The sequence below is a fragment of the Sciurus vulgaris genome (genome assembly GCF_902686455.1).
Source record: "Sciurus vulgaris genome assembly, chromosome: 13".
Lineage (NCBI taxonomy): Eukaryota > Metazoa > Chordata > Mammalia > Rodentia > Sciuridae > Sciurus > Sciurus vulgaris.
The window spans coordinates 12,333,766-12,403,615 of record NC_136474.1 but is presented as its reverse complement, the minus strand read 5'-3'; the positions used below and the strand labels follow the sequence as shown (position 1 = coordinate 12,403,615).

Below are 69,850 nucleotides of genomic sequence, written 5' to 3'. Positions count from 1 at the left end.
AGCTTGCTCAGCAGCAGCTAAACCCCTCTCCCGAGCAGGCAGTTACATTCCTGGGAAGCTCGAGCTGCTCAATCATAGAATATCCTCAATATAATACTTGTTGAAAATACATCATGTCCTTCAATAAACACCACCTCTTCCCAACAGAAGAAGGATGCTGCGGAAATCTTCCCCACATTCTTGGGCTTAGACAGAGCCAGGCAGAACAGGAGAGTCAGTGACAGGAGGCGGAGACCAAGGCCTGTGCGCAGAAACACAGCCATGAGCTGCGGTGCCCACTTGTCAGGCGCAGGAGCAGATCTGGCAAGCCCTCCCAATGGGCTTTCCCCAAAAGTGTGACAGCAGGTCCCTCTGTGTACATAACGTAACTGGAACGTGTTTGAAGGGAAGCTGTTCATCCTGCCAGTTGTGGAATCCCGAGATACACCCACCGGCTGGCGAAGAACACCAACACATCTTCCTACAATGCATGTCAGAAATGGTTGTGTAGAATTAAAGTGGAGGCGGGGGCCACGCTACAAAACAGAAGCACAACTGAGCATGTACAGCAACACAGATTGGGATGTGAAATCGAAATGTTGAGAATTGCTTAAGATTCAAGATTTATCAGAGTGTGTGTGTGTGTGTGTGTGTGAGTCTGTGTGTGTGTGAGCGGGGAACTGAAGTCAAGGGTGCTCTTCCACAGCTCTTTTTCATTTTGAGACAGGGTCTCACTAAGTTGCTGAGGCTGGCCTTGAACTTGTCATCCTCCTGCCTCAGCCTCCAAGTCGCTGGGATGACAGGTGTGCGTCACCATGCCCAACTTATTAGGTTCCTCTTATCTTCATTGTTGCCCAAATGCCTATTTAAAAATGTTTGTACGTACCTTAAAATAAACCATTCACTTGAAAACTTCTGAGTCAGGAGTCGTACATTTTGGTCCTGAATCTGCCATAGCCCACTGTATGGCTTAACTGCAAGTGTCCAGCCACGCGACCTGCTGCCCCTCATGGTGAAGCGGAGCTGACACTGATCTCCATCTCACAGGACTGTGCTCTAACAGGCCAGGCCACTTCCAAAGAAGCTTCAGCAACTGTAAAATGAGAGTATTCATCTACTGGGTGTTGGTAGTTCTGAACTCAGAAGTGGTATTTACTAAATGTTCTTGGAAGTCAGTGTCCAGTAACAACTACTGAGGTCCAGGCATAAAGTGGCACACTTGTTACCCCAGCTACTGGAAAGGCCGAGGCAGGAAGACCCCCAGTTCCAGTCCAGTCTCAGCAACTTAGCGAAGTCCTACCTCAAAATAAAATAGTTAAATGAAGGACTGGCCATGTAGCTCAGTGGTGACACCCTGAGTTAATCCTCAGTAACCAAAAAATGAACAGGTAAATCGTGAGGTGGGAGAGCTGCACCCCAATAGCAGTCTTGCTGAGCTAGGCGCAACCCCTGGGTTCCAGCAACACTAGGGAGAGATACCGTAATGATGCCCTGGGGCTCAGACCCCTGGCCACAGGAGCAGAGCGGTGACGAGGGGTGGGTGACATTCCAGGAGTGCTTAGTCTGTGTCAGGTACCGCATGGCTGCTCTAGGGAAGGGCTCATTAATCATCACAGCTGCCCAGCTACCCATGCCGTTCCCGTTTCACAGAGGACTGAAGTAAGCAAGGTCAAGGCTGGTCAAGGCTTCCGCAGGGAAATGGGACTGGAACCCAGGCGGGGCCCCTCCGGCCAGCCCCGTTCACTCACCCAGTACGCCCGCCGACCACCCAGTACGCCCACCATCAGCTGCTTCTGGTGGCTGGTGGCTGCCATATCATGAGGCATACGTTTTGGTTCTTACTAGTTCTTGGCTTGCAACTCTGGTCTTGACTCAGTGGATGGTACACGTCTGTAATCCCAGCAGGAGGACTGCAAGTTCAAGGTCAGCGTCAACAACTTAGTGAAACCCTGTCCCAAAATAAAAAATACAAAGGGCTGGGATGTAGCCCGTGTTAAAGCACCCCTGGGTTCGAATCCTAGTACCAAAAAGAAAAAAGAAAGAAACTATTCTTCCCCTGCCTTAATCTGGCCATACAGAAACTCCCTGACCGACCCTGTTGACAGTAGGCCATAAAAGCCCCCCAGTGCAGAAGGGTCCTGCCCTCTGCCGAGGAGCAGGCAGGCCTCGCAGGCCTCCCCACCACACAATTGCAACCTTGCCCACGAGACAGGGTTCGGAGCCCTTCCAGACGACTGAACCAGTGGTGGTGAGTCACTGGGGGAGGTTCACCTAGACCTGCCTCTGCGTGTCCTCATCTGTACTCTTTCTAACATCTCCCTGTCTCTGCCACCCCCGATACTGGGGATGTTTTCCAGAGCCTCAGGCCTGCCGGGCCAGCACTGCAGCATCCTTTATCATCAGATTTCCCTGAGTTCTGAAACCCACTCAACAAATTAATGGACCCCCCCCCCAGTAGGAGGGAACCCCAAGTTAGAGCTGGGCCAGGAGGCACAGTGTGCGTGGACCAAGTCTTGGGCCCGAGCCCGCAACCTGTGGGACCCAAAGCTGCGTGCAGTCGTGCCACAACTGATGCAGGAGAGGACACCTACCAGTGGGGTCACAAAAGCCTTCCCTGCTGACCTTGACCACACAGGAAGTTGGTTTCTGCAACACACATTGACAAAATGAAGAGTCACTGAAAGTGTGACTCCAGGCACCCTTCACGGTGGCCTTCAGAACCTTTCCTGTTCTCATCCCACTTGATCATCTCATCAGGCTTGCGGTCCTCGGTCACCTCCCTTGTCCCTGTTCAGAAACTTTGGGGGACCGCGACTCCAGAGAGTGTGCAACTTTTCATTGCAGCCCTGTGTTGGCACCTGGGTCGTATCTGGAGGTCCCTGATTGGTGGGTATTTCTATTGTCATTTTTGTGCGGTGAGAGAAAGATCTCGTGCGACCAGACTGCAGTGCTCCAGAGCAGCGGCCGACTCCAGCTGCAGAGCCTCAGGCCTGGCTCACGTGAGCTCTGTTTTCTCATTTGCAAACAGAGGCAACCCTGGTCTCTGCCTCCCTGATGCACTGTTGCTTCCTTATTAATGACACTGACCCTAGCAGGTTTCAGAAGGATCTCATGAGAAAGTTGCAGAACGAAGTGACCACTGCCAACGACCGTGGGCTTGGCACAGAGGGTGGGCATGTTCTGGGCCACTCTGGGGTCACCAAGTAGAGGGAGGTGACCAAGGCATGATACACTGTGCCACCGGCCCAGAGCTGAGGCAAGCACCCAACGTCTCCCCAGGGGGACCCAGCATCTGACACCTGCTCCCCCGTAACACCTGCTCCCCTGCATGCCACAGGGAGCTTCTCCTAGGGACAGAAGAGCGTGTTCACCCTGCTCCCCCACCACCCACTTGATGCACTCAATTACAATTGTAGTACTTATCTTCATTGTCCCGACTCTGCGCTCCTCGAGCATCTTTTTCCCCATAGGAGCCTAATGCTGGAGCTCGTGGAAGGCACTCAATAAACACACTTCTGAATGAGAGTATGCTTTATGTCATGAGCCTGGTTCCTTGGCCTCCATGGAAGGCCAGGACTTCCTGAGAATAAACCAAGACGAAGGTGAAGGTTTATTTGTAGCCTTCAGAGTGTCCAGTGAGCACTGGTACTCCTTACCAAGAGTGACGACGCTAAACCCTCCTCAAGGGGACAAGTAGGGCCTGGCCTGATGGAGCAAGTGTAGACTTCCGGGGCCTGGGTCGGGAGGCCTGCATAGACGGGAGCCACAGCATCCTTGGGAGCTGACTGTCTTCCACCCTGAGCTGAGTAAGAGAGGAAGACTCCAGGGGAGGAAGAGAAGGGCCAGGCAGAGGGTGGGCGATGGCCTGGAGGAACTCACGAATCTTAAAGGGCTGCTGCTTTGCTCTCGTGTTGTGGGATCCCTAAGAGACTCAGCCCAGCTCTGCTCCCTACAGACACTGATGCGCCTGTCAGTCATGTTAGGCGCTCGGCATGCTCTCCTGGTCAGAAAGAGTGAGCAGCTGCATTCATCCCTGGACCGACCAGACCTGAACCCAGGACCACGGTTATAAGCAGAAGTCTTTCAGATACACTGACTGTGAGTCTTGATGAGCCCCAGGCATGCTGACCATGGTCCTCAATGAGCCCCCAGACGTGCTGACCATGGTTCATGGTGAGTCCCCAGACGGGCTGACCAGGCTCCATGGTGAGTCTCCAGGCATGTTGACCATGGTCCTTGGTGAGACCCAGACGTGCTGACCATGGTCCTTGGTGAGACCCAGACGTGCTGACCATGGTCCTTGGTGAGACCCAGACGTGCTGACCATGGTCCTTGGTGAGACCCAGACGTGCTGACCATGGTCCTTGGTGAGACCCAGACGTGCTGACCATGTGCCTTGGTGAGACCCCTTTCCTCACACACTCCATCTCCTTTCCAAGAAGGACCTCAGTACCTTCCGTGTTCCCAGGACTGTGGAAAAGTCACACGGTAAGCACCTCGTGGGCCTAACCCCCAGTGTGGGAAGGTTGCTGCATTTTCAATCTTCCGTTTTCCAGTCAGTGTCTGGTTTAGCCTCTCCTCCTTGATGGCTGAGACTCTTGGGTCAAACGCATGTGGCCCAGCTGTCAGGTGGAAGTCTCTGGCGTGCATGCACCCTCCACTTCCCCCAGACTGTCCAGGCCAGGCAGCAGCAGCTTGTTCTGGCCCATCCTGGGCCCTGTCACTGGCCAGAGCTGGGCCACTGCAGGTGTTGCAGGTCCCAGGAGGCCCTATCCGCTGTCTCCTGTGACGTCCGACCCCACTATGTTCTTTTTCCCTTTTATATCTGCTGTCTGCATCACATAAACATATTTCCTACATACGAATTTTTAAAATACAAAAGTTCTCCATGGTGGTAAATATATAGAGCTAGCACAACAGTGACCATTTTAGAAGTTCATAGGTGTACAGCTCAGGGCATAAAACACACTCACATGGCTGAGTGACCACCACCAGCCACCAGGACGTCTTCATCCTCCCTACTGAAACTGTGCCTGCGTAGCAACCCCAATTCCACCTCTGTGAATCCGACTACCCCCGCGCCTCTTGGCAGCAGAGTCATTAAATAGTTGTGTTTTTTCTTTTTCATTGCTGGGGATCAGACCCAGGGCCTCACACCTGCTAAGCACAGACTCTACTGCTGAGATAGGTCCCCAGCCCAGGGTTTGTCCTTTGGCATCACCCACATGGCGGTGTGCATCAGCCCTCCCTGGCACGCTGGCACACTCCCGTGTGCATGTCTGACGTGTTTGCTTTCCAGTGGTCATGGTGGACCCTGGGCTGCATCTGCCTTTGGACCATCGTGACTGATGCTGCGGTGACCTCGGGTGCTGGCTCAGTCCCCGCGGGTGCATACCCAGAGCGCAGGCTCCTGTGCAGATTCTTGCTGGGGTGCTTGAGGAACCACTGACCGCCCCCTTCACATTCCCAAGAGTGCACTAGACTTTCAATTTTTTTCACATCCTCCCAACCACTCGTTATTTTCCTTTGTATGTTTGTTTCAAAAATAGCTGTCCTGATGGATATGTGGCAGCTCATTGTGGCTTTGATTTGCATCCCTTAATAATGGATGGCATTGAGCCTTTTGACCATATGTATGTGTTCTTTGGAGAAATGTCTATTCAAGTCCTTGGTTCCTTAAAAGTGAGAAGAAATTTTTACTGTCATTAAAGGGAACTCACTTCTTATAGTGCTGAACATGTGTGTGCGTGTGTGTGTGTGTTCATCTCACCACGGCCTAGTGTCCTTTATCAACCCAGATTCATTTGGGAGTTATTTAGGAGAAATATAAAGGAGCTATAGGTAAATAATGTTATACGTATGTAAATGAGCACATAAGTACTATGTTTATTCAATCTATAAGTTGAACATATCTAGTTCTTACATGTCCACTTGTGATCTGAGCAGTGTGGGGAATATGTATCAGAGCCAGACCATTGATGGATTGATTGATTGATTGGTTTTGGATATGGAACCCTGGGCCTCGCATGGTAGGGAAGTGCTCTACCACCAGCTACATCTCTTGTCCCCAAATGACGACATCTTAAAAATAACCACTCTAAGAAAGATCCAAACTCAGCCGAAGTGGAAGTCGAATGTCACCATCCCGAAGCCAAAGCCATCGCATTCCTCACATGAGCACCATTTTATTCTAAAACAGCAGAAAAACGAGAACGAGAGGTTTGCAAGCTGGCAAATGCCCATCCATCCCTGTCCGTCCTGAGCACTATTAAATCCGGGGTGTCGCTGCCATTACGCAGGAGAGTGACAGCTCACGCCAGAAGGCACGGCGACTGCGTTACCTGGAGCCTGCTGGGCCTCCTCGTGTGGCTCCTCCCACTGGTGACTCTGGACGCTGGGAGACACCTGGTGACCTGGACTGAGCTCACCTGCTGAGTCCCTCCAGGGCCAGCGGCAGGCTCAGCACCACACAGGTTCTACCTCCTTGCAACCTCCTGATGCGAAAGGCCCTTCGGTTTCATCACCTCCACTGCATGAACGGGGAAGCCGATCTGAAGGGTGGGGCGATGGCACAGCATCCCCAGGGCTGAGGGGCAAGTCTGGGTGGTCGCAGTGCTGGCTGCGCAGGGCAGGCCCCTGTCAGCACACCACACCACCTGAGCGCCAGAGCCAGTCACTGGAGGTGGCCGAGACGGACAAGGGTCTCAATGGGCAGGAAGGACTTCCCACTTCTCAAGTGTCAGGTTTGGGGACTAAGCCATCCTACCTCACCAGGGCATTCTGCCCAAGGGGCTGGAGGCTCAGGAGAGACTGAATCATCAACTCGCCCAGAGGGAAGGCAGGAAGAGGGAATGGAAGGAAGGAAGGGTAGGAGAGAATCCACGGGGAGGAATAAAGGATGAGACGGGCATGGTGACACCACCTGTCATCCCAGACTTGAGAGGCTGAGGCACGAGGACTGGGAGTTCAAAGCCAGCCTCAGCAACTTCAAATTCTTTCCTATTTCAAAGGATCATGTACACTATACACAATTTTTATCAATTGAAATTTTTTGGCCAGGTGTGGTAATCCCAGAGGATTACCACATGCCTGTAATCCCAGAGGCTTGGGAGGCTGAGGCAGGAGGATCACGAGTTCAAAGCCAGCCTCAGCAACTTAGTGAGGTGCTAAGTAACTCAGTGAGACCCTGTTTCTGAATGAAATACGAAATAGGGCCGGGGTGTGGCTCAGTGGGCGAGTGCCCCTGAGTTCAATCCCTGGTACAAAATAGAAAAAGAAAACAATACAAAGCGCACAAGCTTTCCCTAATTTGCCTCAGGAAAAGCAAAGTTTACCTCGCTTAGAGACCAAGTACAGTAATTATTAAATAAACATATAATTCAGGTAAACATATTTTTCTTCTTTTTCCCCTTCTTCTTTTCCCTCCTCTTCCTCTTGTTCATTTTTTCCCCTAAAGATGTTAAAGAAAGGGGCTGGGGAGATAGCTCAGTCAGTGCTTGCAAGCACAAGGCCCTGGGTTCGATCCCCAGCACCAAAAAAAAAAAAAAAAAAAATGTTAAAGAAAAAACTCAGAATATCTGAAATTCTTAGGCATTGGTGCTGGGTTATATAGTTCGGTAAGTTTTCTGTAAAAGGAAAAGTCTATTTATTTATTCGCAGTACCAGGGGCTGAACCTAGGGCTGCTCCACCACTGAGCCACATCCCTGTCCTTTTCACTTGATTCTGAGACGGGGGTCTTGCTAAGTTGCCCAGGCTGTCCTTCAACTTGTGATCCTCCTGCCTCAGCCTCCCAGGCGGCTGGGATGAGGGGCGTGTGCCACCAGGCCTGGCCAGAGTGTGCTCATTTGGAGCTCTATTTTTCTGCTTGAAATACGGAAACAACTCCTAAAACTCCTAGGTGGCGCACAGCTGTTCTGATGACTGTGACCGTGGGGACTGTCAGCCTCAGGTGGTGACGTCCCTTTCCCCGGTTAGGCTTACGGACTTCAGGTTCCTGGTCTGGGTCCTACCCGGGCGCACCACAGGCAGGACCACCCTCGTCCCTTTAAGGCCGGCTCACCTCTGGGATGTGCGTGGATGCTCAGCAGCGGCCGCTCCTGGGCTGGGCTGTGCCGTGGGGTCCTTCCGACTACGTTGATGGACTTGTTGACATGGTCAGATATCAGGACTCGGTTCTGTCCAGAAGGCAGCCCTCCCCTGCACGGTCACTGGGACCCTGGTGGGATGCTTCCCTCAGTGGGGCAGCACGTCTGCCAGGCTTTGCTGGAAGCTGTGCAGTGCTTGAGGTCTTCTCTGGCCACGTGGTCCTGGAGGTCCTGGGAGCAGCGGATCCAACTCTGGCCTTGGCAACTTACCACGTGACTTCCATTACCAACACTCGGGGGCTCTTCCCGGGTCCCTTCTGACCACTACCCCTCCCCAAGGTAATGTCTAAGCTATCAGCATTAAGGATTCATTCTGCCTATTTTTAAGTTTTGAGCAGATGGAATCATACAGAAGTCATTTCCAGGGTCTGGCTTCAGTTAGCATTTTCTGTAAGACTGGTTTTAGAGCATGTGGCAGTAGTCTGTTCCTTTTCATTGCTATGCAGTATTCCACAATATGAGTATTGCACAATTTTATTTATCCATTCTACATGTTGATGGACACTTGGATGTTTTTCTAGTCTGGGGTCTTTTACAAATAATGATGATATATATGTACATATTTTTGAAGTGGAAGCACTGGATCATAGGTTCTGCTATGACCAATGCTGTGGTCGTTAATTCAGAACCCTGCAAGGGGACATGGGGGATTGAGAAAGACAAACAAACATAAATAGAGAGAGAGCTGGGACGAGGTGGGACCCCGTCCTCTGATGGAACAACACTGACCCAGAGCCAGCTCGGCACATTTATTATGTCGGTTTTATCATCGAAAGGTTTCTGCAAAGCAGACAGCCTTGAAGTTTGTGGTCACTGGGAGACACTGCAGTTATCTTATTATGCCCTGCATTCTCTATTCCAGGCAGCTGGTGCTGGAACTCAAGGTCCAGACTGATGTAGCTCCGTGCCCTGGCACAGAACCTCCTCAGGCCGGGTATCACTACAGCAGCTGGGCAATCTTGACCAGCACCTTTGCACAGGAAGTTCCCAGTGCAAACACAGCCACCAGGCAGTCAGAGACCATGATCCAAGTCACTGCTCTCCACCAGGTTCTGCAGTCTTTGGCCTTAGGAGGTATTGTCGAATGTTTTCTACATAGATGGCACCAATTTACACTCCCAGGAGCATCGCCTGAAGGTCGTGTTGCTCTATGAGGCAGGCAGAATAACAACCCTCAAAGATGTCCCAATTCCCAGAGCCTGTGAATGTATTGCCTTATGTGCCAAAAGGGACTCTGCACCATGACTGATGATCTGGCGATGGGGAAAGTATCCTGGTCTGTATGGGTGGGCTGATGTGATCATGAGCGTCCTGGAAAGTGGCGGAGAGAGAGGAAGAAGAGAGGTAGACAGGTGCTGTGGAGGAGCCGTCAGAAATGCAAGGTGGCTGGCCGTGAAGGCAAAGGCAGGAGCTGTGAGCCAAGGAGGCAGCTGTTCCTAGAAGCTGGAAAAGGATGCAGGGACCCTTTCCCAGGCTCCAGAAAGGAGCCCAGGCCTCCACCATCAGCCCAGGGGGACCTGCCCCTGACTCCGACCCACAGGACTGGAAAATAAGAGACCCACTGTAAGCTTTAAGTCTGCGTTCATTTTTTACAAAAACAAGAGAAAACCGACAGATCCCACATCCTCACAATACTTTGTATGATTTGCCTTTTCGAAATTTTGCTATTTGGGTGTGTATGGCATCTCATCACAGTTTTAACACACGTCTCTGATGGAAGTGTGCTAAGCATCCTTTCATGCTCCCGTTAGCCACGCGGACACTCCTTCATGAGGTGCCTGTTCACACACAGTGCCCACAGTGCCCACTGGCCTGTTGGATTGTCCTGTTCTCATTCATTTGCAGTATTTTTTATATTCTGAATATAAATCTTTTTCCTTTATATGCTTTGCAGGTCTCTCCAACTTCAGAGTTTGTTTTCACTCTCTAAAATAGTGTGTCTGGATATCTTTTTTTTTTTTTTTTTTTTTTTTTTTTTTTTTTTTTTTGCGGTACTGGGGATCGAACTCAGGGCCTTGTGCTTGCCAGGCAAGCACTCTACCAGCTGAGCTACATCCCCAGCCTGAATTCTTCATTTTAATTTCATTCAATGCATCTTTTTCCCTTGTGGGCTGTCATATGCCTGTTTAAAAAATCGTTCTCACTGGGTACAGTGGCATAGGCTTATAATCCCAGAAGCTCAGGAGGCTGAGGCAGGAGGATCGCAAGTTCAAAGCCAGCCTCAGCAACTTAGGAAGACCCTGAGCAACTTCATGAGACCCTGCCTCATAATAAAAAGTAAAAAGCAAAAAGAGAACTGGGGATGTGGATCAGCAGTCAAGCACTCCAGCGTTCAATCCCTGGTACCAAAAAAAGGAAAAAGACAATAATAGAAATCTTCTGTACCTCCGAGGCCAGGACGCCCTCTTCTTACGTTAACTTCTGAAGTCCACTGCCTGAACATTCATACCTGCATCTCTATTCACCTGGAGTTGGGCTTCGTGTGGGGAGTAAGGTAGGCACCAGGCTTCCCTTTCCTTTTTCTCATACGGTGCTCCAATGGGCCACCCTGTTTTCTTGGGGCTCCACAGGGCTGCTTCTGTCCTCCTCTTGCTATTCTACACTCCTCTGCTGTTGTAAATCAAGTATCTGTCTACGTGTGGGCCTGCTTGTGGAGTCTTCCTTTTGTCTTAGTGGTCTGGTGGTTCATGTTCCCTCAGACACCACGCTCAACCTAGGGATGGACTGAATCTACAGATTAATTTGGAAGACAATTAACATCTTTAAAAACGTTGAAATTTCTGATCCAGAGTTTTTGAGCAGACCTACATTTTATTTAAGAACTTAATTTCTCTCGCTAATATTTTGTGGGATTTTATGCAAGGTCCTGCATATCTTTCATTAAGTTCATTCCAGAGAATTGATTTTTTGCATGCTATTGCAAATGGAATTACAATTTAAAATTCTCTTTATATTTATTGGGTGTTTACATCATGGACATAGAGTAGACCTTATGTCCGGCAACTTTGCTAAATTTGCCTCTGAATTTTAACAGTCTGCTGTGTGCTACTGTTTTCTGCATCCACAGTCATGTCCTTTGTGATGTGACATGTTTCTCAATGACAGCGTAGCTATGGAAGAGGCACATTTTATGCAGGAAGACATGAACAAATCAAACCCTCATACATTACTGATGGGAACGTAAAATGGTGTACAGCTTTGGACAACAGCTGGCATTTGCTCCATTAAAGACAGAGTTACCAAAAAATCAGCAATCCACTCCTAGGCATACGCCCAAGAGAACTGAAAGATAATGTCCACAAAAAATCCTTGTAGATAAGTGTTTACTACTCATAATAGCTAAAATGTGTGGGCGGTCCAAACTCCCATCAACTGACAGAAGGATGAATACCATGTGAGGTGGCCGTACCACAGAACGCTATTCCCCAGTAAGAAGGAGAGAGGGCTGACTCCTGCCACCGCCTTGAACATGTGGCCCTGTGATAAGCCACCACACACCGCATGAGCGTTTCATGGAGCACTCAGGACAGACGAACCAGTGGTGGCAGGGCCATTGTCCCTGCCTCGGCTGTGGAGTGGCGGGGGCAGAACTGACCATCATACATGTTCCTTTAAAGGTCGATTCTTTGCCTATGTGTAAAACACCTGAGGGTAAATAGAGTTTCAAAATATATTAGGATGATGAAAATGTTCTTGTCTGTGATGGTCGTTCAACTCTGAATATTCTAAAAGCTCTTGGATTGTGTACTTTAAGTGGGTAAATTTTATGGTGATTTATATCTCAAAGCTGGTAAACTATAAATATATATATACGACAGATATAAATCTGTGAAACTTTAAAAAGGAGATAAATGTACACCAATATTTTTGAGTATAATCTTTGAATTTGGAGGTTACGGTGAATAATTTTTTTCTGGATTTTCTTAGCACATGTATTTTTACAAGAGAAACCAGAAAAGATAAGTTACAAAGATGTAGCATCCCCCGCCCCTGCCATCCCCCCAAACAGTCACACCAACACATCTTCCTACAATCCAGAGCCATGGCCTGAGGAAGGCGAGGTCCAGGCAGGGAAAAGCAAGGTGGCCAAGGTGGTCAAACAAGCTGGGGCACCTGGCGGGAGGCCGGCGAAGACTTGTGCCCGGATGCACCTGTGCTGCCCAGCAGTCACCACCCTCGCCGGAATAAACAGGAAAGGACTCCACAGAAAGGTGCTAGTGGTGCAGAAACTGCTGGCCGCGTTTGGTGAGAAAGAAGGAAAGGGCGGCTGGCCAATGCTTCCCTGACGAACCAGCAGGGAACAGTGGCAGCCTCCTGGCATCCGGTGACACCGGGCCCTCCTGCGGGAGGACGGGCGCTGGACACCAGGGAGGCCGATCGGACGATTCGATGGGGCAGTCCCCAACAAGAGCACGTGCAAGTTCCACCACCAGCCAGAGTCAGGACTGCAGGCCTGGGGTCTCCCTGCTCTGCCCCCTGACCCTTGCCAAAATGCTTTTTCTGAGCTTTGGCTTCCTCTATGTAAAAAATGTCAACATCAAGGGCTACTTCTCAGAAGCCATTAGTTAGGCCAGAGAGTAAGCAAAAGCACTTAGTGGAATACCTCGAACGCTCCTCTCTAAAGGTCCTGACTGTGCCAGGTTTCGAGTGGGGGAACTGGGCAGAGGGACACAGGACATCCGGGTACATGTTTCTGCAACTTCCTGTAAATCTGTGATCATTTCAAAACAAGAAGTTAAGAAAAGTTCTCGCCCTCTCGGGTCCCAACTGTGTCGGGTCATTGTGTTAGGACTTTCCTAGCGAAGCAAGGAACCAAGGACCAGGCGCGCTGAAGTGAAAGGGGAATAGAAGCAACGCCCCTGATCACAAGCGCGGGCACGTGAGCATGAAGGACCTGGGCGACGCCAGGCAAAGCAGGCGTGGAGTCTGCTGTTTCTTTTCCTGGCTCCACCTAACTCATCCACCTCATCCACTGGGATTCAGAGTAACAAGCACTTCCTGGGCACATCCTCCAGCAGGCCCTTCCGCCACCCAGCTGATGGTTTCAGAGTCCTGAGAAATGCACAGAGGACCAGCAGAGCCCTGTTAGTTCATGTGAGCTCCGTTCACATGCCCTGGTCTTTCTGATGGAATTGAAGGTGTGGGACAGACCTGCAGGATGCAGCACCTAGGCGGGAGCGACTACGGATTTCCTCAGGAGAATCCCTTCGGCTCCACTGGCCTGCAGCGCTGTGGAAAGCACCCGAGTACTCCCCAGGGTGGATAGCGCTGCTTCCCCACACCCATCTCACAGCCCCGGCTGTGTGCTCAGAACAAGCCTATGTAAGGAACTGGACAGGGCTGCCTGCCACGGGCAGGCTGCACTCTGTGGATACTGCAGGCAGCCTCTGGGGCCTGCAAGCAGAGAAGGAGCAGGTCCAACAGGGAACCGCCCCCTCCTTTCCCTTCCCTTCCTTTTTTCCTTCCTTCCTCTCTTTCTTCTTCTCTCCACCTCCCTGCCCCACCTTCCTTCCCTGTCTCCATAGTGTGAGCGCATGTATCTTTGCTGATGTGAATATAAAAAGATCAAATGTCTTTGAAAAACAAAACCAACCCTGAAAGCTCGGGGAAAGACTAATTTCATTCTGGAACATAATCTTGACATGGGTTTTTGTGACAGGGCTGGAAGAAGCAGAGAGCAGGACCAGAAAACTTCATGTAAATATCTTCCTTTATGCAATTTATGAAAACGTAGAGGTGGCGTCAGGTAAGAGATGGGCGACTGGTTTTTTGAGAAGTGCTCTTTTTCACGTGGCAATGGCAGCCTGTAGGGCCACCACAGCAACCTGGCTCCAAAAGCACAGAAGTGAAGAAAACACACATTTTAAGAATTGCTCAAAAACCATTTTTATCCATTTCTCCATCTTCAGATTAATTTTCTTACCATTTAAAACACTAACAGCTCTGCCTTTTATATGCTTTCAGCCTCAGGGATGACTACTCTGAAGAGAAAAATAAATGCTCCATCACGGATATTAAAGCACTGTGGGGGTGGTGTCGTGCTGCTCAGGTGGGGTCTCACTGTTGTCGATGGACAAGGTCTCCCACAGGGTGCTCCTGGCGAGTCACCAAGCTCCTGCTTGAGGCTTGGTCTACAGCCGAGGTCCTAGCAGCATGTCCTGCTTTCTGTGCTATGTTGAAGAGCTAACACATTCATTTTTAAGCCTCCTGGGCAGCTAATGAGAGTTTTCAGTGCCATTTGGGAGAGCATTTATTCTTAAAAATCCAGGCCTTACTGGCCACAGAGTTAGGACTTCCAACAACTTTTCCCACTTTGCAGATCCAGTGGCAGAGTGGGGTCAGAACGCCTGTGAACTAGGGGCATGGGAGGCTGAGGCAGGAGGATCTCAAGTTCAAGGCCAGCCTGGGCAACGTAGCAAGACCCTGTCAAAATAAAAAACAGAAAGGGCTGAGAGTGTATCTCAGTGATAGAGCACTCTTGAATTCAATCTCAGTACTGCCAAAAAAAAAAAAATCAACCTCATCTTGTGTTCTGACTAAACAAAACAGGGCATAACACTGCAGGCTACACTGTAAGTAAGTGAAACTAGGTAAAGGTACATGGAATAATGATTGCTATTCTGTTTAAATATGTGTGTGTATGTGTATTTTTTGTACCTGGGATTGAACCCCGGGGCACTTAACCCCTGAGCCACATCCACAGCCCCTTCTAGTATTTTATTTAGAAACAGGATCTTACTAAATTGCTTAGGACCTCACTAAGTTGCTAAGGCTGGCTTTGAACCTGAGATCCTTCTGCCTAGACATCCAGAGCCCCTGGGATTACAGGGGTGCACCACTGTACCCAGATTAAATATAATTTTTATAAGCAAGGAATAGAGCACCTTTTATAGAAATAAAACTATCTTTGAGAAAGCAGTAAACAGTGAGAGGGCATGTGCTGAACCCACTGATGTGACTAACCAGGCTGGGTCAGCGGACCTCAGGCACTGCGTAACTCAGCTAGGACGACAACCACATGCAGAGCTCTCAAATGACAGGGAAGTTACCCTGATCCTTGCCTTTGCTGCCCCCTTACTGGAGGACACCCAGACTTGCTGAGGCCTAGCTCCCACAGACAGAGCCAGGCACCCGGCCTGGGCTAGCACTTGGCACAGAGTTTCTATTTCTCTTGATCACTGAGAATTCTAAGTCTGGCTTAGCTGGGGAGGAGAGCAAGACCATACGGTTGGTGATCTCTGTCCACCTGATGGCTGAAGCAGAGTAGGTTGTTACTGCAAGATCGCCAGGTAGTGTAAAGAGCCCGCTGGCTTCTCCTCCTGTTCAGGAATACTGAACGGGCAAGCAGGGAACTTTCAGGGACTGAGTCCACCTCTGCTGCTTTCTGTGGACAGTTTGTGAATTTCCAAGTCCTTGCCATTTTGAGAGTTTGCATCAGCTGAATTCAATAAGGGCATTCTGCAAGGTAGGAGAGAAATATGGAAGTTTGCTTTAGTTTTAATCATTCTATACTTGTAAATTTGGAGTTGAGTCTATTTTCAATTTTATCACTCTCCAAACTTTTATACTGTACAATCTGTGTTCTATCTTGTGACAACTGAGAGGAAATCTTTTGATTACCTGTGCAGAATCCCTTTTGTTAGACAGATTTTTATGCATTTCAGAGGATCTGGTTCCTCAGTATCTGATACCTCAGTGTCACTAAGTGCCAACACACGTCCTTAGTTAAGGCTACAGGGCAGAAAGGAGCACCTGATGATTTAGAATTCCCTCTGGAGAGATCAGGCCCCTGAGAGCAAGGCAGGGGTTGTTCTCCACCTGTGGGGGCAGCATTTGGACTAAGTCAAAGACAGGGCGCTGAGAACAGTCAGAAAACCTGGCTTCGGCCACTTTGTGCTCCGAAGTTTAAACTAATCACTTAGTTTAGCTCGTGTAAAACAACAGGAATAATAAAATGAACGATACAGATTTCAGTAGACAACGTGCTGCCAAAATCACTTAAAAACAAACAAACGAAAAAAAAAAAAAAAAGGGAATTACAGGCCGCCACGTGCAGCATCTCCCGGGCAGAGGGGAACCGAGTCGCGGAGCCCACCGGCCACCGGGCAGCACCGGGCAGCACCCTTCCCTCTCCCTCTCCAAGTGGGCTGCAAACGGCAGTGGCGGGTAGGGAGGGGGCTGGACGGGGCGGGGTCTCCGTGGGGAGGAGAACGACGCAGCTGGGATCTGTAAGGAAGGGCCGGGAAGGGGGCTCGGCGGGGGGAGGGGGCTCGGAGGGGAGGGGGGCCCGGTGGGGGGGCCGGTGGGGAGGGGGCTCGGTGGGGGCGGCCGGTGGGGGGGCTCGGTGGGGAGGGGAGGGGACTCGGTGGGGGCGGCCGGTGGGGAGGGGGGGCTCGGTGGGGAGGGCGGGCCCGGTGGGGAGGGGGCTCGGTGGGGTGGGGAGGGAGCTCGGTGGGGGAGCTCGGTGGGGAGGGGGCTCGGTGGGGAGGGGAGGGGAGGGGGCCCGGCGCCCGGGAGCTGCCGCGGGGCGGGCGGCGCGGCGCGGCCGTGACCCAACAAAGCCCGCACGGCGGGCGGCGGGTGGCGGCGAAGGGGCGCGCAGGCCGGGCGGCAGCTCGCGCGCTCGCAGCTCTGCGCGCGCCGCCAGCCGGGGGTGCGCGTCGCCGCCGGCGGGAGCGAGCGAGCGGGAGCGCGCACGAGCGCGAGCGGGCGGGAGGCGGCGGCGCGGCGTCCCGAGCCCGAGCCCGCGCCCGCCCCGGCCCGCCCCGCGCGCCGTCCCCGCCGCCGCCTCGCAGCCCGCGCTCACCGGCTCCGGCTCGCGCCGCCGCGTCGCGCGGGCCCCGGGCGGCCGCGGAGCGAGCAAGATGGCGGGTACGTGCGGGCGGGCGGGCGAGCCCCGGGGCCGCGGCCGGGGGCGGGCGGCGGGCGGCGCTGACCCGCTTCTCTCTCCTCGCAGACCTCTCGCTGCTCCAGGAGGACCTGCCGGAGGACGCGGACGCGTGTGAGTGGCGCGGCCGGGCGGGGCGGCGGCGGCCCGGGGGGCCGGGACGGGCGGCGGGCCGCGGGGCCGCGGGGGGCGCCGTGCTCGCTTCCGCCGCCGGGCCGGCGCGGCCTCGCGGGCGCGGGGTCCAGCCGGGCGGGAGGCGGCAGGCGGGAGGCCGGGCCTCCACCGCCTCGCCCGCCGTGCGCGGCGCGGCTCGGGCCGGGCGGGCGGCGCGGGCCCCGGGCTGCGGGTGCGGCCTGTGCCGACCCGCCGCGGCCGGGGCTGCGGGGTCGGCGGGCGCCGAGGCGGGACCGCGGCTCTGCCTGGCGACGCGTGACGGCGGACGTGCTGGGCCGAGCGGAACTCGGCGGGCGGCGGCGGACAAAGGGCCGGCGGCCGCCCGGACGCGCGGCGCCGGTGGGTGCGTCTGCGCCCTCGCCGCGCCCGGCGCTGCAGGCTGCGGAGCCGGGGCGGGGGTCGGCCGCGCCGCGGACCGCGCGCTCTCCGCGGGCGTCGCGCTGGTCGTGGCCCGGCGTCCTCCGTGGCCCCCTCGCCCCAGGGCGCCGGGTGCGGTGCCTGGGCGTGGGGCGAACCAGGGAGAGGCCCACGGCCGAGCGGCGTCCTCTACTCACGAGAGGCCTCTGCAGCCGCGGCTCCGGCTAGCCCGCGCGGCTGCTCACTGAGCGGCGGCCTGGACGCGGGCAGGAAGTCCCCCCGGGCGGCGAGGCAAGCAGACGCCGCCGTCCCGGTCCGGCGCAGCTGGGATCGCAGAGGTGCCTCTCATCTCGGGGCAGGGCTTTCTGTCCTGGGTTTCTGTTGAGACCTCACTCCGCAGGCGTTCTTGACTGACAGTCGCAAGAACCTGCCAGTGTTCACTTGACCTCAGGGGTCGTGGTCCTGCACCCTTCAAAGGATGAGGTGCCCGAGGAGCACTGCCTGGCGGGGAGGTGGGACTTGGGCCTGAGCAGGAGGGCCGCAGCCTAGCAGACCTCTGCCGGAGGCTGCGCGTGGCCGCGGTGACAGCACAGGCTGAGCTCCTGGACAGACCTGCCAGCTCATGCGGCCTCTTCATACTTAGATGTGCCGTTTGTAAGTAGGCATAGTAAATCTCGCCTACGATGTGGAGTCGTCAGGACTTGACTTGGGTTAATGCATTTGGCACTTAGAACTACCTGGTAAACAGCGATTATTGTGTTTGCTCTTCTGAGTAAAGAGCGAGGTTAGCCCAGAGAAAAGCAGAGGAGGAGATACTGGTGTCAGACGTTACAGAATTGATATAAGTGCTGCACTTTTAATTCAGAATAAAACCTTAGGTATTTGTTTGAAGGCAGCAACCGTTTGCATATTTACAATTTTTTTGAAAATTGTTTTAGAGAAATTGCTCATTTTTCTCAGTTCTTACAGGTGATTCTTTTACCCAGAATATTCAGGAACAGAGGATCTTTGAGCATGTGGCAACTTACAGGATCCCTTGCCCCCTGTTGTGAAGGGATAGAGACAGAACAAGGAAGAAATCTGGCTGTGGTGTCTGTGTAGAGGTTGGTAAGGGGATAAAAACGCTTGTGAATCCTGAGAAGCCGTTAAAAGCAGAGGCAGAGAGTGTGCACAGACAGAGCTGGCTGCGAGCCCAAGGGTGTGAGTTTCTCTGCCAGTGCCAGGGGTGGAGGCCAGCCTCCAGGGTAGTGTGTGCTGCGCCCCTCCACCCACCGAGGCCCCGTCTAAGTTGGCCCTGGGATTGGAAAGAACTGATTGTCTGATCCAGCTCTAGAAGCTGGTCGCCTGCCTTAAATGCAGAAGGAAGAGAATACTTCTGTTGTACAGGTACCTGCAGCTGTGGATGCCAGGAGGCCATGGGGGGGTCCAGATCTTGAGGGGACCTTGCTGGGCCTGAGTCAGTCTCAAATCCCAAGTCTCTAGAGTCTAGAGTAGGCGAATGGGTTGATTCATGACTGACTTGACTGATAGCTGTGGAGAAAAAAATCCCCCAATTCAAAGAAGCAAAAAATGGGTGCATTGTATTATATAGCAAAAAGCCGTAAAGTTTTGTTTTTGTTTTTTGTTTTGGTGGTACTGGAGCCTCAGGGCAAGTGCTGTACCACTGAGCTACATCCCCAGCCTTCAGAAGGCTGTAAAGGTTAAGTAAAATTATCATTGTGCATATTAAAATTAAGTTTAGAAGAATAATATAGTACCCCCCCTTTTTAAGTCCCTAGCAACAAAATGAAAAAAGCCCCCAAACCCTAAAGTGAGTATTTTCAGTACTGTATCATGAAATGTATTTTGAATTTCAAAGTGAAAGCTGACCAGTGATTCCATTTAAGTAGAGATCTTGGCAGATTTCAGAGTTGGATAAAAACTTTTCATTTTTATGATTCTATTCCTTGAAGAATGGGAAGCAATACAAATTTGTAGATAGACTTTTAGAAAAAGGTACTCAAATATCTGTTGTCAGTTTTCCAAAATTCAATTTCAGTAAACATTGAAGTTGTAAGATTTCTAAAGTGATTGATGTAGGACTTAAGATACAGTAAGATTTGATAAGCTAATGTTTATAAAATAATTTCATTGAAGGAGTTTGATTAAAATTTAGACTTTCGTCAGTAGTATTGAAGAGTGCCACTTTAGAAGAATGGTCGTGTAACACTTAGTGGTTTACGGAGGCTTTCTTGTATAGATTATTTTTTCCCGCCATCCTGTGATGTGTACCCTGTGATATTGTAATATTGATAGGTATGTCACTTATTAATACCTAAAGGGACTACATTATTTTCTCAAGGAATAAAACTCCTAAATTCGGACAACTTTAATCTAGGCCTTCTGATTTAAATATTGTATCTAAAATATCGTTTTAAATTGCCCATTTTACAACATTGAGAAGCCCAAAGCTGTCACATAGGCAGTTTGCTTGAAGCTCTTATGAAGTAATCCAGGACACTTAACCTAGAGAGAGACAGGGTGGAGCTTGGCAATAATAGAGCTTCTTTCCTCTTTCTTAACTTTTATGTTAGAAGTAGTTAAGCATGAAGTTGACGAGCTTTTGAAACCGTGTTGTGGAATATGCCACCCCGCAGATGTTTTATTGTTGAAGTTCTGAAATGGTTTCACATTACTCTGATTTTCTTGTTTGAGGGCAGCGTTGGAGGACGGAAGTGATGGATTTGAGCTTCTGAGGGTCACTGCCCTGATGACCCTCCTGGTCTTTCTGCCTCTGGCTACTTTTAGAACCCAGCTCCAGTGAACTTCATACAGTCCTTGCCACTGGGGGAGCTGAGGAGTAGAAAAATGGGACTGTGTCCAGTAGTGGCCAGAGGTGGTTAAGACTTGCAGAGGTGCTCTGGAGCATAATGATGTCCAGGTGTTCTTAAACACGAATCTGAGAGAGGGAGCCATGAGACATGGTGACGTGTTTTGATTGCTGCTAGAAGACAGGACAGGAGACATCTTCACTTAGAGATGGTATGATTGATGTCCTAGGAAAGAGTGCTTTAAAAATGGTTTAGTGGTGTCCACCTGTGTATAGAATCATTAATGATGCTTTGACTTATAATTCCTGACATAAAATTTTTAAAAAAGAAAAAGGGGGAAAACTTTTGTAACTACACAGGGGTTTGTAGCTACATGACCAAAAACAACAAACAAAACACCGAAACTAATTCACAGTCTTTATTCTTGTGTGTGAATGATAAATAGACCCAACAGGTGAAGTTCAGAGGTCACCACGTTTGTTTGGTTGCTGGTTTACTCTTTCTGGTTCTTTCATCAAAACAGAGGATTTGTATTGTTCTTTATTAAACTGTTATTACCTTATATCTACATTTACATTACCCCCCCCCCCCTTTTCTAATATTGGAGTAAAAGGATTTTTTTCTCTTGATGGTGAAGAATTTTTGCCATCCGCTGTGCCTGGTAGGGTTAGAAGTCCCTAAGCTTGAGCTAGGGTCTCACTTTGCTTTTACCTTGTATCTGAAAATAACCCAGTGCGATGTCTGATGCGCCAAGGCGGTTGACACTCACAGGCTTCTGGCCTTGCACACTGCAAGACCAGTGTTCCCTACCACTTCTTAGGAAGGCCTGTAACCCGCCTGCTCTCAGCAGAGGTCTTTGAGTGGACCAGTCACCTCTGGTCCCTCATCCCACAGTCCTTTTCCTGACTCTGCTGACTTGGTCATTGTGGCTCCTTAGCTCTCTGGACTTTTTTGCTGGCCTAATTGAGGTCAGTTGGATTGGCATTTGAGCATTATTCATGCAGGAGTTCTGGGAGCTGTCCCAAAGGGCACTGGGCTTTTCAGACCTTTAGACCTGGGTGTGACATTCTGGCTGTGCCATGTAATCTCTTGATAATCCTGAGCAAGTTGCTTAGCATTCTCCAGCTGTTTTCTGTCATGAGATGTTGATGGGTTTTGAATTGTCTCTGTTTTTAACTCTTAACGGATTAAGCTGCTGTACACATTTCATGTATGATTTTTTGCATAGTTGTGTGTGTTCCTTCTCTTGGGTCTGCAAGCAGGAGTGTCTTAGGAAACTGTCCAGCTGTTTTCCGTGGTGGTAGTACCAGATTTCACCCCCAGGGCAGCGAGTCAGGTCCTCCCACCCTGGCGGCTCTCCCCAGGGCAGCCTTAATTTCAGCCCTTCTGCTAAGTGTACGGGGTGGTTCTTTGCGGTTTGAACTTTCTTCTCGTTAATGGCTAATGGTGTCCATCTTCTCGTGCTCATTGGCTGTCCATGGGCTTTGGTGAAGTGTCTTTTCACAGCTTTTGCTCATGGTTTTGTTGGAATATCTTCTTCCCAAGTTGTTAGAGTTCTTCATATTACCCAGATGCAAGCCTTTTCTCAGATATCCAACAAATCCAGAATCTGTGGCTTGTCTTCTCATTGTCTTAATGGTGCAGTTAGAAGCACAGAAGTTTTGAGTTTTCTTTTTTAATTTATCATTTTATCACCCTTGATCAGGCTGAAAGGTTCCCTGACTTTGTTGAAAGCTTTTTGGAAAATAGGAATGGGTGTTGGATTTTGTTGAATACTTTTTATCTGTGTTTATTGAGAGGATTATGTTTTTTCTCTTTTAGTTTTTCAGTTTGATGAGTTACAATGACTTTTTGAGTATTGTTAATAATTAATTATTAACCTGCCACAAAAACAGATGTACCATCACGTACCCACCATGCAAAGCTGCAGCTTTCATTCAGCCCTCGTACACGAACTTTTGGGAGAGAGAAAAGGCAGGTAGGATACTTTAAGTGATCATGCCAAAATGTTACTGTTGGGATCTGAATTTTAATTTAAAGTCAGATTCATTATCATCTTTACATTTAAAGATACTAAATTTGTTTTGGTAGAAATAATTCATTATTTTCAAGACTTTATTTATTGGGGATTGATGGTAATTTGGACCTAAATAGTTCAAATTTTATATTTGAACTACTAAAGAAAAAAGAATTTATGTGGTGGTACACACCTGTAATCCCCAGCAACCTGGGAGGTTGAGGCAGGAGGTTTGCAAGTTTGAGGCCAACCTGGCAACTTAGCAAGACCCTATCTCAAAATAAAAAATAAAAAGGATTGGGGGTATAACCCATGGTAAAGTGCCCTGGGTTCAATCCCCAGTCCAAAAAAAAAAAAAAAAAGAAAGAAAGAACAAACGAAAGACTTTGTAACCAAAGCAATTGGGTTAGTAAGACTATAAGGAAACCGTTCTCTCTGGGGAACCAACTGCATACCTCTGGTGTGTGGGAAATCCCCCACATGTCCCTGATAGGCTGCATACTTGTCTGTCGTAGGTCGGAAGTCATGGCGTTGGTAACCACTTGGAAAGTAAACATACCACTGCCCCTTGTGTTTACTGTTGTGTTTGTCCCTCAGTGTCTCCGGGGATTGAGTCCAGGACCCCCTTGGGTACCAGATCTGTGAATGCCTAGGTCCCTTTTATCAAATGCCAAATTGCTCATCATCTATGTGAATACTCCTGGATACCTTCAATCATCTCTAGATGACTTAAGATACCTAGTACAATGTAAGTGCTTCGTAAATAATGGGTTAGCTTGTAACATCTGGGAAATAAGGAAATCTGTATGGTTTAGTACAGAGGCCAGTTTTTTTTTTTTAAGTACCTTGGATCTGAGGTTGGTTGAGTCATGCTTGCAGAACCTCTGGACATGGAAGTCAGCAGTACTGTAGAAAATTATTTCAGGAGGCTGAGGCAGGAGGATCTTAGCAAGGCCCTGTCTCAAAAAAATAAATAAATAAAAAGGACTGGGGTGTGGCTCAAAGGTTAAGTGTCCCTGAGTTTACTCTCTACTACCAAAAAAATCATTGTTGCTATAAAATTCACATGTGAGATAGAATATATTATAGAACAGTTTTATACTTGCTCACAAAGATCATTTCTAAGGATTTAATAACTTTTAGCATTTACATTTGAAGGAAGGAAATCCAGTAAACATTTGTTGCAAAGTGCAAGTTAAATTTGACATGCCTGTTGATTAAGGCTGTATTTGATGAGGACTGATCTGGTCTTCACATTTTTGTCTTTTCTATTAATTTTCTTCCCTCAGGAAATACTTGATGAGTTTCTGCTATATCACTAGACCAGAGGTTGGAAAGCTCTGTAAAGGGACAGATAATAAATTGGTCAGACCACGTGTGTCTGTTTTTACTCCTCAGATCTGCTGCTGTATAGCCAGAGCAGCTCTAGGAATATGTAAATGAACAGCCTGGGTGTCTTCCAGTAAAACTTCATTGACAAAAACTGGAGGGCCGGTTTGCCCTGCTGACCATGGTTTACCGACTCTTACTGTGCAGAGAATCCAAGCTCACCACATTTTATTCTACCCATAGCATAGTGCCCAGCACACAGTAGAATTTCAATACATATTTGCTTCAATGAATCTTGTTTTTCTGGCCACACTAGGTAAGCCATACACCTAATTTCAAATAATGAAATTTTAATTTTTAAAAACTTTATTCATTTATTTTGGCAGTACCAGGGGTTGGAACCAGGACCTCACATGCCAGGCGAGCATGCTTCCACTGAACTGCATCCCTGGTCTTCTTTTATTTTGACGTAGGTCCTCCCTGAGTTGTCCTGGCTGGCCTTGAACTTAAGATCCTCCTGCCTCAGCCTCCTGAGGAACCTGGTGACAGGCCTGCGCCCCACGCCCAGCTTATACCGATGTTGTTGAGTCCGTGGGTCAATGTGTTTCCTCCTGACTTGATTCATGCTGTGCCTACTCTCTTCTTTCACTTTTGGCAGGACATCTGTGTGAGTGTTGGGGGTTTTTCTCAGTGGACCATGTCAGAGGCCCCAGTGGCAGCCTCTCCGTTACTGGCGATGTTGAGGTGCCACCCTTCTCCCCTGTGAAGGTTCCAGCACCGGGGACTCCCTTGTTCCTGCAGGTGAATCTCACCCCGTCCTTCTGCTTTGCCGGAGAGCTTGTCCTTCTTCCCTGTTTGTTTGTTGGTGTGTTTATTTGTAAAGACTTCAGAAATAGAAAATTTGACGGATTGTTTGTGGCCTGATCAGTATCAAGACAAAAAAATGGAAGCGGAGGGCAGAGCCTCAACCTTTTTCAGTTTGATGGGATATTGTCAGCTGTCAGCTGAGGTATCAGAGAACGTTCTGAGGAAGCGAGGTGTGTTCTCTGGTGGAGTGCCTGTCACGGGCGTGGATGTGCGACGCGCCAGGAGTAACAGGCGAAAGCATGCTGGAGACCTGTGGACGTCCTCCCTACCCTAATAAAGATGAAGCGAAGCTGCTGCCTTTGTAAGAAGCATCACATCTGGGTTTCAGGGAATCCGTTTGTGCTGGAGAGTGGGATGGGTGGCAGAAGAAAGGGAAAAGGGAAGAGAGGCTGCACAGCGCTGCTGCCGGCAGGGCTCTCGAGGCTGCGGGATTGTGGGGAAAACTCCTGGTTAGAAAGAGTGGGAATGTCCGGGTGGTACTTGTAACAGGTGCATTTAGACAGAAGAGGCCTCTTAGAGAGGACAGAACTGGACGGAGGACCCCCCCCCCCCGAGCTGGACAGGAGTGAGTGCACTGCAGGAAGTCGACACCCGGGGGAGGAACTGGGCCTGGGTGCACCAAGGCCTGGGATCCAGCCTGAGGTCTTGCCCTGGCCCAGGACAGCCTGGGCGGCCGGGTGGAGGCTGCAGTGTGCCAGGAGGAAGGCGGGAGGTGAGCGGGTCAGGATGAGGAGCGGGGCGGCTGCCGTCCTAGGACAGGGGCCTTCAAGCTCCCCTGCGTGTCTTCTAAATTATCTGAAAACTCATGGCACTCCTACATTTTGAAGTTGATGCCCAGAATTTTCTAAGATTATATTCACAAAGGATATAATTCGAATATCGATATTGCGTCCCTTTGAAATGTGAACAGGAGAGGGGGTAGATGTGCGGTTCTGCCAGTCATGTCCAGCATTCACGAACAGACGCCCTGCCTTGCTACCTCTGCATAGTCTTTCTCGACCCCTTCACACCCCCCTCCGTCTTACCCCAGTCTGGGTGTGTGCCGAGACTTGCTGTTGTCCTGCCACATTTCTTTGCACCAAAAATATGGTACCGAGGGAAATATAACATTTGAATTTCCCTGTAGCCATTGAACTTAAAATTTCTTTTTATTAAGTTTCCATTAATAGTTGATCATCCAGAATATATTACACATTACACATAATCTTGTTAAAAAGTCATTTAGTGGGTGGGATTTCTAAAAAATAATTATGTGTTGACAGAAGAATAGGATTTACTAGTTAGAATGAGACAATGTTTAGCATCAGTTTTAACTTTACATTTTAAGGACTATAATCCCTGAGAAATTGTATTGACATAAAATAGCTAATGGGAATGGAAAGGGCTATTGAACTTCTTCCTACCCAACTGCTAAAATGTTAAAAAAAAAAAAAAAAAAGTTACTAGTAATGAGCATTTTAAAAAATTTATTTTTTTAAATAAATATATTTTTTTTTTTTTTAAAGCGAAGGGTTAGAAACCACCTAACTTGTAAATGTATTTATTGCAGTCTTTAGAGAGCTGATCTGTTAGCATTTCCATCAGTACGTCAAAGGGCCCCTTTATGTGGCCTGGAGGATTTTTCTGCCTTGGGACAGTATGTCCTCTTAGCTTTAGAGAGTTTAGAGGTGGGTCCTGCTTTGTTCAGTGAAGGCAGAAGCTTGTTGAAGGGAAAAGCCTTACATTTTCAAGGTGGAGAAGTGAGGTCTGGAAAATACCTCAGAGTTTTTCAGTCTGATGTATCCCCAGGAAAACCTTGTATGCCACAGGGTTCCAGACCCCAGTTTGCTCTAGGCAAGGGTATCAGTCTCTCCATTAGGGTGCTAGGAACTGAAAGGAGGGAAGAGATACAGAATAGTTTATCAGCAGATGGTTAGATTTGGGGACAAGAGACAAGGTTACAAAATAGAACTGAAAACCTCATGTTTGGTACCCAGAAGCCAATGGGGAGAACGGTGGCGATTGAAGGGTCACAGGAAGAGCTGATCTTGTAAGATCAGTGCAGACAGGTCAGTTTCCAGAACAGGATGATGCTGAGGTGGCTCTGCCATGAGGAGCACCTGGTCATCTGGGTGTTGGGGGAGAGCTGTGCTCACCCAGATAAGAAACGTGTGTATTGGCTCAAGGTCCATGTGCTTGGGGGTCCAGGATGAAGAGACCTGACAGGGGCCTTCTTACCACATCATCCCATAGCAGAAGAGCAGGGGCTGAGGGGCTGTGACTGAGCTTGGACTTCCACAGGAGCCACTCCCACGGCACTGCTGGAGTGGCATGACGCATTCATGAGGGTGGGTCTCCATGACCCTAACACCCCCCCAGACCTTCCTCCTGACACCTCCTGGGATCAGTCTTCCAGCACATGAACCTGGGGGACACATTCAAACCACAGCCACACACAAGGTCACAGTGCAGGGAGGCTGCCATGTAAAAGGGTCAGAAGGAAGTGAGTTAGAATAGCCCTTAAAGGTGGAGAAGGACTCGGGAGTGGGCACTTCCGGAAAACCAGATGGTGAAGGACTTTAAGGAGAGTCAGCACTGTCAAGTCTGTAGAGAAGCAGAGCCTCCTAACTTGGGCCAATTATTGCTAACTTTTGAGAAGAAACAGTAAGAATCCCAGCAGCTTGGGAGGCCAAGATGGGGATCGCAAGTTCAAAACCAGCCTGAGCAACTTCACAAGACCCTGTCTCAAAGAATTTTTAAAAAGGCTGGGCGCAGTGGCGCACACCTGTAATCCCAGCAGTTTGGGAGGCTGAAGCAGGAGGATCCAGAATTCAAAGTCAGCCCCAGCAACTTAGCAAGGCCCTATGCAACTCAAGTGAGATCCTGTCTCTAAAGAAAATATAAAAAAGGGTTCAGCAGTTAAGCACCCCTGGGCTTAATCCTTGGTACAAAAAAAAAAAAAAACCTGGAATGCAGCTCAGAGATAGGGCACCCTGGGTTCACCCCCAACACCCACACCCACAGGAACGAGGGAGAAGGGGGTAGGCCGAAGCTGTCTTGGCACCTTTTTGAGGAGTCTCTTCAAGGATCAACAGCTTGGACTGTAGGTTCCGTGTGACAGGAAAAAGCCCACATGCTCTCTTGCTCCCAGGTGCAGTGTGTGGGGCAGTACTCACAGGTCCTGTGCCCGATGTTCTCGTCTCCAGTGTAGCACTGTTGCTGTAGTTGAGTCCTGGATAAGGTAGGTGGTCTGTCAGGGCCATGGTGTTGGGAAAACACGGCATTCCAGGTGAGGAGGCTGTGGGTCTGCAGCTGGGAGGGCAGAGCCCTTGGCATCGTGCCCCTTCTGCTCCCAGGCACATGCTCCCCCAGTGCCAGGGGCCGGGGTTCTGTTTCCCTTCCATTCTCACGGTTGCTGTCAGGTTGTTGTCGCCCCCTGACAAATTGTAGAGTATACCAAGTGTGTGTGTCAGGAAGGGAAGTGGATTGGTTGGGGCAGCTCTGGGCACTTTGAACAGAATGGATTGGAACCATCTTCCGAGAGAACCCTAAGACTTAAGAATGGTCGACGGAAAAGTACCATCTGTCTGGGCATGTTGGGCAAGGGGTGGAGGAGGGGCTGCCTCACTGCTGGAGCCATCTCTGTTCGGAGCGGGTTAAGCCTTCTGCCTCGCTCCCTCTGCTCCTTGGCAGGGCCATCGGAAAGGAGGGAAATGAGGCCCGGAGTGCTTTTGGAATGCTGTGAAAAGACTGTCATCTGGCTTGGAAAAGACATGATCTTTGTTTAATTTTAAAAAAATAAGTGATGAGAGGAATGAAGGGAAGGGAGGGGGGGTTAGGAATAGGAAGAACAGTGGGATCAATCTGAAAACTTCCTTGCATACACATGAGTATGAATCTCACCATTGTGCACATCTGCAAGACTGGGGTCCTACTTAGAATAAGATATGCTCCGTATATCCCTGCTAGTATAAATATATCAAAATAGGTCTACTGTTGTGTATAACCAAAAAGAAAAAATAATGATACAACTGAAAAAAGTGATGATTTTAGTGAAATTTTATTATTGTTGAGTATATCTGTATCCAGAATTGTCTACTGCTCAAAAAAAGTTAACTGTTGAAATTAGTTAAGTTGTTGCTTAGAAAAAAATCTTTACCAAATTCCTTGTAATTTTCAAAACATGAAATGGTTTTCCTCCACTCTCTGTCTTGGAATTTCTCTGCTTAGAATGTCCCTTTGCCCTCTGTCCTGCTTGGCAAGCTCTGGTGTACCTTCCAAGAATCGTCTTGACTTGGAAGCCTCCTCTAGCTCATAGGCGGGCCAGAGCAGAGTAGCTCACCTGTAACGGAGAGTTTCCGGCCTTCCATTTTGCTTCCTCCCTTGGCTTTCTGGTTGTGCCTTCTGGCGGGTTTCAGAGATCAGCCCCAGGCTTGCCGTCTGCCTCTCTCATCCACTGCCGTCTGGTTAAAGCCAGCAGTACTTGAAAGAGCTGCAGGAACCTGTTGCAGACTGCGTGTCCTCTGTGCTGCAGGCTGTCCTAGGATGGCTCTGACTGCCTCCCTAGGGGCATGTCTGCTACAGAGCTTCCAGTGTTAGTGACTGTTTTTTATTGATTGTTTCTCAATTTCTCTTTGTAACTTGGGGCAGATGTTTGCAGTGAGGATGGGTAAGACTTACGTGTGCATTGTGTAGCAATGGTGACCAAAGCCTGTGGACTCCCTGGGAAGAGATCCTTCGTCTTAGTTCAGTCGAGAATCGGAGAAGCCTTCCTAGCAACTGGATCTGGGACAGGATGTCAGGCCAGGGTGATTCTGTGGATGTTGGAGGGGCAACACATTGTGAGGTAGAAGTGGACCTTTGCCACCAGGTCTGTGCTGGAGTGGAATGCTGCCTGTACAGACGAGTGGTCAGTCGTGATTGATGGAATGATGGCAAGATGGTTGGTTTGTTACACTTGAGTGTAACAAATGTGGTTGAGCTGTTCACATTTGAATTGGTGGGGCATTTATTAAAAATGCTCGGGGGTCCCAGAGCCTGCATCTTAGGTACATGCTCCACACTTGTCTTGGACACGGTGACGTTTGGTGGTCAGTGGTTGTTGGCAGGAGGCTGCCCCACTGCTGCCCCTTGGACCAGAATCAGCGTTATTAATGTCTGTCTTGAACACATGTGGGACTCTGATGAAACAGTGTGGTCATAGTCATAGAATTCTAGAGCGCGCATAAAGGTGCCTTTGAAGTCATGCTGGCTCGACACTCTTAGGTACAGAGGAGGAGACTGACCCTGAATGTGTGTCCGAGCAGCTTTTACAACTCGGATTCATAATGGAGGCGCTTTGCTGTGAGTTGCAGATCAGAAGCCAGGTGAAACTCACTGTAAGTGGCTGATCCTCTGGCCTCCTCAGTGGGTGTTAGACCACTTGCACTTGCTGCACGTACTATTAAGGCTGCCTTTGACCTCTCACCTTGCTCATGTGTTTGGCCCTTTTTTGCTCGTTTCTTTCGTCCTCTTTTTCTTTGGGATTGAGTATTTATAGTCTTTACTGACCTGTTAGCTGTGGTCTTTGGTGGTTTATAAAGAATGGTTGTTGTGGAGTTGGTAACTGGCATGGGTCTTCAACTTGCCCACTCACCCTCAGGAAGCACGTCTCTTCCCAAGAACCAGGCAGCACCTGGCGTCACCCTCTGCTGCCCTTTGCCTGCAGTTGGCTTTAGCTGTGCTGGTCTTGAGCTCCACACTGCATTTTTATGTATTTGACAATGCATGCTTTTGCTTTAAACAATGGTCTTTAAAGAGATTTCAAAAATAAGAAAGCCTTTTATTTACCCACGTATTAACCATTTCTGTTACTCTGTTCCTTTAAGTAGATCCAGATTTTCTTCTGGTATAATTTTCCTTTTGCTTGTCCGAAAAGTTTTGTATTTTGAAAGATTTGTTTGTTAGGTATAGTATTGTCTAGTACTTTTTTTTTTTTTTTTTTTTTTGGTACCAGCGATTGAACCCAGGGATGCCTAACCACTGAGCCACGTTCCCAACCTTTTTTTTATATTTTATTTAGAGACAGGTTCTCACTCATTTGCTCAGGGTCTTGCTAAATTGCTGAGGCTGACTTTGAACTCATGATCCTCCTGCCTTAGCCTCACCAGCCGCTGGGATTACAGGTGTGCACTACTGCACCCAGCTTATCTAGTACTTTTAAGCTGCTCTGCTATCTGACTTATCAATAAGAAATCTGCTGTCATTCTTTGTTCTATAAACAGAGTTTTTCTCTGATTGATTAAAAAGTGTCAAAAACTAATTTCTTAGAGCTAGTCTTTTTAAAAAAATTTTTTAACCGTTTAAAGTGTGAGGGTAAATTGGGTTCTAGATGATCCATCTTTATCAGAAGTAGAAAAGCACATTTAGGAGTTTCTTTAAATACAAACATTATCTTTATTTTAGCAAACTGAAATAGTTTAAAGTAGCTGTGCTGCCTTTTGTAGTGCTTTCTGATGCTGTGCTATTGGGGGTGAAATCGTTCTTGGTGTGCCTGTTCAGACCAGTCAGTTCTGCAAGGTGGGCTCACTCACTTTTAAAAGAGCCTCCCCCCCCACCCCACCCCCCCGCCCACTGGGGATTGAACCCACAGGCACTCTGTGAGCGACATGCCCACTCAGAACAATAACAGTGGGGGTCTGGTTGGGGATATAGCAAGTTGTTTCTGCCCCTCATGTGGGAGCTCTTCGGCGGCGTTTCTCGTGTGGCGGTGTTTTTGCTTTCCTAAGCAAAGAACTGGAGCAAAGAAAAAATCTGGTTGTGAGCAATGAACAGATTTGTTGCAGAAAAGCCTAAGTGCTTGCTTTGTGCCAGGAAATACTCTTGAAGATAAAGCAGTGAACAAGGTGAGAATTCCTGTCCTCCCCGAGCCCGTGTCTGACTGGAGAGACAGACAGTAAGTAAAGGCAAGCTCACACAGGAGGTGCTGACAGGCAGGCGTGGAGAAGAGGCAATTATTGTGGAGGGTGATCGGGTCAGCAGCATCAGGAAATAAGAGCAGGAGAAAATGTTTAGAAAGCCCTTGGTGTTTTAGGAAAGGCTCTGAGCTCCTGACTGCGTAAACGCAGGTCCTGAGCTCTGGCCTCCATCTCCTCCAACCTCAGAAATTTCCCATCAGTTATAGTCCCTCTTTCCTAGAACTTGAATTTATATTTATTTGTTGACTGTTTACTCTCATCATATAAGCATGTTTCAAATCTTTCTCTTTTTAAAATATTAGGAACAAAATAAAAAGAGGCCTTCCTTTGCCTTACGTGCCCTGGTTAATCGTTCCCTGGTGACTGTGCTTCCACAGGGCATGTTTTGCACTGGTTGTCTTGGTCTGCGTATTCTTTTTTTCTCTTCTCTGCTACCACTGGAGTCTGGCTCCTCCACTTTGATAGCGTGAGAATCACACCCATTAGGTGACAGCACCACCTTCAATGGGCAGCTTCCAGTTACTCCTCGCCGCCTCTGGCAGCAGGTGCCAGTTAGTTGTGCCTTCAAATTCTCTTTGCCTGGTACCTTTGAGAGCCTTACCTTCCAGTTAGTTTCAGCCATCGTGTCCGGCTTGCCTTCCTCTGCTGGCCTTGAGTTTGCACCTGCCTTCCTCGTGGTGCTTGTTAGAGTAGAGTGTCTTCTCGGTGGATGTCAGTGCAGAAGATGTGGTGTTTCCATGGGCATTTCCTTCACATGAGCCTGGTACTGGACACACCTGTTCAGTGAGTGCTTATTTAATGACTAAGTACACGAATGGTTTCACCCAACCTCGAGCTAGCCAAGTCCTTAGCTTTATCTTGTGTGTTGCGGAATCGACCGCGCGCTGGACCAGGTGTGTACTGATTCCTGGTACGCATGCTCCCATCAATCATGCAAGCTCTTACGCCTGTGGTCCCTGTCCCCTCCTTGTGTTCCCTGTGGCTGCGGCAGTTAGATGGCATCTGGAGAAAGGAGGGGTGTCCCTCAGCGCCGGTGCTTCTGGCTTGATGCCGAGGCCTCCTGGGCCCCTTCGCACCGCTCAGACGTCTCCGCGTGCAAGGCGTCTTTCCGATGTCTCTGCTAGTTGGCATGGATGGCTGCAGCTCAGAGTCTGATGTGATTATTATGCCTTCAGCCCTGGACTTCGTCTCACAAGATGAGATGTTGACGCCCCTGGGGAGACTGGACAAGTATGCTGCGAGTGAGAACGTGTTCAACAGGTACGTGCATCCTTCCACTCATCTGGAGCGGGTGCCCTTGGCCGGCGTCAGTAGGGTAGCAGCGTGTCCAGCCACCAGCGTGCAGTGACCACACACTGTGGCCTGTGCAGTAGGTGTTACTCTTGCTCCTGGGAAGCCAGGACCAAGCCACTGCCACTGGCAGGCCCTTGGAATTCATGCAGCTTGCTTACTGGGAGAAAGCGTCCCCGGAGGCTGTTGCCTGCCCTGCGCCAGTGGCACTCAGGGCACAGGCCGGGCCCCACTGTGAGGAGCACCCTTCTTACGCCTCTTTCTTCACCTGTGTGCTCCAGACCCCTTCGTCATGCTTTTCTGGGAAGTTAAGAAGCCCTTGTCCAGACTTTTTGAACACAAATGTATAAAATCCATGCTAGTATAAGGATGTTATTTTAGGTAATGAAGAGTGAATATATTTTCTTATTGTTTTGATAATCGAAGGATAACTGAAGTGACCTTAGAAATTTGCCAGTCTGTTAAAGATGAAAAATACTGGGTAGTATTCAGTCTCATCTATGAGATAAATGCTGGCATTTGCCATTTAGGAAATTGCAGGTTTCGTATATTTTAAAATGTAGTAAGAAAAATTGCTCATTAAAACCATTGGATTCTTTTAAAATTCTAAATAATAACTGTTGATGCGTGAACACTGTATACATTTCTTTTTCTGTGCAGACAAATGGTGGCCCGGAGCCTGCTGGACACATTGAGGGAAGTGTGTGATGATGAAAGAGATTGTGTTGCTGTTTTGGAAAGAATTAGCAGATTAGCTGATGACTCAGGTATGTTTGTGTATGCAAAGGAAGCAAACTTAGGGTTTCTGTGAAGGTGTCTTTTACCAAATTTGTGTTTCTAAAACTAAAGGAAAAGTTAATGTGAGATGAGATTTGTTTAAAAGATTTCCTAAGTAAATTGTCAAACTCACCAGTCAGAAGAAGAAAAAAAATCTGTTGTTAAGACCCAGACAGTTCATACTGGGCCCATTTAGTTTAACTTTGGAAATTCCTTATTAAAATAAAATATTATTTTGCATCATGTTTGTTAATATTTTAAGATCGATAAAAATTTTAAAAATAGAATAAATTAAAAATGATGGAAGGTGGGTTGACGTTGTAGCTCAGTGGTAGAATGTTTACCTACCATGTGTGAGGCTCTGGGTCCAATCCTCAGCACCACAAAAAAATAAATAAATAAAATAAAGGTATTGTGTCTATTGACAGCTAAGAAAGTTATTAAAGAGAGAGAGAGAGAGAGAGAGAGAGAGAGAGATGGAAGGTGCTGTAAAATTTTTAGGCAAATGTTAAATACCCATTTGTAAAACTAAGGCTGTTATATCTGAAGGTAAAGATAAGAGTTTGCTTAAGAAAGAGGGGAACTTGATTTGAGCCTTAGAAAATAGTGATATTAAAGTTTTTCAAAATGTATGGTAAGATATATACATAACATAAAGCTTACCATTTTAAGTAAATACTAAGTTTTAACTATTTTTTTATATTTGATTTTATAAACAAATAAATTTTAAAACTTTTTAAAAAATATCTATGCTATCAAAGTATGTCTTCGATCTCTGACAAAGTTTTTGGTGTCTTAAAAGTCTCATCTTTTAATTCTTAGATGAACTGTATTTTGGTAAGCAGTTCATTTAATGAGAATATGTTAACTGTTCACATAAACCTGAAATCTAAAGGTTTTCTCACAGGATGGAAAGGACGTTTTCCAGCTTCCTGAGAATCTGCGTATATGATTGCTGTTATGCGTGCTTGCTTAGGGTGGTTTTAGAAGGCCCTCATCAAGGGGTCTTAGCTGTGCCTCTGGTTGGAGTCCAACAGTTCTGTGACAGTTGGCGTTGGCTTTGGTACTGCTGAGATGCAGAAGGGGAAGGCCAAGTGCAGGGGAGGGAAGGACGGGTGCCCGTCTTGAGGGGCTGAGCGGGCCTTGGCCCCTGGGAGGAGCCTCCTCGTCTCCAGTGAGCGGCAGAGGCTGTTGGAACTGTGGAGGTGTGGGGTGCTCCTTGCTGGAGCAGGAAGACACAGCAGGAGCTGAGCTGGTGGAAGGGGGGACCCCAAGTACGGGTTGGTGGTGCTACCAGTCGTTCTAAGGATGCGCTGGTAGAAAAGGGCTTGGGAGCGTCTCCTGAGCCACCTCCTGTAGTTTTGTGTGTGTGATTTTTTTTGTTGTTGTTGTTGTTTGTTTTTGGGTATTTCACCCATGGTTGAGAATATAGCACTCTCCTTAGCTCCGTGCATGACTTTCCGTGGGTGTGGCCGTATTTCCTTTCAGTCCTCGGTCTCCGCCTGCGGTCTCGCTGCCTTTCTGTTTGAGTGTTGCGTTGCCCTTTGTGCCTTTTCTTCTTTGTCGGGAGACCCAGGCCTTCTCCTCAGACCTGCTGTCCTCGCCCTTAGGTCCCCTTTTCAGGCACACCTCCCCGCGTCGTGTCCTTAGCAGTGTGTGACGTGGGGAAGGCCTCTGCAGAGTGCTTGTGGAGCTGCGGCGCTCGGTGCCAGATCCTTCTGTGGTGTCTTGGTCGCTCTGCCACCAAAGGAGCCTGTCCTTTTATAGTCTGAGATGGTGAGTTTGTCGCTGGCGGGTCTTTGTAGGAATCTGGTGGTCAGGTTTGACTTCACTGTGGCCGTGTCACTGGTGGTTCTGCGCCGTTCTGCCAAGCCCGGGCCCTTGCGGCTCAGAGTCATCCTGGGCTGACTCTGATTGTGCCTGCGTGGTGAGTGTGTGTGTGTTCTGTGTGGGGAGCGGGCTTCTCACGCCTGTGAACCTGGAACCCAGACCAGCCCTCAGCACATGCCCAGGGTTTCAGAAGTAACACGGTCGAAGCAGGTTTTTGTTGTTGTTTTTTTTCAGTATTGAGAATAACATGTACATGAACTCTTGGGTTCAGCCTCACGAGGTTTACAAGGTGAAGATTCATATAATCAGGGCTCAGGTCAAACAAAAGACTGCTAGTACCCCAGACACCACCTCGGTGTGCCCCCTGATACCTGTATTCCTGTGTTGCCCCTTCCCCTGACCGCTGGGGGCATGGAGTGGTGTGCCTGTCTGCGTGGTGTGAAGTTACGTGCACGTGTCTTTGCTATCTGGCCTCTTTTCTCTGAAGCTCCTCCAAGCTGTTGCGCGTGACCACGGCTGACCTGTTTAGCCAGGGTCTGCTGTGTGAGTGCACTGGAGCTGGGCGCCTCTGTTCTCAGAGTGGGCGTGTCCAGCTTTAGGTTCCTGCTGCTGTGGGCCCAGGAGCCAGGTGGGCACAGGCACACATCCCTGCGGGCACTTGGAATTGGAGTCTCTGGGTTGTAAGACGTGTGTAGCTTCACCCTGGGCTTTTCCAGAGTGCCAAGTGTCTGCGCCTATTTGCCGCAGCTGCGGCTGTGTGGTGCCATGCCCAAACTTAGGTTTCTTCAGTGACCTGTGGAGTCGAGTGCTTGTTATGTGCCTTTTGGCTAGTTGGACACCTTGATTTTTGTAATGTAGTCTCTTCCCCTTTATCTAAGTTGGCAGGATTTTCCTTATAGATTTTCAGGATTTTTTCCTCCCAGTGCTGGAATGGAACCTAGGGCCTCAGCCATGCTAGGCAAGCGCTCTACCACAAGCCACAACCCAGCCCAGAATTCTTTGTACCCATGTGTATGTACCCTAGGCCACTTATGTGTTCTAGAGGCGTCTTTTCCACTCTGCCTTGTCTTTTACTCTTTGTTTGTTCATTTGTGGTGCTGGGGATTGAACCCAGGTCCTTGTGCGTGTGAGGCAAGCACCCTGCCAACTGAGCTGTATTCTCAAATGGTGCCTCTTAATGAAGAGAAATTCTGGGCTTGTAGAATACTTGCCTGGCCTGCACATGAGGCCTGGAGTTCAATCCCTAGGACCTGGGGAGAAAAAAGTTCTTTTATGGGCTTTCTATCTGTATGCTCTTGAGAAGCTTATCCTACCTCAAAGTCATGAAAATTTTTTCCTATGTTATCCAATACATAAACTTCAGCTTTCTTTTCTGCTGATATTCAGATTTATATTTCACATGTAATTTACTATTTGACAAATATATATATTTGTTGTATAGATTTATCTTATAAATATTTATCTTATAAATATATATCTTATATATCTTATAAATATTTACCTTATAAATATCTTATAAATACAGGGTTTATTTTTGTGTATCTTAGGAAGTAAAGAACAAACTTTGTCTTATTGTTATTGTTGGTTTTGGTACCAGGAATTGAACTCAGGGGCGCTTAACCACGGACCCACCTCCCCAGCTCTTTTTAAAAATATTTTATTTTGAGACAGGCTCTCACTGAGTTGCTTAGGGCCTCACTAAGTTGCTGAGGCTGGCTTTGCTTTGAACTCATGATCCTCCTGCCTCAGCCTCCCAAGTCACTGGGACTATAAGCACGTGCCACTGCACCCAGCTGTAGTAAAGTCTATAAAGAGAGTTAGTTGATCTGTGATGAGTTCTTTGTTAGCTCTGCCTTTCTACCTCAAGATTGCACCTTTCTTCTAATATTACCTTTTAGTTCCTTGAGCTTTTCCCCCCAACTTTGAAACTTTTATTTCATCTGGAATTTATGTTTGACATGTGGTAGGAATCTTTTTTTTCTCGCTCTCACATAATTAGCTGATTTTTTTCTTACCATTATTTATCAGACTGTTCCTTTGGAAATCCAGAGATTCTGAAATGTCCTGTTTCTCAGACTTAAATTTGCCACGTATTTTTGGGTCTTTTCAGGTTTTTTTTAAAAGTCTGTTTGTTTCCTTTAATACGTACAATATTCATGTTTCTCAGAAGTCTGGTTGTAAATCTGAAAGGACTGTCTTAAGAGTAGGAATCTGACGGGCGCTGTGGCGCAGGAGGATCAGCCTCAGCGATTTCACCAAGCCACTTAGCAAGAAGACCCTGTCTCAAAATTAAAGTTAAAAGGGCTGGGGGTGTGGCTCAGAGGTTGAACAGCAACACTTAATGCCCAGAACCAAAAAGGAAAGGAACTGTGTGGCTTTGGCGCACACCGGTCTGCGTGAGTGCAGGACCGCAGGGCAGAGCACGCTTTGAAGTCCTTTCCTTGCTGAGGGTGGAAGCCCACAGGCAGCGCCTTTGCTCACCTCGCTGCTGTTCCAACAGAGCCGACGGTGCGAGCGGAGCTGATGGAACAGGTGCCTCATATCGCATTGTTTTGTCAAGAAAATCGCCCTTCAATACCATGTGCTTTCTCCAAATACTTACTACCCATTGTGGTCAGATACCTTGCAGATCAGAATAATCAGGTAAGAGTGCCGTCTGTTTGGTCTCAAAGGAACTTTGTGTACATGTGTTTGTAGGATGGCCCAGGCTGAGTTCTCATTGGATTGTTTTTCCTGATTTCATTATCTGTGTTTCAGAAATGCCCAATTATCTTAGGTAGGATGCCACTGCCAGTCAGACATGTCCGTTAGGTCTCCTGAATGCCTTTCTGCCTTGTAACTGCACGCACTCGGTACCCTTCCACGTGTCCCTCAGTGCAGCTTTGTGACATCTTTACAAGGATGGCTTTTGTGTTCCACTGTTAGAACATAGTCTACCACGTTGTCTTTGTAATAGTGGAAGAAAGTAGCCACAAATATTTGTTTTGCAAGTTACATCTTCCTTTAAGTTTGTATGAGAAGTCATCACATTTTAAAGACAGCATGATAAAGTTGTGTTACTCGATGTACCTGTTTGTTCATTCGGTTTGCCTAGGTGAGGAAGACGAGCCAGGCAGCTCTGCTGGCTCTGCTGGAGCAGGAGCTGATTGAGCGATTCGATGTGGAGACCAGAGTGTGCCCAGTGCTGATAGAGCTGACTGCCCCAGACAGCAACGACGATGTGAAGACAGAGGCCGTGGCCGTAAGTGGCTGGCTCTTTCCATTCAGGCAGAGCTGCCTGTAGAGTGCTCCTCAGAGCTCGGCTGCTTTGTCTCGTTGAGCACGTGACAAAGTAGCTGCCAACTGTTAAGGGACACGTAGTAGCTGAGGGGAAAGGTGTGTCTTCATAGTAAGGTGGGAAGCACCTGCAAAGCCATTGTGAAAAATGGGAAAATAAGATGGGTATTACCAGAGTGCACTTGCATTGAAAAAAAAAAACAAAACAACTTTTGTAGTGAGAAGAAGCATGTGAAGCCCTTCAGTTGCTACGGAGCACTTTTCTAGGCACCCCAGAGGAACAGTGGAGATAAAAAGAAACAGCGCTGGGCTCCTGCCCTTCGGGGAAGGGCAGCCATGCTGGGGCCTCACTGGGCTGCGTGCTGGCAGTGGCCCGTCCTGGAAAAGCATGCGGCTGCTGCGTCACACACAAATGGAACCAGCATGGTGGTTTTGGGGTTTTGTGGGTGGCAGATATGCAGAGAATTTGAGAGCCATCATAAGTAGGGCATGCGTTAGAGTTTATAGCACTGCCTACTATGATTTATGTCCCTGGTTCCTGAGTTCAGTTAGTAAGAATTCTGACAGTAAATCAGAATTGATAAATCAATCTGAAGATTTATCCGAATCTCTTTGGATAGTGAGCGTTCCCTCTTTCCACCTAACGTAATGTAATTGCATGTTTGTTGATATAAAAAAATCACACCAGAATATTAAGATCCAGTGCTTCTGGACCATTAGTAGAGAGCTAAATTGGATGACCTCTCTAGTTTCTTTCCCTTGAAAGTTTTCCTGATTGTATTATTTTGTTTTTAAATACTCACCAATTAGTGAATTTATTTTTCTTGGTAATATTTATTCACATAACAATCATTTTTAAAGTGTGTAATGCAGTAGTATTTAGTGCATTTACAGTGTTCTGCAGAAACCACCTCCACCTCTTCCAAAGCTTTTTTTTTTTTTTTTTTTTTTTAATTTCAGAGTTCCTCAGTAAAGGATATCAGTTTTGATGTAACTGCTGGTTTTTATGAGCAGAGTTTGCTGAACCGTAATTTTGGTGGGATTTAAAATCTGTAAAATGTTGTGATCTGGCAGCTGTCTCCAGCACTGTCGGAAGGAAGCCTGTGCCGTCTCTCACATTTCACGTACGCTTCTCTTGTCAGGCTTTACATTTCCCGGCTCCCAGTTAGTCTCTATTTCAGGAGTAATTCATTCTAACAAATTCTGTCATTTCAGATCCAGGAATACAGTGTAGCTTGGGATTTCTATCCAAAGTGTGGATTGGTGACTCTTGTTTGAAAAACAAAGCCAACTGTGGAGTTTAGGGGTTGTAGGCATTATCTCCAGTTCTGATGACACTGTGGGATTCTGACAGGGATCATTTTATATGGATCAATTTGGGGAGAATTGCCAGCCTAACAATCCATGAATTTGATAGATCTGCCAATTTATTTAAGCATTTGATTGACATGGTCAATATTTTATAGTTTTCAGCAGAAAGAACTTGTATTTTGTTAGATTTCTTGTTTTTTTTTTTTTTAACATTGTGAAAGGTGATGTTTTAAAGATGCCCATTCTTGCTAATTGTAGAAATACAGATTTTTGTATTCTGACATGTCCTACAACCTTCTTAAAACCACTTATTCTTGTGTCTTCTTTGTGGATTCCTTGGGATTTTCTGCATAGACAACTATGTCATATGAATAAAGAGTTTTTTTCCCAATCTCTACCTTTTATTTTCTGTCACGTTTACAGTGTAGGAGGGACTTTCATTGGTAAATGATAATAACCATCAGATTTCTTTGTGTGTCAACTTCATAATGGAAAGCTAATTTTTTTTTTTTTTTTTTTTTTTTTTTTTTTGCGGTGCTGGGGATTGAACCCAGGGCCTTGTGCTTGCAAGGCAAAGCACTCTACCAACTGAGCTATATCCCCAGCCCTGAAAGCTCATTTTTTTTTTTAACCTTAATTTTATCTATTTTTGATGTGGTGCTGAGGGTCAAACCCACTGCCTCACACATGCCAGGCAAGTGCTCTACCACTGAGCCACAATCCCAGCCTCAGAAAGCTTATTTTCAAATCAGCAAGGCTCACTTTGGTTGGTGTTCTATATCAGCTGAGATAAAGCACATTGGGAATGTCCTGGCTTTTCTTGAAGCAGATGTTGCAAAAATAGGCCTGGGGAGCCTCAGTTAACATGGTGCATGACAAAGTGAGTCTGCCTTTCCCCTCTTCCTTGGTAACACAGATGTGCTAAGCCCTGGTCCTTTTCAGGCAATTTTTCCCGAGAAGGAAAAGTCACTAGTGTGTTTGTTAGAAAAATATAGATGTCTTAAAAAAAAACTTTTAAAGATTAAAATGATTAAGTATTTAAATAATAACAATGAAGTGATATGGATAAAAATGAAAGTTTTAAAATTTTCTGTAGGTTTATTGTACATTTACTATTTGTTGGTTAATTCTATCAGTAATGGTTAATACCTGTTTTTCTGTTTCCTTTTTGGATAAATTGGTTGGAATTATCAGTTACTGTGAATATTTTCTGTGATGTAATCAGTATAATTATGCCATATCATTTTATATGTCCTTAAATTATTTCTTTCATTCAATTAGCAGACTTAATTGGAAAAGCCTTCCTTTTTAAAGATATTTCCAGCATGTTTTTCTTACTTATTTTAGATAATGTGCAAGATGGCGCCCATGGTTGGGAAGGACATCACGGAGCGGCTCATCCTGCCCAGGTTCTGTGAGATGTGCTGTGATTGCAGGATGTTCCACGTGCGGAAGGTGCCTTTGCACGTAGCTCTAACGACTGACGTGATGTGTGGAGTTTGGTGGGTTGTTTTCGGGAGCTCTGTGTGCAGTGTTTGGAAATGTCACCCATGCTTTTGTTGCCAGGTCTGTGCTGCCAATTTTGGAGATATTTGCAGTGTAGTTGGCCAACAAGCCACTGAAGAAATGTTGGTGAGTATCACATGAGAGTGAGCAGTGTGTTATAAAGTAGCATGTGAGGTCCGAAATGCAGACAGTTATCCCCAGATGCTATTGACACAATCCCATGAATGCGAACCAGGAAGTTGCTACTGACTTCAGTTTACTTGTCTGCACTCCTAGAATCTGGGCACTTAAACTGTGTTTTGGTAAGAATAGTTTGCTAAAAATTCGAGTCCACGTGACAGTCATCAATTTATTGCTATCATTCCCATTTCTATGAAGTAAATCAATTCTAGTTTATTCATTTGAATTAATTTTTTTATAGTCCCCCAATATTTTGGTGGCATCTTATATCTACAGCAGATTAGTTTTAAATAGTAGTATGTGGGATGCGTATGTTTAACGTCCGAGTTCACATGACTTGTTTCTGAAAGGCTCTGTTCTGCGAGATAAGTCCAGGACAAGCCTGAGATAGCACTAAGCTCTGTTTGTCGAGTGTTTGGGGTTTGCAAGTCAGTTATGGCTTAGATGTGATTTATTGAAAATGGCGTATTAACGTTAAAAATTGCTCTTTTAAGAAAATCCAGTGTTTAAAACACTGTGAAAGCAGAAGGTGAGAAAGAAGGGACGTGTGCCCTCCTCAGTTTGCCTGACCTGCCCTTCTCGTGCAGCTGCCCAGGTTTTTCCAACTCTGCTCTGATAACGTGTGGGGAGTCCGGAAGGCTTGTGCTGAGTGCTTCATGGCCGTGTCCTGCGCCACCTGCCAAGAGATTCGACGGACCAAGTTGTCAGCCCTGTTTATTAATTTGATCAGTGATCCTTCACGTTGGGTATGGTTTTATCATTTTGGTAAAATAATACATTCTAGCCTGTAGAAAGACAACTATATTAAGAATCTTTTTCTTTTTTAAAAAATGTTTTTCTTAGTTGTAGATAGACACAATACCTTTATTTTATTTATTTATTTTTATGTGGTGCTGAGGATCAAACCTAGTGCTTCACATGTGCTAGGCAAGTGCTCTACCGTTGAGCTGCATCCCCAGCCCTAAGAATCTACTTTTCTTAACTGTATGGTATTTCTTTACAAATAAAAATCTGTTGGTTTTCATTCAGTTGACACTGATGTATAACATTCATTTTTTTTTTTTTAAGGAGTTTTGTACTCCTTAAGTAATAGTAGATGTGATCAGATATGAACATTTGGTTGTAGGATATACTTTTTTTTTCCTCCTAATTTTGAGGCAGGGTTAAGTTGCTGAGGCTGGCCTTAAACTTGCTATCCTCCTGCCTCAGCCTTCTAAATCACTGGGATGACAGGCATGTGCCCCTATGCCTGACTGTGTACTACTTTTGATGTGTTGCTGGATTCAGTTTGCCAATGTTATGCTAAGGGGCTTTGTATCCATATTGTAAAAGACACTGGTCCTCATGTTTCTTGTGATGGCTTTGCTTATTTAGTTTTGTTGTAATTTAAGTTGTTCCTTCCTCGTTTGTATTTTGTTTGAGAAAGGTTGTGAAGAAGAGGTATTAATTCTTTAAATGTTTGGTAGGATTCAGTGTTGAAACCCTCTGGGCCTGGCCTTTTCTTTATAGACAGTTTTAAAATCGCTAAGTAAATTTTCTGCAACATATTTGGGAGCAAGTTTAGAGATTCAACAATATCCAGAAAAGGTAAACTCAGACATGTATTTTCAAAAATCACATCTTATGTTTTTATGGAAGTAATGCTTGCTGTCTTGCAAAGGGGAAACTGAGTCCACACACACTCATTTTTTCCCATGAAGTGTATAATTCCAGACTTTGGAAAAGCCAGCTGAGTCCTTTTTTTGTACATTCTTCTCCAAGTAGGTAAATACTAATAGATATACCTTATATGTATTTGCCTTTGTAAAATCCACATAATCACACAGTCCTCACTTTAAAACTTGCAGAAGTTTCTAGAAAACTGTAGGAAAGGGATGCTGCCCTGAGAGAGCTGGGTCTGTGCTGCCTCAAGGGTGACACACTCCCTCTGCTATCATACTGCCACTGCTGGGTCGTGTTTGTCCTCTTTCCTCCCGTGAAACTCTTCTTTTCAAACATCCTGACTTTGAAAATAATGCAGAAATCCATGAAGTAGGATTCTGTGACCCCCACACAGGTGACATTAAGAACTGCAGTGCAGTCACAGTTGGGAATGGGGTGGGGGAGAGGAGGCGAGGACCAACAGGGAGGAAAGGAAGGTCCCCTGCGCGTGGTCACGCAGTGAACCCAGCCACCACGCTTGGATACACTCATAGCACATGAACAGGAGCGTTTGCTTTCAGGTCGTGTGAGACGTATCCCAGGACCGGGTCTGTCCTGCCTCCTTGTAGTGAACAGGTTAGATGGCCTTTCCTACCTGAAAACATTAAATGTATTTGTCACATTTTGTTAACAGTATTACTTTATAATTTCTTTGGTAATCTTGGTTTTCTTTATTCTTTTTGTTGTTGAAACTATAACAAGACTTTTTAAAGACTTATTCTTCACAAATGCCTTATAGGTTCTAGTTCTCAGATCACCCTTGAGTAGAAAAGAAAAAATTGGAAGTAAAAAGGAGAGATGAACTCATAGAGATTTCAGAGTCCTAGCTGAAGGATTCCTATCGTTCAGATTGGGTTTCTTTGGGAAGTGCTGTGTTACCTGGAATGCCTTCGTCTCTGCTGGGAAGAGCAGCCTGCTGCAGTGCGTGCGGCAGAAGCTCTGTCCCTGTGGTCACCAGCTGCCTCCTCCCCAGGTTCGCCAGGCAGCCTTTCAGTCGCTGGGGCCTTTCATCTCCACGTTTGCTAGCCCATCCAGCTCAGGCCAGTATTTCAAGGAAGAAAGCGAAAGTTCAGAAGACGCGTCCACAGAAGACAAGCACAGGTATGACTTTAGAACTTTGTTTTCCAGTTTCGAGTGTTCATGAATATCATTCCCACTGTTTTATAACACACATTCATTTTGGAGCATTTACTAGAGAAATATAGAGTTTTATTTAAGTTTTACATTATTTAAACGTAATTACATATTAAATGAGAAGATGTATGTATCACACTTAGCTTACCTGGCACAAAGAAAACTAAATGGTAGATTTTAAGAATTTTTAATAAGTTTATTTACTAAACGGTTTACTTAGTAAACTGTTGATATTTAGAATATGCAGGGTGATGCTTATGCAACTTAAAGGGTTTGATTTTGTTTCTTTTAATGAGTTTTCAAGGAGTAAAACCTAATTTAAGAGTGCATTTGTGGGGCTGGGGTTGTGGCTCAGTGGCAGAGCACTTGCCTGGCACGTGTGAGGCACTGGGTTCGAGTCTCAGCAGCACATATAAATAAATAAATAGAAAAAAGGTATTGTGGGGCTGGGGTTGTGGCTCAGTGGTAGAGACCTTGCCTAGGGTCTGTGATCCTCAGCACCACATAAAAATAAACAAATAATACAAAGGCTTTCTGTGCATATACAACTACAAAAAAAAAAAAATCTTTTTAAACCTCCATTGATTTAGTTTTTAGAATTTATTATGATATATGCCCAGGGTATCTGTTGGGCCTCTCTTAAGGTCTGAACCCTAGTGCGTGGACGCGTGTGATCTGTATAGGAGTGACCGATGTGAGCAGGTGTGGGAAGTGGCCCTGCAGGGACACTTGAGCTACCGTAGTGTCTTTTTGTCCCTTGTCACAAAGTGATGGGTGTCCCTTCTCTAGGTCTCAGTATGGTGGCATTGCTTTCTTGGTGTTCTGATTTGGTGGTCCTTCCTCTCTGCCACCTTGTTTGCCTTTTTGCCCATTCTCCTACTGTCCTGCTGCGTACCAAACAAACCTGAGGTACCGTGTCTGCTGAGGAAGAAACGGCACTCTGCCCTGTCTCCTGGCACACGGCCTGCCACCCTTTGGGTGTGGTGTGGATATCTGCGGGTGAGGTCAGCAGGCTTTCCCACTGTCCACCTGGGCCTACTGAGGACTGCTGCATAGCTTTCGTTTATCTTTAAATCTGGAACGGGTTGAGTAAGTGCAGGTGTGAAGTATAAAACTTGGATGGGACGGAATGGCACACTTGCCGTGAGAGCCAGATAGTAAATGTCGTCATTCCCTGTCCCACGGCTCAGCTCTGCCTTGGCAGCCACGTGCATTTGGTGAATGATGGCTCGGTTGCGTTCCGGTGAACTGTTACTGATAAAAGCCATTGTTGTGCCTATTAAGGCTATGTTTGCTGACTGCTGTACGTGGCACTATTGGAAGAGCTATTTAAAGGAGTGTAATTCCTGGATTCTTTTTCCATTGTAATGAGGTATGTCTTATTGTCAATGCAGTACTACTTGGGGCATTAGCTTTTCTCTGTATTGCTAGACGTTATTGAATTACGGTAATGGTATTATGGAGAGAAGAGTCCCCTGGCTGAGGAAGAGTTCTGTCAGATAATGTAAATGCTTTTGCATAGTTTGACTTACTAGCTCTGTAAAGATGTAGTCTATAAATTAAGTCTCAGAACCATTAGCGTGTTTGCCCTCCCTTATATACTGTACTGGCTTATTTTTAAGCTGTCTTAAAATTGTTATGCTCTTAAGATGGATATGCAAAAATTAACTGAGCACCTACTATGATCCACATGCTATAAATGGAAATTTAGAACTTAGTTATCCCAAGTTACTGAGAATTCAGATTTTTTTTTTTTTTTTTTTTTTTTTTTGGTACCCAGGGGCACTTAACCAGTGAACCACATCCCCAGCCCTTTTTAATATTTTTGTATTTAAAGGTGTAGGGCCTCCTTAAGTTGCTTGGGGTCTTACTAAGTTGCTGAGGCTGGCTTTGAACTTGTGAGCCTCCCGCCTCAGCCTTCTGAGTCGCTGGGATTATAGGTGTGTGCACCACCGTGTCCGGCAAGAATTCAGATTTCTTAAGCAATATCTTAGAAAGTGTTTGGCCCTCTTTCTAATGCTGTTTATTTTTGTATTTTTTTTTTTTTTTTTTTTGCGGTGCTGGGGATTGAACCCAAGGCCTTGTGCTTGCAAAGGCAAGCACTCTACCGACTGAGCCATCTCTCCAGCCCCTGTGTGATGTTTTTTGTATAGTAGCTCTGGAAACATTTACTGCCACACGGTACTCTGTGAAGACTTACTGATTACCAGAGTATGACCTCATGAATTTTGTCTTTCCCTCACCCATCAGGCTTCCTTGAAGCATTTATGCTTCACTGAAAGTGCTGATAAAGTCTCCTTCCAGAGTGCACTTTAAGGTCATGCAGAACAGGCATTTCTCAAAGCAGTTCCCTGTCCTCTGCGTGGACTTCCTGTTGCTTCTCCCTGCTTTCGTGCTGGCTGCTCTGTTAGGGGCTCTCTTGTCCCCCTGTAGCCTCTTCTAACAGTAAGTGTCAACATGTTCACTGTCTCCACACTCAGCACCAGCAAGAACCCCTTCTTGACCTTTTCTAGGAAGTTCAGAGCTTTGTGTCTCTCCTGTCAGCACTGGAATTGGAGCACCAGCCTTTAATCGCATCTTGGTTGTGTATTCATGTCCATCCCAAGACAGGCTGCGGCCTCCAGTGTAGCATCTGGTTCTGCTGCCCTTCATGGCTGTGCCTTTCCTGAGCTGGCACCTGGTTGGTGCACAGGAAATTTTGAATGAATTATTCTAAAGGAAACATGGGTCTGATCTCGAAAATCTTCCATAAGTGCTTGTGCTACGCGTTGTTGGCTTAGCTGAATGCCAACAATGTAAGTGTGAGATTGATTGCTATTGGCACCGTTTGGGGAGTATTTCTCTAATGTTAGAACTTAGGTTAGTTGAACTAATGCACAGCAGACTTTGGAAGGTGTGTTCTGGAAGGTTCTCCTTGCTCTCGCTACAGGGGCCAGTGCTCCTTAACCAGGTGTTCACAGGTTATTTTTGGTTTGAAATATCTAGTCAGGTTTTCAGGCCCCATGTCCTGTACTGAGGAACTCTGAGGATATCATTTATAAACTTACATGAGTATAACAAATTTAAAATTCTTTGGAGGTGAACTCCTGCTGCACCTCTGGTGCTCTTGTACCCACATCTTTTGGGAGCTGGGACCCTCCCTCCATTGTGCAGAAACATGGTTGCCTCAGTTTTCAAAACCATGTTTGTTTTGTATAGTAGCATTTTTTTAAAATTTTTTTACAGTTTTTTTATTGTAGACAAATGGGGTGCAACTTGTTTCTCTGATTGTACATGAAGTAGAAGTGTACCATTTGTGTAATCATACGTTTACATAGGGTAATGATGTTTGATTCATTTTCTTATTTTTCCTTCCCTCCACCCCTCCCATCCCTCTTTTCCCTCTATAAAGTCCTACCTTCCTCCATTTTGCCTCCCTCCCACCCCCCATTATGTATCATCATCCGCTTATCAGCGAGATCATTCGTCCTTTGGTTTTTTGGAATTGGCTTATCTCACTTAGCATGATATTCTCCAGCTTCATCCATTTGCCTGCATATGCCATAATTTTATTTTTTATGGCTGAGTAATATTCCATTGTGTGTGTGTGTGTATGTGTGTGTGTGTGTATATATATATATATGTATATATATATATATATATATATATACTATAGTTTCTTTATCCATTCATCAATTGAAGGGCATGTAGATGTATGGTAGCATTTTGAAGTCTAGCAAGTGAGAATGTCAGAATTGTGGCACTGAGCAACTTGATCTTGAATCAGTGTTACCCAGCCCAGGAAAAGTGAAATTCAGGGAGTTTACACCACAGTCAGTTTGAAGCCATGCGTGCAGTGAGCCCTGCCAGGATCTCATACTAGGGACCGCTTGTATCTTCTAGTCCCTTTAGGATGTGTGGTTTGCATTTACTAGACAAGTAGAATACTTAGCTGTTCATTCCCTATGATTTCGTTGCTGAGAACATTAAAATTTCACCTTGATGCTAAGGTAAGATAGTGATCTGAGAACCTCAAACCCCTAGGACAATTTTACATTCTGAATGACCTTTTAACGAGGAGCTTTTTGTGTGTGTTTTAAATGGAAGTTTCATATATTTGTCAGATATTAGATGAGGTCTTGTAAGTTTATGTGTTCATTCCTCCCTGTTCCCTTTGCTGAGAAATATCCTGTTACTATAAATTTTAAAATTTGGTTTGAATGATTTCAGAAAAATTGTACAAATACCACAAAGAATCCCATATATATCCTTCATCCAATTTCTCTAGATATTAATGTTTTACTGTATTTGCCTTACTGTTTATTTTTGGAACATTTGAGAATGAGTTTTGACAAGACCATTTTTTTACCTCCCTTAAATACGTCACTGCATATTTTTTTGAAACGCACACATTACCAGGAACAGTGGCACAGGCTTATAAACCCAGCGGCTCAGGAGGCTGAGGCAGGAGGATTGTGAGTTCAAAGCCAACCTCAGAAACTTAGCAAGACCCTGTCTCAAAATAAAAAATAAAAAGGGCCGGGGACATGGCTCAGTGGTTGAGTGCCCCTGGGTTCAATTCCCAGTACCCAGAAAACAAAACAAAACAAAACAAACAAACAAAAAAAACATGCACACACACAATCAGTACATAACTTCAGTGTCATTACCAACGCAGGAGATTAACAAAACACTATAGACTTTATTCAGATTTCACCATTATCCCACTAAAGTTCTTAATAACAAAAGGAAAAACACTTTTCAATAAGGACAATATGATAAGAGAACACACTGAGTACACAGGCTCATTTTTGCACAACAGCACAAGCTTTTAAAAGCTGTTTTGAGAAGGAAGGGGTCTCCTAGTGTGTCTCGGCCAGTCCCTTGTTCTGACGAATTAGGAGTAAATGGGTACCCGAGAAGCCCCAAGAGGCCCAGGAGTTCTGTGTTAATGCATTGGCAGTGTCGGGTCCAGCAGGCAGTCCAATTTCTTTAGCTGTACCCCGTTGGGTTATGTGTGCATGCTGTTTAATAGTTACAGAGTGGAAGAGAAACACTGTGAAGTGTGTTGTCAGATAGTTTATATGCTTCTGTTTTTTCTTTATTTTAAAAAATCTTCAATAATCATGTATTTTTATTTTCTTTTTTCTTTTTTTGGTACTAGGATTGAACTCAGGGGCACTTGGCCACTGAGCCACATACCCAGCCCTATTTTGCATTTTATTTAGAGACAGGGTCTCCCTGAGTTGCTTAGCGCCTTGCTTTTGCTGAGGCTGGCTTTGACTCAGGATCTTCCTACCTCAGCCTCCTGAGCCTCTGGGATTATAGGCCTCTGCCACTGTGCCCAGCACCCAGAATTCTTAAATGTTACTTTCCCCCACTAATAATACTTGAATAGCTAGACTTATGCTTAATAGGTGTTTATATCTTTGAACAAAGAACAACTGATGGAAAAAGCAGTCTTATAAGTAATAGACATAAACAATTCAATTTGTATGGATAATAATTTTTAATATTTAAATTACAAAATGCTATGTGTAATATTTATCACGGATTTTTTTCCAGTAATTGTTTTTATACTTTCATGTTTTTGTGTGTTTTTCCCCCCCAAATGAAACAATAAAAGGATCAGAAATCAAGATGTCCTAGAGGATGTACAAATCAGGCCAGAGGATGTTCCTTCAGATCTCAGAGTCTCTAATTCCAGTATCAACCTGGAAAGCTTGCTGGAAGGTCCTGCTGCTGAAACATCTAGGAAGTCTCCAGGTGAAATCAGTGTTCCAGTGGACAGCTCTTTACTTTGTACTTTGTCCTCAGAACCTCGTCAGGAAGCAGCTAGTAATGAGAATGACAGAAAGCCTGGTCACTACAAGTCCACCTTCCGGCCAGAGGCTGGCACCAGCTGCCACGATTCGGCTCTCTTAGATCAGGAGCTGTACAACTCCTTCCATTTCTGGAGGACTCCTCTTCCTGAAATAGATCTGGATACAGAGCTGGAGCAGGACTCTGGGGAGAGCCTCAGCCCAGAGAGACCAGAAGCAGCCCCTGGAGTCCCAGCGTCATGTTCTCCAAACATCAGCATGGCCACCAGGAGGGAACTTGAAGAAATGATAGAGAACCTGGAGCCCCATATTGATGATCCAGACGTTAAAGGTATGGAAATGTTAATCGAGTTCTTTATTCTAAAATTGATGTGAAATGTGACTTTTCAAAACCTTTTTCTAGAAGAATTTTCACCTTTTAAGATTGATGCATGTGTTTTCTTGTTTGTTTTTAAGAAAATCTCAGTTAAGATAGGCTCATCACTGTGTTTCGTGTTGGGATGTGCACCAACTGGTTGATTTGAAGTCACGCTGCCTGCTGGAACGTGGGAGAGGGGGAGGGCATGGGCCCAGGCAGCGAAGGAAGGTGCTATCTTCCACCCCTTGCAGATGCAGCCTTCCTGATGAGTCTCCGACCCTTTGGGGAAAGTGCGATATCACTTAAACCGGCGGTTTTGGAAGATCCCATGAGTACCAGTCTTCAGATCTTATAGCACTTTCTGAATTTTTTTATTTCCTTGTTTGTTCCAAAAACTGAAGTTTCTCAGCTGTCAGTTTGCCCAGTATTGGGAAATACCCATTTCTGAAGTGGATAAAATGGTAGTGTCAGTATACTGACATTTTAAAATGTTTGAAAACTGCATTAGTGTAGTTAAGTTAGCAGTTGTCTTTATTTGACTTTCATTTATTGTGTTTTTTTTAGAAATTTCCTATTATAATTTTATACTTGGGAAAAATTAAACATGACTAAAGGCTAATTCCTACACTTGATGGCTGAACATTAATTGAAAAGTTTCTTTTTTGAGCCTTCATTTTTTAAGAGTCTTGGGCGTGTCATTTCTATCAGTAAAAGTCACGCTTTCGAATGGACAGGTGTTAGACGAGAAGCGCAGGCCAGCAGCCCACAGCAGGGCAGAGTCGCCACTCCCTTCCACACCTGCTGTGGTCTGCCTTTTCCAGAAGGCCGCCAAGCAGAGCCAGCAGCTGGCAGCCCTCAGGTCTGACGCATCCCTTGTGAAGCCTGAGGGAGCTACGCTGAACCGGGCGCCAGCCAGAAGACTGAATTTTAGTAGGACACCATGGCTTCTCCCTCCCAGGAGTGTATTTTCACGGGACCTTGGAGCGTTGCTTCCTTTGTTTGTTCCTCAGCTGCGCTCCTGCTGTGGATGTTCACCCCCATCCAGTTTCTGCATTTTCAACAACTTGATTCTTGGCAAGGGCTGAAGATTTTACTTTGTTTGACAAACAAGAATCCTCACCAGATCTCACTTGTGTCCCCTCCTTCCCTCCACTCCCTTCTTCCCCCATGAGGATCCAGCACAGAATTAGACTCCAGACTAGGGTCACTCAAGCCAGTCATGGGTGACGCTTGATAAGTCATCAGTGCCTTTGCTCATTCCCACTTTGTTTGCTTTGTTATTATTTGTCAACTTAAATTTGATAAAACATCCAACTTTAATACCTCATATTTTATTTTTCTTAAATTCCATTTTTTATGAGAAAGGTTGCCAGCTCCTCTTTCAGCATGTTCTGGGACCCGTTAGCTTTCAGCCATACCGTATGCACTTTGAAATGTTAACTGAAGTTTTGAATGAGTTTTAGTTTTTTCAACAAAATAGTTTCTGTAGTTGACTTTTTAAGACCTTTGTGTGAATGTGACTTTCAGGATATGACTTTGTTTCCTTCCTTCCTTTCTTTTTTTGGACCTAGGGATTGAACCCAGGGGACCTCTACCACTGATCTACACCCCAGGCTCTTTTTGGTTTTGGGTTTTTTTTTTTTTTTTGGAGACAGGGTCTCACTGAGCTTGGACTTGTGACCCTCCTACCTCAGCCTCCCAAGCCCAGCTTATAAATACTGTATTTTAAAAAATACAGCCACAAATACTGTATTTTTAAAAATATTTTTTAGTTGTCAATGGACCTTTATTTTACTTGTTTATATGTGGTGCTGAGAATTGAACCCAGTGCCTCCTAGGCAAGTGCTCTACCACTGAGCCACACCCCAGTGTAGTCTTGTGATCTACTCAGTCCTTCCTGATGCAGCTCTTTCACCTGGTAGATCAATGTTTGTCACGTTCTGTCCCGTGGCCATGGTTGCCCACACGTTCGTTGTAGGTTAGTTTGTTCAGTCAGTAGTACTGAGTACCTGTAGAGCTGGGTACTGTCTCAGGGACTAAGCAGACAGCAGCTGCAAACCAGACAACAGTCCTGGGGTTTGGGGCACAGCAGCAGCAGTGGTGGGTGTTAGGGTGCAGGGTGGAAGCCAGGGCGTGCTCGGCAGCAGCTCGAGTGGCCCGGCCCAGCCGCCGAGCTGCACCAGCTCTAGGCCACAGAGTTCCTGAGTGCTTGGTGTTGTTGAGATCTAAGGGCACTTTTAACCTGTGTTAAGTAGCGCCTTAATCTCCATCACGTCAGAAGCCGTTCTGAATTTTTAGAAGAATGGGAGTTGATTTTGGGTGTTTTTTATTTTCTACTTGTGCCATTGTAGGGCAGACATTTCCTTCAGATCGTGTCAGAAAAGGGTCACGTTCCTCGAAGGCAGAACTTTGACCTCAGATTGAAAGCGAAGTGCTCACCAGGGAGCACCCCCTGAAGCCCATGTCCTCGCCAGGGAGCACCCCTGGAAGTCGTGGGATGAGCGTTGCGAGGGCACTCACAGCCAGCTCATCCGTCTGCCCAGAGAAGCCCTTCCAGGACACAGCGGGACACTGGGGCCCTGCTCCAGCCCCATTCCCTCCCTCGTGGCTGTGCTCTGGGAACAGAGAGGCTCAGTGGGTTTCTTCTGAGGCAGCTCTCGCTTCACAGTCTTGCTGATTTCCATCCGACCTTCCCCCGAGCATTGATGCGCTTTGCTGCTCTGTGGATTTGGGGCACGGTGTTGAACTGTTTCCTCAGACTGCAACGAGGCAGTCCTGTTGTGTGGAGCCCTTTTCAGTTAGAGTAGATAGATCCCTCAGAGTGAAACCCTGAGGAGGAGGAAGAGACACCTTTCCCCAGAGCCAGAGCTAATGAATTTGAGGTGTCCTCTGTCACCGTCAGGAGTTTCAGTTCCCTGACTTTCAGGAGTCACTTTCCCTGTGGCTGGGCAGATTCAGGGAAGACCCATGGCCCTTGAGCAACCGCTGTGCAGAAATCCTCCCTCAGCTGGATCTGCCACAGTGCTTAAGATCCGCTGCTCACAAAACTATTTCTTTCTAGTTTGAGTCCCATGGAAGAATCAGGCCCTTAGAGCAGTTGGTCAGAAAAGCTGTATTGTTCACTGATTTCAATCAGTAAATTCTTATTGTCCTTAGGAACTTGTAAGTAATCACCACCACAGTCTGAAGAGTTGGAGATCCTAAAGGTTTAACTCAGCTGTGCGAGCTCCTTCAGGAAAGGACTCAAGTTTGAAGTTTTCAGATGGTCCCCATTTCTGAGATGTGTCTCTGGGGATTGTGTTTCTTTATAGATCCTTGGTTCATGCCACCTAAAACTCTGCTGGGCCCGATTAAGTTGCCCGATCCCCTCACTGAGTTCTCTGCATGTACCGTTGGAGTTATACATGGTGAACCCTAAGTCTGGATCAGCCACTTCCATTGGGAATGACAGCAGCTGGCTGTGTGTGACACACACTGAATCAGCTGTCCCTGCAGTGAGTCCAGAGGCCCAGTGAGGAGATACGCCAGTTCTAGCAGCTGTCTCCGAGTGACAGTCTAAGACTTAGTAAGAAAGCTAGCAGCAGATTTCAGTGTTAGTTCTGAGTCTATAACTCTGGTTCTTGGGATTTCCGTCTGCACTGCTGTAGTCAGGCCTGGATGAAAATCTTAAGTTCCTCACGCTGACACTGTAGAACCTGCTAAAGGCCCTGCGGTAGCTAAGCCGAAGATGCTGCCTTGTTCTTTGGAGAATTTGAGCTTCAGTTCTCAGGATGCAGCACTAGGCTCCATCTTGTATCAGTTTTCTGAAGAAGGTAAGTTCACAGTGGAACTCATTTACATTTTTGTGAACATAAAAACTTACAATAAGCCCAAACATGCACATAGCAACAGGAAGGATGCAGCAAACTTAGATAAGTGGCCTGCGTCAGATGTTCCCGTGAGAGGCTGGTGTAGCACCCACTTCTTGGGGCGCTGGCGCTGGCCAGGCCTCTGTTGCTGCTGTGCTTCGGCTGGGGACCCTTGAAAGGGGCCAGGAGGGGCAGAAAATGTTTCTAAAGAGATCATAGGAATTGCTGCTGAGATTCTGAGGAGAGTGAGCTCACAGTCCACCTCTCGGCCAGCGACGGCCTGCAGGAACAGTGTGCCTCTGTGTGTCCTGCATCCCGGCTGCAGGTGCTGGCCAGACACACTTTCTAGATGCCGCAGCACATGAGTAGGCTCTTCTAAATGCTTGTTGACCCTCTTGTTTGAATAAGCTTGTATTTTAAGTTTTCATCTTTTGAACACCAAGTGGATTGCTACTTGGAGTAAGTGCCAAGCAATACTTTTTGCTAAATTTCTCATGTATTTGGTGGGGTGGGGAGGTAGCAAGAATGCTTTTTCTTGGTTTTGAATTTCCCTTGCTCAGGAAGGCAATACCAGTTGCCAGATTTAAGAACCACTGCTTGCTAAGTTGTCATTTTGGTTTGCTGCAAGCAAGACAGTGCTCCTGTGGGATCCCTGTTTGGGACAAGCTACTTATCCCAAAGTAAAGTGGAATAGGATGTGAGAGGTGTTTAAATGTTACCTGGAACGTGCTGCAGAAGCCTTTGTAATTCGCGCTGTTTTATGTTGGCAGGGTTTGTGGGACTGCTCTTCTGCTGAAGTGGCTTAGTAAGTAGGCCTCGTCAGCCTGGCTCGCGCACTACCAAAGCATAGCTCACTCACTCAGTTGACTCCTCCGTGTGCCGCTGGAGGCCCTCCAGCGCCTAGCTAGCGTCCCTCTCCTCCTACTAACGCAGAATAATGTGCAGTAGTGGAGAAGCATGTTTAATCCCATGGAAGTATTAGTTTTCTACTTTTTCTCCTGAAGGACTAATGATTTGCCCTAGTAGAAATTTTTTTCAGCTTTTCGATGTGGCGTGAAAACGCGTCGCTCTTGGTAACGGGTCATGCGGTGGAGGAGTGTTCCGGGAGCCCTGCCCACCCTGACTGTGTCCTCTTCTGCCCACAGCACAAGTGCAGGTGCTGTCGGCTGCACTGCGCGCTTCCTGTCTGGACGCTCATGAGGAGAGCAGCGGCGTGGCAAGGAGAAGTGACCTGCCAGACGAACTGGGTATAAATGAGCTACCAAATTGTAAACTAACTCCAGATGATTCTGTGCCTTTAATCTGCGATGCCGTTGAGGTAACGAACCCCAGGTGTTTGCCCCAGCAGCCGTGGTGGGGATGCTGTGGCTAGTCACTTCTAGTTAGTGCGTTCTGGGGCTGCTGGGTTTTCACGTCCTTTTGCGTAGAGTGAAGGTGACTGTCCCCATCCTGTCCTCGCGACACTGTGCCATGGTGAATGTCTGGGAAGTAGTCCCGGTCCTGCCTGGACCGCGCTGGTAGACTTGATGCTCATGTAGCTCACTGCAGTGAGATAGTCTTACTGGAAACAAAGCCCTTTATCGAGAATAATTAACTCTTCCCTTTTCTTTTTGGAGAGGTGCTTTGTTTCTGGTCGGACCATTTCACTGCAGCAAGCAACACAGTGTTCTGAGAAGATCGGGACTTGAGGCCACGTGCGGAGGGCCAGTGGCATTGTCTGGACCTGAGTGTGAGGGTGGGTACTGTCACAGCCTCCTCCTCCGCGCGCTCGTGAGCCACGCAGCCCCAGCAGCCAGCGGCAGTCGCCCGTCTCTTCTCCTGGGTGGTGTCAAGGCAGACAGGGAACGAGCCGCTCGCTGGGAATCCAGTGGCCCCGGGGCCAGAGGCTCGAGTGATGAACTCAGGAAGGTGCGCTCTGCACTTGGGGATGGCAGGCTCGGGCGCTCCGTGCGTTTGTCTTAGCGTCTGTTGGACGGAGTCTGGTGTGGCGAGGACTCCGAGCTCCGGTGCTCTGGAGGGAAGTGCTGACCGCTTGTGGGGGTTCGACTGCCAGGATGTAGCTGCGTTTTAGGTTTTTTATTGGTGTGCTTCGTGTGGGGGGGATTCCGTGGCTAAAAGTAGGTGTTTCTGAATCAGACATTAACAGCCAAGAACAAATGCTGTGGCACCCAGTGGCCTCAGACAGCCGACTGAAGGAAGCCTCACAGCACTGTTTTTTAAAGGGCTATTCAAGGGATTCGGTTCATTGCAAAATCACTTTCAGATTTACCTTTTAATCACTTCATTTCCCTGGAATAAACTTTGATGAATTCAGCAGCTCTTCAACCAGCTTGACTTAAAGCAGAGGAAATTCCTATGAGGCCTGGGGGTGGGCTTGTGCGTTTGTGTGGTGCCGGGATCAAGCCCAGGCCGCGTGCATGCCGGGCCAGCGCTCAGCACTGCGGTGCACCTAGCCCAGGGCCTTAGGGTGTTCACAAGTTTGTACAAAGCTGAGGCATCGGTGTGTATTCCTGCCTCGTGTGGTGGCCTCGAAAGGTAGGTAGCCTAGTAAGACGGTTTAAGTGAGGACAACGTGGAGGAGAATGCTCGCTAAGCACGTCTTCTTCCTGACAGAGCGTGGACTCCGCTCCTCACTACGCCCACGAGGACTCGGACGTGAGCACCAGCAGTGGCTTCAGCCCCGAGGAGGAGAGAAGGGCCAAAGTGCAAGTAAGCCCCCATTGTGCTGGCCACCAGGGTCTGCAGTTAAGACTAGGGCGTCCATGCTGGCGAGACTCGGGAAGAGAGAAGGTCCCAGGCACACGCCTTCCCTAGATCAGTTCCTGCCAGGGTCCATCATGTACCTATGCAGGTCCCTAAACACACACTTGCCCCTCTTCATCTTTCAGGACGAGCAGGATCAGCCATGCTACCAAAGCGTGGCCTCATTTGTAACACAGCTTTTATAAATGTAGTAGTTCATTCTAGTTGGCCTTTAAGTTACTTAGTGTTTAAGATCTTAATTTATTTTGCTTTGTATACACGTTTTCCTTAGCATGTGTTTCTTATATCTCTTCAATAACTAGATAGCTTAACATTGGACATTAAAATCCATATATTTAGCTGGGCATGGTGGTGCACACCTGTAATCCCAGTGGCTTGGGAGGCTGAGGCAGGAGGATGACGGGTTCAAAGCCAGCCTCAGCAAAAGTGAGGTGCTGAGCAACTCATTGAGATCCCGTCTCTAAATAAGATACAAAGTAGAGCTGGGGATGTGGCTCAGTGGTCGAGTGCCCTCAATTCAATCCCTGGTACCCACCCTGCCGCCAAAAAAAAAATTGATATATTTGAAAGTAATTTTGCCTAATTATGTCTAACCTGCTGAAAGTATATCTAAATGCTCAGAATGTATCACTGTCCTCTTCTTCATTAGGATGTTGTACCTCAGGCTTTGCTCGATCAGTATCTATCCATGACGGACCCCTCTCGTGCACAGACAGTTGACACTGAGATTGCTAAGCACTGTGCATACAGCCTCCCAGGAGTGGCCCTGACACTCGGCCGGCAGAATTGGCACTGCCTGCGGGAGACGTATGAGACTCTGGCTTCAGACATGCAGGTGGGTGAGGCAGAGAAAGGATTCGTGAACTGTGCGTATGGAAGGCCCATGTTTGGGTTTGTAAGACCTAAACAATTTCTGTTTTGGTAAATTTTATATGGGTGAGTGTAAAAGGCATATAGAGAGTTTTGCATGGGGATCCTGGGGTTTGGCTCCTTGTATTGTAGTATTTCATCCTAGTGGACCCCAGAGGCCCCCTTATTGTGGGGTGCTCGGTCCTCTGTGTTGGAGTTTTCAGTCTTAATTCCTCAGAACTCACCTGGGCCGACTGTTCTGTGCCCACCTGTCCCCTCTCCCCATCAGACGTCTCCGCCTCCATCCGTCGTGTGTGAACTTGAGCGTGGGGGTGCATAGGGGCTGGGAAGCTGTCAGTGGAAGTGCTGCTGTAGGTAAAGTCTTAAGTGACAGTGTCAGTTCTTAAATAAGGCAGCATGGAGGAAACGGGTGTTGTTAACTTAGTTTCCTAGCAAACAAGACATTTCTGTTTAGGAGTTCTTTTCCAAGGACTGTACACAAGGTTTTCTGTTCTTGTATTTGAATTGTCAGTTCCATACAACAAGTTTCATTTGTTTTTTATCCAAGATTGGAAACTCTTCTGAAGGAAGAGTCAGGTGGGATGGTGCCATGTAGCTTTGAACACCTGTGGACACAGGAAATCAGGGACCTGGTGTTCAGAGATCGGCAAAGCTGGCTCGATGGTGATTCCCAAGCATCATTTTCTTCCTAAGTGAAAGGGAAACAGAGAGCACCGTGCAGAGATTTTTTTCTTTATTTAATTCTCAAATTAACACATAACAAATGTGTAAAACTGGGTGTCCATGGTTTCCAGTGTTACACGTCTGCCCTTGTCCAGCGTTGGGGCCACTCGCTGACACAGCTTTTGTTCCCACAGTGGAAGGTCCGCAGGACCTTGGCGTTCTCCATCCACGAGCTGGCGGGCATTCTTGGAGATCAGTTGACAGCTGCGGATTTGGTTCCAATTTTTAATGGATTTTTAAAAGACCTCGATGAAGTCAGGATAGGTGTCCTTAAGCACTTGCATGATTTTCTAAAGGTAACTTTTAAATTTTTTGCATAAAACATAATGAAATCTCACTATAAATTTCGAATTTTGTTGTATGTTTTGTGTTTGGTGATTAGCAAGGTTTCTATGTGTTCTTTTGTAAGGAAATAACAACTGTGAGTTGGTGGTAACATGTGACTTAAGGAAAAAAAGCCCCATTCCGATAAATTCTGCTAATGTCATTTAATTTTTAAAATTTTAAGTCCATGCTCACGTTCATTTTTAAATGGCGTCAGGTCACAAGCCTCTGTACCCTTTTCTTTTTAGCAATCATACAGTAAGGTACCTGTTAAAGGTTTTCCCTCAGGAGCCATGGATTGTTCCGGTGGCATTCTGGGGAGCGCCACTCCCGAGCAGGGCCTGGGTTCACTGATGCCTTGCTTCTCAGACTGTCACCTGGACTGGCTGTACTGGGGATTGAGCCAGGGCCAGCCACTCTACCACGAGGCGTGACATCCAGTGCTCCACCTTAAAAGAGTTCTTAGATTTGAATTAGAAAAGTAACTTAGCTACAGAAGGAAGTATAATCCTGCTTTTGAAAAACACTTGACTTCGTTACACTGTTTCATATAGATTAGACTGAAATTTTTTTGTTTCAATAACGTCCTTACAGCTTTCTGTCCCCTTAATTCAAAGTCCAGTCAGAAAGCACATGTTGAATTTAAATGTTTTATCTCTTCTTTAATCTAGAACAGTTTCCCTGACTGTGTTTTGTTTTGTTTTATTTTGGGGGATACTAGGGGCACTTAACCACTTAGCCACAAAACCAGCCCTTTTTATTCATTTATATTTTGAGACAGGGTCTTGCTAAGTTGCTTAGGGATTCGCTAGGTTACTGAGTCTGGCTTTGAACTTGTCATCCCAGCAGCTGGGATGACAGGCGTGCGCCACTGTGCCTAGTCACGTGACGCTGGTGTTTTGCGAGTCCAGGCCCCTTGTTCTGCACATTACCGCTGGGTTTGACTTCGTCCACGTGTTGCTGCTCAGCTGGACCCACTGAGCTGCGGCTTTTGCCAGCATACTCTCTACGCCGTCTAGCTGTGTGAGTTGTAGGTATTTTCCATATGCAGTGCCTTGGGGTGATGTGGTCTTGGCTCTTGCCTTGCTGCTCTCGAGTCTGGTCCCTTGGTCTTGGCGTTGGCTTGATTTCTGCATTGTGAACTGGCCTTCTACCCTGGGGATCAGCAAGAAATCATGGAGGAGGTGCTTCTGGAGTTTTTCCCTAGAAAGGATGCGCTCTCCCTTCTCCCTCCCTCGTTTTCTAGCGTTCTTGAGCGTGGGCGTGGACTCTGCACCTGTCACTGTGACTCGGACGTGGGCGCTGGAGCCTCAGGATCCTCATCTGCAGGCAGCCTGTGTGTCAGCGAGAGTTCAGCCCGCGTGTGCCCTCCACTCCCGAGTGGCCTGCCAGGCCTCCAGGAGCCAGGGGCCAGGAATCCATTGTTTTGAATCATTGAGTTCATATTTTTTAAATTGAAGCACATCGTCTTAATACCCATAGGCATAAAAGGTGTGTGTGGAGTGGCGCATGGCCACACATGGCCCTGTGACCTCCGATGGCCTCGGGGCCTGCGCTGGCCTGCCCGGCAGCTTCCCGCTGGCCTGCCTCCTCTCCTTTCTTCCCCTCACATTTCTTTTGCTTTCCCGAGCGCTCTGTCCTGAGCAGTCGCCCTGTCCTGCAGCATGGCAGAGTGGTGTCAGAAAGCATCCTCACTGCGACGGCAGCACTTCCTGTGGCTGCCCGTTCCCCAGGTTGCGTGGCCAGAGTGCTGGAGCCGCTGGTCCTGGGCCACGCACACTCGGGCCTGCCTGTCCCCCTGGACAAGAGCCCTGTGAGCGCCGGTGGAGAGCTTGCTGGGTGCATTTTCCTTTCGACGTTTTCACTCAAGTTTGCATTAAGCGCCTTCTATGCCACGAGAGTGGTGTCCACCGGACTCAGTGCGCGTGGATGCAGCCCCTCCAGGGTGCACAAGCGGAGCGGAAGGGTCATGTAGGCCTGCGACCGCCGAGACTTCCCAAGCAGACAATGCCTCTGGAAGGTCATGGATTCCCTATGGAGACTGAGTTTAGCACCCACTCTTAAACTATGTGGTGCAGGCCCCGCGTGTCTTCAGAATAGCCAAGCAGCCAGGTCACTCATGGGCCACTCTGCAGTGCAGGAGGGGTGTCTGTGTCTTGTCCCAGATAAGTGAAATACTTTATTTTCTGCTCAGCTTCTTCATATTGACAAGAGGAGAGAGTATCTGTATCAGCTGCAGGAGTTCCTGGTGACCGACAACAGCAGGAACTGGCGCTTCCGGGCGGAGCTGGCTGAGTAAGTCTGGGGGTTTGCCGGGCTGTTCTGGAGGCGCCTGTTGACTTCGCTTCCTCTTTTCTGCCTCTCTTGGTTACTTGGAGCGGGGCCCGGTCTCTGACGGCTCCTTGGACGTTTCTTGGGTGCAGATCCAGGAGGGTGTGAACTCGCTGTGGCCTCTGGTCTCACTGCAGTCACCATCGCCCTTGCTGGGGTGTCGGGGCTTCTCCTCTTGCTAGCGTTCCACCCTCCGTCTTTGGAGGCCCTGTTTGTCTGGGTGTCCATGGCCCCGCGGGAGCTGGGGTTTCTCCCCTGCAGCAGGGACATTGGTTTTGTGTGCGTGGAGGCCTTTGCTCGAGACAGCTTCCTGCGCCCGTGGGTGCCTGTCCCTGTGGGCTGCATCAGGCCCGGGGCTCTTGCTCCATGTGGGAAAGGCCCCGGAGCACCCAGGCTTGCTGATAGCTGGCACTTTCTGCCTGCTGAGGACCTCCTCCTGACCCAGGGGTGAGGACGTGGAGGACAGTTGGCAAGTGTGCAAGCACCCATGTGCCCGGCACCCTGCTGCCAGCTGTGGAGCCAGCCTGCACCTGGCCCCGGAAGCCGTTGCAGGTGATTTCATCTCCTTACGTGGCAGCAGGCCCCTCTTCCTTCCATGCTTCACTAGGCGGGACCGTCTGTGTGTCCCGTCCTCCTTGGAAGTCATGCGGTTGATGTCCTGGCAGCCCTTGGGTTCTCTCACACAGGGCACTTTCTAGGGGACCTCCAAGAAGCTGTTAGGGTCTCAACAGGGGCACAGTAGGCTCCCCGTTCTGCTGGAGCTTTTTTACCTAGCGCATGGAGTTTCTCAGCACGTTCTCACACTGCGAGGGCTTTGCTCTCTGTCCACGTGTGCCTTCGTCTCTTGAGTAACTGTCACAAGATACTGTATGCTGGCTAGTGCGAAGGAGAAAGGTTTCTTTGGCTCATGATTCTGGTGGCTGCTAAGTATAAATGCTGTGGTGCTGCCACCTGATCACATGACCACGTGGTACAAAAGCAAAAAGGGAAGGAGCTGCCATTGGTGAGCAAGGAACTGAGACCCGGGAGGAACCAGGTGCCCTCTTAGAACAGCCCACCCTCTTGGGAACAGACCTGTCCTGTTCCCGTGGGACAGTGGGCCCCACTGATGAGCTCCGCACACCACGCCCTGGGTACCTACCCAGGCGCCACCGCCCAGAGCTGCCACCACCTTGGCACTGTCGCCAGGGACCGTGCTTCCTGTGTGGACCTTCAGGAGCAAGCAGTAGGACGGAGGCACAGCATCCACAGCTCTGTGTTCGGCTTGCTGTGGGGCACTGGCCTGGAGTCGCACTCAGGCTGGCGGAGTCCGGGGAGAGGCTGCTAGTCCCAGAGCACTGGGACGCGTGACCTGTTTTTTTGTCTTCTGTGTTTTCGGGCTTTGGTGGAATCTCATTGGTCTGTGTCGTTCCTCTTTGTAGACAGCTGATTCTGCTTCTGGAGCTGTACAGTCCCAGGGACGTTTATGACTACCTGCGTCCCATTGCTCTGAATCTGTGTGCAGACAAGGTCTCCTCTGTTCGCTGGATCTCCTACAAGCTGGTGGGTCTAAGATCTGAGCTTCTTGGGCAGCACTCTGCTCACCAAGGTCCCAGAATACAGGCTGGTCCTCACTGTCTGTGTCCCACAGGTCAGCGAGATGGTGAAGAAGCTGCACATGGCGACGCCCCCGACCTTTGGAGTAGACCTCATCAACGAGCTGGTGGAGAATTTTGGCAGGTGCCCCAAGTGGTCTGGCCGGCAAGCCTTTGTCTTCGTCTGCCAGGTGAGGAGGACCCAGCGTGCCCATCGGTGGGGATGCGCCTGGCGCCTAGCCCGCCTGCTCCACCCTTCGCACGCCCCCTGCTCACTGCTGTTGGAGGAGCCCCGCCCTGGCTGCTGGGGCCTCTGCTGCTCAGAGTGGGACCCCTGTGTGGCTTGTGGTCTCCAGCCAGTCCTTGCCTCCTGCAGCTGGGCACATTCAAAGCTGGCGTGCACCGGGCGCAGGTCCCCGAGCGACAGGCACACAGGTGCTGCGCTGTGTTGTGGGGGTTGCCGGCTGAGGCATCTTGCTCTTTGCTGTTCTGGCTGACGCCCGGGCGCGTGCACGTAGGTGGCGCCCTGCGCACAGCACTCAGACCCCCGCGCTCCTCTCACCAGACTGTCATCGAAGACGACTGCCTCCCCATGGACCAGTTCGCTGTGCATCTGATGCCACACTTGCTGACCTTGGCAAATGACAGGGTTCCCAACGTCAGAGTGCTGCTTGCGAAGACGTTAAGACAGACCCTGCTGGAGAAAGGTCGGTGGGAGAGGCTCAGGAGTAAGCAGAGGGGCGTGGAGGGCCAGAGACGCACCGGGACCCCGCGTGTGCCCAGGAGTGCTCTAGTGGCGGGGCGCAGGACACGGCGTTAAAGGGACTTTGAATTAGTACCCAGCTCTTTCCATGGACTTTGTTTTGATCCTGGGCACTTGTCACGTTACAGCTGAAGACGGTGATCCGAGTGGATGCCGGGCGGGCTGGTGCAGGGGCTGCCAGGGCTCCGCGGGGCGGCCAGCACCGCCCTCCTCCGTGTCGTCCACCTTGACAGCCCCTCCGCACTGGTGAAGCACAGAGAAGGCTGTTGTAATTCAAGGAAGGGCAGATGAATATGGCTTCCTTTTTTCTTTGCTAGTCATGTAGATTTTTTTAAGAAACAGTAAAAATAAAATGGCTAGCTGGATGCAGTTGTGCCTGCCTGTAATCCCAGCAAGGCAGGAGGATTGCAGGTTGTTGGAGGCCAGCTGCGGCAACTTGGGCTCTGTCTCAAAAGTCAAGAATTTTAAGAAAGGGTTGGGAATGTAGCTTAGCGGTAGAGCACCCCTGGGTTCAATCCCAGGACCCCCCACACACACATAAAAATGTAAAAGGATAAAGTGGCTTGGTTTTTAGAGTGTGTGCGTGAGTGTGTCAGAGGTGCTTGGCAGTGTTTTTACTAAGTGAATCAATAGCTAAAAAGCATGTTGTTTCTGTGTATTTCTGAGTTTTAATTAGCACTCCTTAGCTGATCTTTCCCCTACGCTGTTTCACGAATGGTCGTGACGGGGTGCGTGCAGGATGGAGCACAGCTCCTTACTCCTGGTTGGCCGCCCGTGGACTCAGTCCAGTGGGACAGTCAGGTCACGCAGGGTTCCAGTGTGGGAGGCTCGCCACTGTGCTCCTGCGCCGCCCGCCCCTCCCTTCACTCCTGCCTGGCCCTCCTCGGCTGCTCCGAACGAGGCTCCCTCTCTCGGGAGAACAGTCTCGGTCTTCCCTGCGCTGATCCCAGGACATTTTCCCAACAGGTTTGAGTGGTGGTGGTGATGCAGCACAGCCTGTGCTGACACCTGCAGGCGAGTCCTTTTGGTAATGGAACTTCTTCCTCGTTCTCTGATGGCGACTAATGATGTCCATGTGTCATTTGCAGAGTATTTCTTGGCCTCTGCCAGCTGCTATCAGGAAGCAGTGGAGCAGACCATCATGGCCCTGCAGATGGACCAGGACAGTGACGTCAAGTACTTCGCCAGCACCCACCCTGCCAGTACCAAAATCTCCCAAGACGCCATGAGCACAGCCTCCTCGACCTACTAGAGGCCCGTGTCCTCCTGCCTCCCTGAGGCCGCGCCCTGGGCGGGGCAGACCCTCCCCTTGCAGACTCCACCGCAGGTGCCGGTCGCCGCACCTGAGGGCAGGGCGAGTCAAGAGCGAGTCCAGTAGACACTACTATCTTGACTTGAGGGAAGTGACTTCTCAGAGGATTGTGATTGTCACCGACGCCTTAACTCCTTCCGTCTTCCTGACTGACGAAACTTGAATCAGCAGAGCGTTTTCCCTGTGGCAGGGACGGGTTCCTGCAGAGCTGCGCTGCTTTCTCACCGGTCACTGAGACCCTCGGAGCCAGAGGCGACGAGCACCCAGGCGGAAGACCTTCAGGACAAGCCCGAGTCTGCGGGGGGCTCGTTGGCGGTTCTCGCGGGCTGGACGCTGACACCACAGTGGATCGACCAGGGCTCGTGGGTCAGCGCACCGCTGTGCACGTTCACAGAATGGGCTGAATCTGTCCTGAGCTGCTCATGCTGGTCATGATCCGAGGGAGTCTTAGCACGCACGTCGCCTGCCGGGCGCTTTCACTTGATCATGGTCGGCTCCGTGGGGACCCTCCGTGCGTGCACCCTGCACCTCCCTTGGGCGTGCTGCAGGCGAATCATGCTGTTGGACTGTCTCGGCACAGGCTCTCGTGTCCAAATAAAGTCTATTCATAAGACCTACACGCAGAGGTATTGACACTGGGTTGTTTTCTAGATGTCTACAGATAAATGCAATTTGTGACCTGTATTAATGATTTAGTATAAAATGGGGAAACTAGATTAAAATATCTGTCTTTTAAATAGTTTAGTGGTCTCTTTGGACTCTGCCTGTGTTCTCTGCTCGGGTTTTTCCTGGCAGATAGCCGGACCACCTGGAGCTTCCCTCTGCAGCCCCAAGGATGAAGGAGAACGGGGTGCTCACGGGGTTTGTCTGGAAGCCCTGAGATAGCGGCATCTCAGGACCTTCAGCTGAGTGCAGGTGCGTCAGGTGGGGCGGGCAGGCGGCAGAGGGCGTGCGGGGGGCCGTCAGCAAAGGCCTGGGCTGAAGCGTAGTGGCCTCCTGACTTCCTTTAGCCTAAAGTTCTCACGGTAGCAGCTTCTGCCCTCGGAGTTTCGGTCTGTGAACCGTGGGTGCCCTGCGTGAATAGCTGCATTTGTCAAGCAGTGTGTCCTCGGGCCTGAAGAGCCGTGCGCAGGCCAGTTCTCCCGCGCTGGTGCTTGGCCTAGTGCCCCGCCGGGAGGCAGTGCACTCTCGGTGTCCATGGTGCTCCCAAGCCCTGGGATCTCAGGGCCCACGTGGGTGAGTGCAGAGAGGCAGCTGTGGCCGGCGCATCCCAGGCTGCCCCAGAAGGTGGCCTGTCACCTCTGCTGACCACTCACAGTTGTGGTGCGGCCTGCCCTTTGTCCAGTCAGTGGTCTGCACGGCAGGGTGCTGGGTCCTGTCCACCTGCACTCGGCTCGCAGGATCTGCAGAGAAACCGGGCCTCAGCAGCGTGGAACCCAGCAGAGGGGAAGTGTGTTCCGCAGCTTTTGAAATCTTCATCCAGGAAGCGGAGACAAAACGGCAAACCAGCTGGTACTCAGACTTCCGCTTGGTGACAGAGGGAGTGGGATGGTGACCTGTTAGTGCTGGGCACAGGGACCATGCCAGTCATGACAGCGGCTCGGGCGAGTTCTAGCCAGTCTGGGCAGCTCAGAGGGAAAGCTCCCAGGTTCTCTCTCCAGGACCAAAACCCGAAAACAGCATGTGAGTGCTGGGCGCAGTGGCCTGTCACCCCAGCGGCTCGGGAGGCTGAGGCAGGAGGATCAGAGTTCAAAGCCAGCCTCAGCAACTTGGCGAGGCCCCAAGCAACTCAGTGAGACCCTGTCTCTAAATAAAATACAAACCAGGGCTCAGTGGCCAAGTGCCCCTCGGTTCAATCCCCAGTACCCCAAAGAACGATGACATCAACAAAACAGCATGTGAGTAATTAATACGAAATGGTAATGAACACGTGGTAGGAATTGAATGCAGGATGGCTAATCTGAGACTGCACTGAGCCACCTCGGGGCTTTTGTGAGGCTAGGAATGGAGTGGACAGCTGGGGTGTCACTTTTCCACCCACCTTCCCTGGCAGCCCCTTACCTGGGAGAGAGGTGTGTTCATTTCCTGTGACCCTTGCTGACTGTCCCAGGAAGCCAGACTACCTGCTGGACTGCGTGAGGGGCACAGGACCTTTGTCCTGAAATCCTGAGCTGTCTGTGGCCCAGACCACATCAGTCCTCCTAGGACCCTGTGACTCCACGATGGTCAGTGTGCCTGCCTCTGGCAGGGGCTGCCTTGGGGCTCTTCCTCCTCTCTGGTGTGACGCCTGCCCTCCTTGGTTGATGAAGTCCCCCTTATACTGGCCAGACTGTGACCAGGGGAGCAGGCAGCGCCTGACCAGGGAGGCCGGGGCAGACGCCTCACGTAGTACAGGGCCCCGCGCACGGTCAGCAGGGCTCCTGCTGACTGCTCGAGGGTCTCACTGAGTCGCTGAGGCTGGCCTTGGACTCGAGACCCTCCTGCCTCGGCCTGAATCGCGGACCACAGCTGTGGCCCTCCGTGCCCAGCTATTGTCAGCTCTTTGCCATGTGACTGTCTCGGGCCTGTGGTGCCAGTCGCTGTTCTGATTGGCTGCCAGGCATTCTCAGGTGTGCATGAGGAGATCGGGCAGTTGTCATCGAGACCCTGGAGTCAGACTTGTCCCCAGCAGATGCCAGCTGTGTGGCAAGCCCAGCCAAGGCCAGACTGGCACCTGGGAATGAAGGTGTGGTGGGGAGGGAACAAGGAGAGGACCCAGGAAGCCAGCAGCCGGGCAGCCTGGCAGCCTGGCTCTCCTGGGCGGGGGACTTTGGCTTTTGAAGGCTGGAGGACGTTGGTGATTGGGGAGCGTGTCCTACACGTCCCCAAGCACGTGAAGTGTCACTACCGTGACAGTAAGACGTCTGTCCTGTGGGGGAATAACTGAGTATAATGCTGTCATTTAAACCTCTGAAGTTCCACCATTTTGCTAGTGAGAAAACTGAAGTCCCACGAGGTTAAGTAGCTCACAGAAGGTCATGAAGGAAGGGCGCGGGTTTCCTGTCGAGCCCAGGCCTGCAGGATACAAGCTCAGGGACATCTAAGTCACCAGGTGCCGACCTAGCCACCCAAACCAGTCACTGTGGGAACAAGGAGGGACGGATGCCTGAAGCCTGCTGAGGTGGCAAGTTCAGACGCCAGAGGACACGACAGCAGACGTGAGCTGGTCCGGGAAGCACACGAGCTCACTGGAGACACTTGGTCCTCCTCCCACTTTTGCTGCACTGGGAGCCTTTTTGCTTCATGCCAACGTAACAGCAAAGTCCAAAAACAAAGAGGCAGAATCCATCAAGTTGCAGGCCTGGTGGGGAGGGCAGGAATATAACAGCAGTTCTGGCTTTGTGCCCCACCAAAGGAGTCTGTGCGTGGAACCCAGGGCTCCCGCTGTCCCTTCCTGGGCACTTATGGGTTTCCTCAGTCCTAGCAGAGAAGTTTCTCGCTGTACGTGCAGGGACAGTGTCCACCTATCTACAAGCACATGGTCTTGTTTTGAAGGTCTTGCTTTCTGCGTGATTCGGGTCCTTCCACCTGTAGCCTGAATGACAGTAATGAGCACCAAGTCCTTGCATCGCAGCCAGGAACATGGAGCGTTTCAGAAAGCCCGCTCGGTCTGCTGCATGGTCAGCCTGGCTAGGCTCAAAATGTGCGTTTGTTTTTAAAGTATTCTAGTATTCATCGTATGTTGTGCTGATTCAATAAAGAGTGTTACATAAAAAGAAATGGGGGCTGGGATTGTGGCTCAGTGATAGAGCGTTTGCCTAGCACACGTGAGGCACTGGGTTCGATCCTCAGCTCCACATAAAAATAAAGGTATTGTATCCATCTACATCTAAAAACATTTAAAAAAAATATTCTGTAGCATAGAAATAGTTGCAATGAAAAAAATATCACACAGGCACTACATCCCATCTTGGAATGTCATAAGCAGAGCTTAGTGGGCAATTCTGGTGGGAGCTAAGCCTGGAATGCCAGTAGGCCTGTGGACACAGATGGGGCTCTGAGGTTTCAGAGGACAGCTCTATTGGAAATTAGACTTGAGGCCATTCATGTTAGATTCTGGCAAAGAAGTTGTCTACGTTTTGCCTGTGTCCAACTTTCTGTGAGGTTGAATTTAAAAGTGATGGGTTGCCAGACATGGGAGCAAATGCCTGTCATCTCAGTGGCTCAGGAGGCTGAGGTAGGAGGATCACAAATCCAAAGCCAGGCCCAATCTCTAAATAAAAGACCCTGTCTCTAAATTTAAAAATGGAAGGGGTGTGGTTCAGTGGTTGAATCCCTTGGGTTCAATCCCTGGTATTTAAAAAAATAAAAAAATCAATGGGCTGGCAGAGGGAATTTCAAGGTAGCATAGCATTTAGGGGTGGCATGGCTGTGGCTGGTGAGTTTTAACCGTGTTTACTGTGATAATCAGGAGCAGAAACATTTGAAAAACTTGCAATTTGGCCAGAAAAGTACAAGTAGAAGTGGGGCTAAGGAAGGTGTAGTTGTCACGGTTGTGAGATCACAGCCACTACAGAGAGGCCAAGTACTTTACCCAGGAAAAAACAGGAAACATGGTTTGAGGGCATCTCAGACATTGACAAGACCACACTCATCTCAGCTGCAAGGGTGTAAAATTCAAAATTCCTTTGCAAAAATA

At 48.3% G+C, this 69,850-nt stretch overlaps 1 protein-coding gene and 2 long non-coding RNA genes across 7 annotated transcripts; 2 read left to right on the top strand and 1 right to left on the bottom strand.

The window, feature by feature from the left end:
* Nucleotides 1-13,532: 13,532 nt before the first annotated feature.
* On the bottom strand, nucleotides 13,533-17,223 carry LOC306643251. Of its 2 annotated transcripts, none has more exons than XR_013758864.1 (3): nucleotides 17,061-17,223; nucleotides 15,088-15,582; nucleotides 13,533-14,547 (listed from the first exon to the last, which is right to left on the bottom strand). It is a non-coding gene; the product is annotated as an uncharacterized lncRNA (long non-coding RNA). The 2 variants fall into 2 exon arrangements; XR_013758865.1 differs by lacking the exon at nucleotides 17,061-17,223 and adding an exon at nucleotides 15,877-16,140.
* PPP4R1 (protein phosphatase 4 regulatory subunit 1) lies at nucleotides 16,862-65,979 on the top strand. 4 transcript variants are annotated; one of them, XM_079109270.1, is made up of 20 exons: nucleotides 16,862-16,995; nucleotides 17,081-17,125; nucleotides 32,676-32,760; nucleotides 33,451-33,557; nucleotides 37,898-38,040; nucleotides 38,492-38,638; nucleotides 41,332-41,439; nucleotides 41,551-41,616; nucleotides 42,258-42,416; nucleotides 44,345-44,472; nucleotides 50,111-50,637; nucleotides 55,658-55,830; nucleotides 57,126-57,221; nucleotides 57,925-58,110; nucleotides 59,003-59,164; nucleotides 61,387-61,487; nucleotides 62,945-63,065; nucleotides 63,154-63,288; nucleotides 63,663-63,804; nucleotides 64,949-65,979. In XM_079109270.1, the coding sequence occupies exons 1-20, from the start codon at nucleotides 16,989-16,991 to the stop codon at nucleotides 65,110-65,112; spliced, it is 2,802 nt and encodes a 933-aa protein (XP_078965396.1). In that variant the 5' UTR covers nucleotides 16,862-16,988; the 3' UTR covers nucleotides 65,113-65,979. The 4 variants fall into 4 exon arrangements, with proteins under 4 accessions (XP_078965396.1, XP_078965399.1, XP_078965397.1 ...); XM_079109273.1 differs by lacking the exons at nucleotides 16,862-16,995; nucleotides 17,081-17,125 and adding exons at nucleotides 24,280-24,499; nucleotides 27,696-27,785 and having other exon boundaries at nucleotides 64,949-65,964; XM_079109271.1 differs by lacking the exons at nucleotides 16,862-16,995; nucleotides 17,081-17,125 and adding an exon at nucleotides 24,280-24,499 and having other exon boundaries at nucleotides 64,949-65,964.
* Nucleotides 18,289-22,513, top strand: LOC306643253. The gene is made up of 2 exons (XR_013758866.1): nucleotides 18,289-18,645; nucleotides 22,174-22,513. It is a non-coding gene; the product is annotated as an uncharacterized lncRNA (long non-coding RNA).
* Nucleotides 65,980-69,850: the final 3,871 nt, after the last annotated feature.

Coding starts and splice junctions, on each gene's coding strand:
- PPP4R1 (XM_079109270.1), top strand. Junction 41,617..42,257: donor AAGCCACTGAAGAAATGTTG/GTGAGTATCACA, acceptor CTTCTCGTGCAG/CTGCCCAGGTTTTTCCAACT. Junction 63,805..64,948: donor ACAGACCCTGCTGGAGAAAG/GTCGGTGGGAGA, acceptor TGTCATTTGCAG/AGTATTTCTTGGCCTCTGCC.